The sequence below is a fragment of the Pagrus pagrus genome (assembly GCF_965226575.1).
Source record: "Pagrus pagrus genome assembly, chromosome: 17".
In the NCBI taxonomy this organism is placed as follows: domain Eukaryota; kingdom Metazoa; phylum Chordata; class Actinopteri; order Spariformes; family Sparidae; genus Pagrus; species Pagrus pagrus.
The window spans coordinates 20897496-20969584 of record NC_140201.1 but is presented as its reverse complement, the minus strand read 5'-3'; the positions used below and the strand labels follow the sequence as shown (position 1 = coordinate 20969584).

Sequence of the window (72089 nt, the reverse complement as noted above, 5' to 3'; positions counted from 1 at the left end):
ATAACTGTGCGCCTGCAATACCTGCTTTAAAGAAAGAGATAGAGAGCAGCAGAGTGAATTTAACCGGCATTTAATTATACAATTAAAAAGGTAGGCCGGTATTTGAGATAGACTGATGTATCCTGACTATATGCTTGAATTTGGGAGAGATATGACGCAAGGGAGAAAAGAGAGGGAATTTGAGTTAACAAGCCTTTGGTGCAATTAAAAGATAAGTGAAAGCCTGCCTGCATTCGAGATAGAGCGAGAGAATGATTTTGAGTTTTAATATGCCTTTTGTGAATCCGTGAGGTATGCCTGGGTTTGAGATAGAGAGAAGAAAAGGAAAATACACTTTTATCAAGCTGTAAAAAGGTAAGCTTACAAAACACGTGTGTTTGAGATGGCGACAGAGAAAGAGGCACAAAGGGAATGAATGAAGTAATGAATTTGGCTTAGTTAAAATGTGTTTAAAATTTTTGGAAATGTGCTTATTTACTTTCATACCAAGAGTTAGATCACAAAAGTGGTAATCTGGAGCAGGGATTCCCAACCTGAACCCATCAGGACCCTGGACAAAAATCTAGAAATTATGTCTGGGCTCAGGTCAGGTTCAGGTTGGGTTCAGGTTGAGTTTGGTCACGTCAAGTGATAGTTCTGTATGAGTGAGTGTGCAACCAGAGATATAAGATATATGTGCTTTTTAGATATTAATGTGTGTAGAACAATGTCTTTTCATGGTCATCTACACTGTCCTTGCCTGTAATCAGGATAAACAAGCAAACTGTAACCATGCTGTCAACAACTGCGTGACAGGATAACACACATTCAGTGCTTCAGCGCACATTGACCGTGTCAGACTCAAGTCCAGTCCAGTCATAAAAAACTGTCGAGTTCGGGTCAGATTGTTACTTCTTGCTTGGACTCCCTCTACGCACTCTAGTTGGAATCACTCTGATGTCTAAATACTTAGCTGAAGCCAGCTACCAGCTATCTTAGCCAAGCTTACATTAGCTTAAAGATATGGTGCATTCCATTTACCTTGGAAGTTGTAAGTTGAACTGGGAATGATGTTTTATATTGAGTGCACTCCAGTACAACAAGTTGGAATACCAGTTCGAGCCAGATGAGAGATTGTTAGCTTTTGTTAACAATACCAGTTGATTGACATTACACAGTATTTTGTTCAACCACTGAAGCAATATGTCCACAGATAGAAGTTGGAAAGAACTGTTTGTGAGACTGATTTAAAGAGACACAAATAAGACAGAAGTGCAAATGAAGAGTATATTCTACAGCTTTCACAGCTGTTTGTAAGCAGAGCAGCCATCTTGGTTTTTGAGGTTGGAGTCGATGAGGTGCGTCCGACTTTCAAGGTCTGGAATCTGACTTCATAGGGTGTTCCAGTTACAAGTGCCGACTGGGAACTTGGAAATTACAACTTCGAAATGGACCGCACCATAAAGTCTGGCAACAAAGTTCACTAATTGACATCTAACAATGTGTGTTTAATCAGAACAAAAAAAGTTGAAGAAACAGATTTCCCTTCAGTTTCCGGCCAGACTAAACAAACAAGACATAGCCATCTTAGCCATCATCATTATCAGCTTAATCAGTGAGTTTAAGAGGTGCTCCTAGGAGGATTTTGTGTCTTCTGAACAAAGACAGGCAAGCTGTTTCCCCCATGTTTCCAGTCTTTATGCTCAGCTAAGCTAGCCGCCTTCTGGCTGTAGCTTCATATTTAGTGTACAGACATGACAGTAGCATCAGTCCTCTCAGTTAAATCTCAGCAAGAGACTGAATAATTGTATTTCCCAAAAAGGCAAACTATTCCTTTAAAGAATTGTTTTAAATAAATGGTGTCTCAAAATGAAGTGAAGAGACTGGAAACTTTGTGAATGTCTCCACATCTCAATTAGCACTGCACTGAACTGCCAACTTGTCAGAAAGTGTCTTCCAGGGATAGCGGCCACCATCTTACCCTGACAGGGATTAGACAGGTGGAGAAAATGAAAGACTGAAACTGTCTTCTCAGTCATCAAACCTAAATATTGTGGCTTTGGAAAATGTTTTACCCTTCCCATTTGACGAGCCAATAAATGAAAGGCTTTTCACAACTAATTAACATGATGGCTTGGATGTGTCACGATATTGATGGTGGCTTTATAGGCTGGTGTGGGTTGATGCACAGGTTATTTTTAAGATACCAGACGAGCACAATGCATAATTTATCACACCAAAGGATAACCCTCCCAAGCTGGCAAATAAAGGAAGTAATAAGGGCAGCAAGGCATGCAGCTGAAATGACTGATAATGCTTTACAACAGCCTCTAAATAGAGTGGATGAAAAAAAAGAGTCCTGTTTGCACATCATCTTAAAAGGAAGCGCAATTATCTGTCAGCCAATCAACACCTCGCGCTCACTTCCTGTGCCTGACCTTGCTGGACTTGTAACCATGGAAATTTTTTTTCTCTTTCTGATAGAGCAAAGCTTGGTCATACAAAAACCTCTGGTGTGTGTGTGTGTGTGTGTGTGTGGACAACAAACAAGAACAGTTATTCATGTCTTTCTCTCAACAGGGCACCTTGGAAACAGTCTTATCCTGCCTTTTATGGCTTACCACACTGTGTCCAAATAACAAATATGCAGGGATGATGATCCACTGCCCCGCACACATGCACAGACACACAAAACGCACTTAGCCTGCCTGGTAGCAAATGTTCTTTTCCCATGCAGATCGGATAAATATGTGAAAATGACAGTATTTGTTTTCTTCTCATTTGGGATCTGTTATGACAGTCTGCATAAATAATGCATCTTCAGGAAACACTGAAATATTTACAGAACACATATTGGCACATCTCTGAATGTGGATTATGTGTGTGTGTGTGTGTGTGTGTGTGTGTTTGTGTGGGTGAGGTTGCTTCTTTTTACATTATTTCCGGGACCATGCCTTGAAGTGAGCCTGCCTTTAATGAGTGCTCCTGCTTACAGAGGCAGAAATGCCTTTTTTAGTGTGCGTTCCCGAAAGTCATTATCAGTCATTGACAGCTGGTGAATGTAGCAATCAATTAAAGTCGACTATCCTGTGTGATTGGCATTTGATGGACAGTTCAGAGACTCCAGAGTTGTACAAAAACGTACCTTAAATTACAATATTTATCTCGCAGCCGGTGACAAGTTAAAAGGACTCAACCATGAAACTGAGGGACTATTGCAGACCGATGGAACGTCTGTACTTTTTCCTCCTGTGCTGAAGTTAGACATTGAGAAGTGAATAAAAGAGTTTTCAAAGTGATTGATTTAGATGTGGGTGTGCATATTTTTATTATTATTTTATTTTTTTATTTCTGTGATATCCCGAGAGAATATTGTACTTAGTACCAAGCTTGTGGTTTTAAAGAGAGCTATTTTAATTGATACAAAAAAAGACATTTTAAAAAAGGGGACATTTTAAAGAAAGTAATATAGAACAAATCCAAGTAAGAATAAAATTGCTAGATCAAGGCATAAAAAAGAAAAAATGGAATAAAGTGGGACCCAAAGTGAAGCCTGTCTTGTTGTCACTCACCTGTGTTCCTAGTGTTCTGTTTCACTTATGTTCCTGTGCTCCTACACAGCCTGTTCGCCCTCCACACCTGTCTCACATCAGCCTCTTTAGCTCTGCCCTGTTCTCAGTGTCTCTCCACCTGCACCTCGTCCCCTTGTTAGTTCAGTTTGTATTTAAGTGTTGTTCCCTCACTCTTTGTTGGTTTGTCTGTTCATGTCCCCTCGTGTTCCCTGTGTTCTTGATTTGTTCCTCGTTGTTTTCAGGTTTGTCTTCAGTTTTTGTATGACTTTGGTGTTTTTCTTTGCCTGCCTTTTAGTTGCCAGTTTTTGTCACCTTACATTTTATTGTTTGCACTTTTTTGGGATTTTGGACATCAGCATTAAAGCTCTCTTTTCGTTCCTTTACCTGCCTGCCTCTGTGTGTGTCTTTTCATTCGGGTCCTCTCTGTGTAACTGTGACAAAAGTAGCTTGGCCAAGGCAAAAATAATGAGAATAAAATGAGACCCAAAAGTGAACCTTGTGGGACTCCTTATTTAATGTCTACTAATGATCACTTATATACTGTATGTTGACTTAAATTACTGTATTGAAATTTAGGATTTAAATAGGGCAAATGAGATCTAGAAGTGTGTGCACCCGCCACTAAGAAACATTGTTTTACCCCTAAAACTACACAAAGTATTTAGAAATATAAACAAAGTACAGTATGTGGACATGTGCACATTTTGCTCCTGTGTGATTTTTGAAAATCTAACACCAAGAACATTAATTATCTACTTTAAAGGGTTGCACCACTTTACACCAATTCAGGGGACACACAAGAGACTGATTATAAAAAAATAAAAGAATAGTTAAACTCAAAGCAACAAAGGCCTGACTTGTTGTCCCTAGTAAGAGGTCAAGATGAAGCCACTTGAGAAAAGTTTGGACCAATTCAAACTCACCGGGGGCCAAACACCAAAGAGCCCGTCAGACTAAACAAACTTCAAAGGGATAATATCTAGACAGGTGCAGAATGCACCAGGGGGAGAAATTTCAAACATCTCATCCCAGCTGAATAACTGACAACAGTGCTGGTCGACTACAAGAACCGCAATAAATATATAGGCAGTCTTAATCTGGCTTTCATATAATACCACTAAATATTCCTTTAGGCGGGTAGTGAATCCATGGGGTTCCAAATGATGAGTCGAGTGGATAATGCTTTAATCTTCTGTGGTATATAGACACATATATTCTGTTTTATAGCCTACTTTACTTTTTTTCATATAGTATTTTAAAGTTTTGCTGTGATCTCTGTACTGTGTAGATGATAAAGATGATGAACTGAGGGATGAAGTCAATTTCGCCTGACTACTATATCTTTGCAGACATTCTATGGAGATGTGGTTTAATAAAGTGAAGGGTTCAGCTTTATAATAACCCTCTTTAATTAAAGGTAAATGTACAGTTAATTAACATATTTATTTCACTGTCGAAGGTGCAATATGTAAGAACTGACCACCTGTAAAAATTCAAAACATATACGGGACAGCATGTTGCTAGAGTAACCGCTGACTGTTGCTAGCTGTAGCTGCTGTTAGCTAGGTAGCTCAGCTTAGCTTTAGACCAGGATTGGTTGGGGTTAGCTGGTTAGCATGCTACCTTCAGTATTAATCTTTGCAACACAATACATAGACGTCAAATCGTTACTGAAGTTATGTTTCTAATTTTAATTTTTGAATGTTTTCAACTCAAATTCTTACATATTGCACCTTTAACAAACAATGAAATGCTTTACAAACCATTTATAAAGCAATTGTAAAAGTTGATAACCATCAACTTTATGATGGCCAACAAGATAATGTTTATAGATTAACTACAGTGTATTTATTAACCATTTACAAAATATCATACACATCAGTTGCAACTGATTGCTTGATGAATGGTTTATAAAGCAATTCATTGATTGTTAACAGGGCAATAACTATTGACTAACGTTTAATTAACTGTAGATTTAACATTTATTACTGTTCGTTACTATGAAGTGTTACCAGAATATCAATCCAACTGGTGTTGGTTAATTTATTTTAAGAATGGCTTTTTTATCTGTTTTTGAAAATTAAAGGTGCACTATGAAGTTTTGATAGATATTTTAATCAGAAGGGAAAGATCTTTATTGATTGATTTTCCTCTGAGAACAGCTTGTTCATTCAGTCATGGAAAAAATAAATATTTCTGAGTTTGTTTTATTTCCTCAATAATATTATAAATAATACAATTCTGAGTTTGTATTTCTTCTTGAAAACTACACACTGCCCCTTTAACTCTTCAGATGGTTATGACTTCTTCAGGTAATAAAAATGGAAAGATATATATGATCAGATGTATTTTTAAAGAATAAATTGTGTGTTATCAGGCTGATAGAAGCTACTAGAAGTCATTGAGATGTGTCTAAAGACATATAAGTGGATGGTTTAACAGACAGATGACATACACTGTGATGAGTTTACACATGGTTTTTTCCCCTCCATCTTCACGCATGCTCAGTGTCTCAGTTCGGCTGATTCACATCAGCAGCAGCGCCGGAGATCAACCGGTCCGACAGCACATGGATCCCCAGTGAGAAGAGCGAGCACTCCGGCCAGGGGGTAAGACTGAACTCGGTCAGAGTGAGGGCAGGAGGCTGCAGGTGTGGAGGTGGATGAGGGGGTAAACTGAGTGGTTGTAGATGAAGTGCGACGGAGAAAAGTGAGAGTTGAACTGAGGCAGCACGGCCGCGATGACTCACATACAGTCCAGTGCTGCTGTTAGTTTGTGTCCGTGTCCTCTGATTGTGCCTGGTCTGAGAGGATGTGAGCGACTGTATCAAAATATGTGTTATATGAGCAGGCTGTTAGCGTGTAAGAAAATGTGATGTCATGTGTCCTTCAGGGACAGTGAGGGAACCCTGATGAATTTTCGGGATGCTTCAGTATCAAATAAGACAAATGAAACGTGAGAAGAGCAGTTTTTTTATAATCATTGTGGATTTAAGGCGCCTGTGAGTGAGGAGGAAAGTTGGGGCAAACTTATCAGCACCATGGACAGTGCTCTGCTTCAACAGCCTCTATTATAGAGCTGCAGAGTTAGTGTTTATTTATCAGGACTGGATACTGTGCCAGAGTTTAATGTGTCCTGTAAAAAATGGAATAATCAGAAAGCCATTTATAAGCCATAGATGGACAGATAGATATAATATAATGTGAGTCAGTGCTTCACAAATGTATTTGAAAGCATATTTGCGTATTAAACAGCTCGGGCAGAGGAAGTGCCGCTCAGATACTTTACTGAAAGCTGCAGTATGTAGTTTTGAGGAAAAAGATCGTCTCTGACTGACTTTTACACTTAAACAAAACAAATAAACAAACTCAGATGGAAACACAATTTCATACTGTGTTACTTTGTTTATATGTGGCAGACCCTGCCACCTTTCTAGCTTCAGACAGTGTTCTGGGGACCTTATTTTCCAATGCTGAAGTAAAAAACTACTCCACTAGAAGTAAGAGAATCCTGCTTAAGTAAAAAATACAGCTGCGTATTATCAGCGAAATTTGCTTAAAGCATTCATTTAGCATAAAACTGAGTGTCATGTTATCATATTACATAATTGCATAGCTAACAGTGACGCACAGGTAGCATTTGATTTTTGAGTCTCATTCCCAACTCGTCTGAAACGCTCTGTTTTAGCTCCTGTCTCTTTAAGACCCCCCCTCCGTAATATCCAGTCTGCTCTGATTGGTAACTGCTAACAACAACAGAGCAGCTGTGTTAAATCAATTCTTACGTGCCAAGCTAGCCTTTAGGCATTCATTGTGCAAATATGCGACACGGTGACGTAGTGTGACATCAAGAAGTCACAGAACTACAGGTGAGACTACTGACGAGACATTTGAGAAGCAGTGTTTTTTGTGGGAGAGAGGAGCTTTCACCTTTTTAACTCTCAAGATCTTTTCCATGCACAAGAACCAATATAGCACACTGACGGAGAGGGAAACAAAAGAAAGCACATAATAGGTCTTCTTTAAGTGAGGTAGTTTAGTCGGCCCTCCTCAGACGATCGCAAGAAAAATCTGATGGTCTGAGATGATTAGTGAGTTCTGTTACACAAATTTGTGTTTGTGTTTCTAGCTTTTCTGTATTGTTTCTTTTTTGTGAAATATTGTACAATATTGCCTTTTTTGGACTGAACCAGTTATCATTTTTTAATGTGAAATTTTGATTTTCAAAACTAAGTTACTATTTTTGTCAGATAAATAAGTGGAGTTAACATAGGTTTCCTTCTGAACTGTTGTGGAGTTGAAGTATAAAGTAGCATAAGATGGAAGTTCCCCAAAATAGTACCTACTTAGTACTTGTACAGTGCACAGTACAGGGCAGGAGTAAATGTATTTAGTAACTGTAAATAATATTAATAAAAAAATGAAAGAAAGTCATTCTGAGCAGCTCTAAGATGTGCTGGTAACATACTAACTAATTCATCGCAAGTGCTAAATAACATACTGTGAGTCACTCTGTGGAGGAACAAGCATTTACATTATTAAAGAAAGAGCACCAAAACAACAATAAGATGAGTTCTTTACAAGTAAAAGTACTGCAGCTAAGGTTGACATTGTTAATCTGTCATCTGTTCTATAAAAACTAACTATTTCTGTGAGAAGTAACCAGTAACTAAAACTGATAAATTGAGTGGGGGAAAAAACAAAAGTACAAATATTTTCCACTGAAATGTATTAAAGCTGAAGTATAAAGTAAGACTGAATGGGAATACTCAACTAATCTCCTGGAGTCCCTAATCATTGCTGCACACATTCATTTAAAAGCATCATTAGAAGCGAGGTCATTTGAAGTCGACGTTATCCATTGAAATGATGTTATTATGGACTTCCTCATTTTCTTGTGAATTCGTTCTTCTAATTGTGTTGACATTCAGTGTGAATACAATGAGAAAGGTCAGATCTTTTCCTTTGGAAAGAAGAACTAAGCCAGACAAAAATAATTGAGGTGTCAGTATTATAAAAAAAAAATTGATTTTAAGTCGATGAAGTCTGGACACGCTCAGGACTCCTTTCAGAAGAAAATGTAACAATGTTTCTAAAAGCTTTACTCAGTGAGGTTAAAGCACACACCGCAACAGTTCATTTAGGGCTAATTTATGCCAGCCTGTTGAAATGAAAAAATCTATTTACCTGTTAGAATAAGCTTTTCTTCAGCTTGACACCGTCACACACACACACACACACACACACACGTTTTTTAATGGCATCAGAACTTTATTGGGCTTTTTGTATTAGTTTTGTTTATATCCCCATGATTTACAGGAGACCAGGCACTGCAAACAAACACCAACAACATGCATACACAAAAAGCTTATTTAAAGGTCCAGTATGGAGGATTTAGTAGCATCTAGCGCACCCATAGATTTATATTGAAGAGGTAGATACTGGACGCAAAGATGTTGACTATTCAATCCATAGGATTTGCTCGCCTAACGTGCACGCTAACAAGAGCTTTCTAGCTTCCAGGTTTACTCCCGTTATGTGACGACATCATGTTTCCTCAAATAGATCTTCTCAGCTTGAGGGTAGTTTTACAAATATAAAACCTCAATGGAATTTAAAAAATAATTTTGGAAAGGATCTTAATTGATCTTGTTTGCAGTTCGAGCTGTCCTGTCAATAATTATTCATGCAATACCCCGAGTGGCCACCGGGCAAAATTGGAAGCAAGGCTGAGCAGCGCCACTCTTCAAATCTATGGGTTGCACATTGCAGCCAACTAAAGCACCCTTCGTCCCACCCTCCTCTACACTGGCCACTAAACACGCTGTAGGCTCTCTCTGGAGCCAGTGTTTGGTTTGTCCGTTTTGGGCCACTGTAGAAACATGGCGGCGTATGAGTATTACATCCTTTTCTGCCTCTAAATCCTACACACTGGACCTTCTATAACAGAAAATTCCATCTTTAATAACAGCTCACCCTGTAGAATTGAAGATGTTGCCCTTGGATGAGCGTACAAACGTTACATTACCTGAGCAGCATGTTCTCCTCTAGTGACTGCTGATTTGTTTTTCTACATTATGTTTCAGTCAGGTTAAACATACCGTCTCGTACCGACTGAGATCAGGCATGTGTGGCTGCGAAGAGGAACAGTTTGAAGGCAGGGAATGAAAGAAATCAATCAAACCGCCTCAGGAGAATAACAACAGAGGGACATGTGTGCATATGCGTATGAGGAAGAATGGAGCGCGCACGCACTTGCATATGTGTGACTCATCCGTGGGTGGTAATAGAGCCACCTCAGGGCCACAGTAGCCGTCAATCGCTCGCATGCAGCAACAATAACTGGGGCAACCCGACGACACAGGGCTGGATTTATAACCACCAAGGAGGCTTTTATTGAGGGGAATCCATATTCAGCAGATAAACAGTGTTCGTGTGGCAACAGCCTGGCAGCTGACATGTACACATATCAATCTGTACAGAACTCTGAGTATGTGTGTGTGTGTCTTCTACTGCAGGTGTACAAGGTGTGTGAGGTGTGATGGCGCTGTGCTCCGAGGCCTGTGTCTCTGGCTCAGGAGGAGAGTCCTCCGGCAGTGAGGTGAGCTGCAGTTTCTCCGGGTGATGGGAGTTTTATTTGATTTTATCGCAGCTAAAAGAGTCTTACGATCAACATTAGTCAGAAGTACAGAGGACATCTAATATGCTCCACTAACGATCTAGATTATGGCCCACAAATTTAGTGGAAATATTTTGTACGTACGGGATGCCAATGAAATACTGACTGGAAACCACACTGCGCTTTGAATGGGTGTAACGAGCGGCTGCTTTATTTTACAGCCCATATACCTTGTTGCAGTATCAGCACTAGACCCAGTTTGCGTCTCTGGTGTATCAGCTTTAGTGCTGCGCTGGAGTCACACAGGGAAGCATCTGTTTCACTCAGGCGCTTTCCGCATGTACATGGCTGGGATCAGGATCTCCAGTGTTTTATGTCAGTGAAAACAGACCCTTTGGAAAACTCCTTTCAGCTTCTCCATTTCCTGAAACACAGATTTTTGTAAACAATGACACAGACACCCACGTTCACAGAGGGACACAAACCAACATTGACATACAATGATGGGAAAGAGAGACAGAAATGGCTGCTGACAATGTTTTAATGAAAATTGGAAAACAGGAAAACTCACCTTGGTACCAGCCCTGGTACTGTAACATATGTAAGAGAAACTAAAATCATCATGCACTGGATGGACAGTTTTTTTTTTACTATAGATGTTTCGAAGATTCTGGAAATACCTTCAGAACAGTGTTAAGTGTGTTAATTAATACAGTTACTGCGCATTCATGTGCTGTTGGAATCATTGGAAAAAGCCCTCTCAAGTTGGACCAACAATGCGGAAAATCTGAGAAGATCTTGGTACATGAGTTGCCTAGCTGACCTCATATGAGTCATTATATTGTTTCCTTTGCTCTTTCAGCTGTCAACTTGTTTAAACACTCTGAGCGATAAAATGTGAATGACTTCTTTTTGGTGCCCGTGTTGCTCTGACATTCTGACATGAAGCACATGAACACACTGAAGTTGTAAGAACAACTTCCCAACTCGGGGAATAGAACCATCTGCGGAGCAAGTGAATGCAGCATCACACTCTGGCTTGGTTACAAGACCAAAAAGTGGGAAAACAGGGTTTATTTAATTAAAATACAGCGTATGAACACAAAGTTGTTATCCTCTTATCACTTAACCTTTTTTTTCCTCCTATTAACATATTCCTACTGGTATGCCCATATGTACTAAATAATTATACAACACTTTGTGTGCTGTAGTCTGAAGTGTTGTTTATCATTTCTTTAAACGTGAAAGAGAGATGAAGCCAATTGGAATCACAGAGGACTTTTTTTTTTCTCCTGTGAACAACACCCTCACAGGCGGGTTCTAGCTGTCTTCAGTTTGGGGTTCGTTCCTATCTGCACCACTTCTACGAGGAGTGCTCATCCTCCATGTGGGAGAGAGACCCGGAGGATCGAGGGTTCGTCCAGAGCCAGAGGTCAGCCCTGTGGTGGAGCTCAGCTGTTTGGAAGGTAGAGGAACCTCCTCCTGTTCACTTTACTCATCGCCATTTAATCTGTCTGATTCTGAGTCGTATAACCTTTCACATTACTAACTTTATATTCAATTCAGTAACTGCTGCAGTTGTAAGTTAAATTAAGTTTTTAAAAGCAGAAGTAGGCGTACAAAAAGTGTCTGTTCTCTCAGCCTCTCTGAAATTTCTTGCATTATTTAGCAGCAAGACATATTGTTTTTAATTTCCTCAATCAGTCCTACTCTGATATTTCATTTAAATAAATATCAGTCACTGATTGATACAACACAATAGAGATTAAATCCACCACTGGCATCTGTCATGTCCCATGAGAAATCCTGCAGGCACACAGGAAGTGATGTGCGTTACTCTGCAGGTTTGTTTTGAAACATACGCGAAATTCCCTGAGGACACGGGGGGTCAGGTACGCTCATAGGAACTTCATTCAACTGTTCACTTATATAGTGTAGTCAGCAGCTGATTTTGCATAAGTGTATCTCTTTATGCCATTATTTCCCAGCATGCCTTCAACCTTTTTTATCTCTATTCATATCACCACTGAACTGCAAAGTGAACGTGTGAACCAAAGCTCTGTGGTTTCACAGGCAGGTTGTGACACCTCTCTTGATTAACACGTGTTCAGACTGCAGCTCTGGAAGTAAACAAAGTACTTAAAGCATCTACAGAGTATGAAGAAAATACAGTTTAAAGATTTAGAACATATACAACAGTTATAGTGCAGTCTGTAAATATGGAGGCACTGTTTTCCGATTAATGTTTCCTCATGTCAGAAGGTCACATAGTTATGAATCGTCATCTTTTATTTAATGTTCAGTCCCTTTTGTTGCAACTATAATGATGTTACTACTGTGTGACTGGCTGACTTGAACTGGATCCATTCATAGTCCCTTCCTTGGTAATTGCATCAATCAGTACAATTGATTAGGTGCTGTTTTTAGACTAACTGTGATTGTAAAAGCCTTTCCATCAATACGTGAATATCAACTTAGAGAAAAGGTTTTTTATCCCACCTGATTTTGAGATATTTGTTTAGCTTGTTCCCCCAAAAGTAACCTGCTATATTCTTCATGCACCACTTCCCTGCCAGCCCTTACCGTGTGATTGTTTTCACCTCAGAGTGTTGAGCTTCCCCGGTGTTAAAACTCTGTCTGGTGTAACAGAGTGCAAACAGTGCATTTCAAACTGTTGTCTGCATGATGAACTGCGAGCAGTGGTGTGGTGGTATTTGTAAAGGTGAGGGATTGCATGTAAGCCCCCTGCCCATTTGGTAATTTGGCTTTTTTCTGCATCACCAACAACAAAATGACCTTTTCTAACAAGAAGAACACAGCGCTGTGGAAAGAAAAAAAAAGACCATGGCTGCACATATTACCACTTCAGCCTTCTGTCTCTGTCCCCCTCCAGGTGTCCTTGGCCCTGGGTCTCCTGATCCTGACTGCAGGTATCGCCAGCCTGTCAGTCGGTTATTCCACTCCCCACAAAATTGAGTCGTTTGGGGAGGGAGACCTGTTCTTCGTGGACACCCAGGCCGTGAGCTTCAACAGGGGGTTGCACCTCAGCACAGCGGCCGGGATCGGGCTGTCCTGTCTGGGCTCGGCCCTGGCGGCGATGGGGGCCGTGGTTTGGATCCTCCCCAGGGCCAACTGCAAAGAGAGGCTGTTCCACAGACCGGGGGGAGGGGAGCGGAGAGGAGAGTCTGAGGCTAAGTGGAGGGCTCCAGGGGATGTGGTCACTAAGCCACCAGGTACAGAGGAGGGGAAGATTCCTGTCACACTGTCCAAAGTGGAAAATGTGCAGCCCACTTCTTAAAAAAGATCCCTGCTGAGCTACATGGTGTACAGGCTGCAGTCCTCGTCCTGGGGCCTCAGCTTTACTGGTTGGATTGTGTTTTTTTTGTTTTTTCTATGAAACAGATGTCATTTTAGCATGCAAATGATTCAAATGAGGGTGTTTTTCAGATATAACGGTCTGAACACTGAACAGAACAGGATTCAAAAAGGCCACATTTTGTGGTGATGTAGCGATGTCAAGAAGTCACACAGTTAAAGGCGGGACTACTGATAATACGCTTCAGGCACTTGAGGAGCAGCATAACGTCTCCTCTAATATTTATTTATCTTACTCATGTAACACTCATAATAAATGAGGCCCCAAGACTTCAACCATGGACCTTGCGGCTCTGTTAAACATCTCGTACTGCAGGATCAGGATATAGTTGTTGACCATAGACTGTGTTCGTGCAGTGCACTAGTGTTGTATTTTAAAAATACAGTGAGTAATGTCCACCTCAACACTCAGAGAGAGCTGAATCCTGATGACTGAGGGTAGAAAATGTGATGTCCTTACCTCCCTCTTGATAGTGCTTGTTGTATTTTTCCTCAGTATTTTTTATCAGTAATTTTTTTAAATGGGTAGTACCAGCTCTCCATGTAGATACACAAGGTGTTAATGAATGGATCATGTAGAAACACCATGTATCCACACACGTACATTAACACGTGCAGATCAGGGGACATTCAGAAAGGTGCTCACATGCAAAACAGGTTGAGGATGAAAAAGAATCGCTAATAATTCTGTATCTACGTTTTCACATATTTGCACTGATGCTCATGTGTTCAACACATGCACAGTCACATGCACTTCACCCACCCTCACCCTCACACCCACACACGTGCACAAATTCGTGCTCCATTGACAATATCACCTATTTTCTCCCCACTGTAATCTGGCTCCTTAATTGCCTGCAATCTGTGTCTCCAGGCAACAGTTGGGCTTCAAGTGCTCTATTTTCAACTCCGAACAAAGACTCTTTTCTGATTGGCCCGGCGCTCCCCCTCTCTGTATTTTATCACACCAATCAGATTTTTTGTTTACAGTCAGTAGTGGAGAGTAAGTGTTGAAGCGCTGAGGTGAGTGAATTTGCACTGGCACCTTAGAGGCTACTTGTTTGATCAGGTCCTCCAGTTTAGTTCAATTAGAATAATGGAGCGTATAAGTTAGAAAAAAAAAATAATAATGATAGGTTTGCTGCACTGATTCAGCTGGATGTTATTATTGATGTTTCATTGTTTCATTGTGTTTTTGGCTATGATGAAGATAATGGAATAAAACGAGGATCGAGTGTCACTAAATAAATGACCAAAATAAAATTGTGATCTGCAAACCTCAATGTGTTAGTCTCTGTTAGTGTTTGGGTCCATATCATCAATCTGTTCCACAGTGGCAAGAATAAAAACCTATATATTTCACAGTAAGTGATATTTTTGATATTTAATATTTGATGTTTTGACTGTTATTATTCAACCAAATCATTTTTTTGTAATAAAAAGGTTGTATGTAGTGCTGACAATTTACAGCTCCCCTATGTAAAATTAAAGCTGGCAGTTTCCAGGTTGAGGCTGCTTAATGGAAAATAGACACTTTGGGAGAGTGGGTGGTGAAAAGATTGTCTACCTAACAACTAAAGACCCAGATGTATTCCTCAGTAGTAGGTGGATAAAACATATGTTGGATATGGATGAGAGAGTACACCATTATCTGTATCTGTTCAACCAGCTAAATTATCTGTATCCTTATACGTACTCCAAATAGGCATGGCTTCAATGGGAAGTGGGTGGTACTAACTGGCAAGCCTGAAATGGGTATGGGTTGATCAGAAGTTGGTGTTTTGTTGTTGTTTATAGTAATGTTTTTGTTTTTTTAACTATTTGTGCCCAAAGCACACCAAAGGACAAGCCAAAAGCTCAAGGTACGAATGTATATATGTCCATGCAAAATAACCTATAACACTGTTATCTAATCCCTCTGTACATGTTTAGTTTTTGGAGTATCATATTTGTACAGTATGTTATAAGATAATATAATATGTATTATATTACATTGAGCCAACCTCATAACTGAGCAGCTCCATCCTGACACATTTGAACTTTTTACACTGTAGATGTTAAAATATGCAGAACTGTCAACAATACACAGAACATGAAACACTTAACAAGTGCCAGCTGAGTCCTACATGTACAGTATGAAATGTATTCATATAATTTGCACATGAGGTGTAGCTGTGGGTTGTGTGTGTGTGTGTGTGTGTGTGTGTGTGTGTGTGTGTGTGTGTGTGTGTGTGTGTGTGTGTTTCTATCTTTATGAGTACATCGTGTTACTTTGGGGACATGAGTCACAGCTCTGAGTGTGACTCATCTCGTCTTGTCTCCCGAGTCGCACACTAACAGGAGCAACACCAAACCTTCTACAATCGTGTGTTTGTGAGCTTGTACGCTCACAAACACACACACACACACACACACACACACATACTCTGGGTCACAGCTTGTCCTCAGAATCGTATTTGTTTTGCAGCACTTTTAGCTGTATGCTGTGCTCAATGGGGCCGGGTCATGTTTGTTACAAAACCTTTGATTGTACGGTATTTGTTTAGTTATTTACTTGGAGTGATACCGTCAATCCTTTCTTAATCTGATGGTAAAATATTATATATCATCCATGTAAAATATGTTGCAATATATACAGTATATGTATAGTGTATGTATTTTTAATTCAATTAAATTGCCAATTCTCTACATTAACCTGAGAGAAATCTATCTGTTTTTCCAGTAAACACTTATTTTGTATTGTAAACTATAATAATTAACATCACTTTTTGTTGTGAATCCTTAAAAAATTATAATTGTAAGAAACGTTAGTCTGTTTTCTGTTTGTCTTCCAAAATCATGAACACATCATGCCTGTGCATTGCATCAGGACTATTTTCTGTCCTTGTTGTCAACATGCTCCCTGCACACTTTTAGTGCATGTTTGCACGGTTGATTTGAGCATGCCGGGTTTATTAGCAAGTGTATGTAAGTGCATAATGAGATAGAAAAGTGGAAGCCGTGGCAGTGTTTCCTGTGAAGATGGAGGCTGATACGCTCCACTGGCTGCAGAGCTCCGGGTGTGAGTCACACCGTTGTGGGAGAGAAGCGCACTGCCGAGGATTGGGGCTGCAGTCTGCTCGGCTGATTGGCAGAGCCATCCATCCCGGCGAGTGTGTTCGTGTGTGTGTGTGGGTGCTGTATCTCTGGCTGCCTGGGAGTCTGCTGCACTGATATAATACTGTAACATCTCATCTGCTGTAGCTGGAATGTCTCACAGCCAGCACCCTTTGGATAAAAAGCGGTCTGTTGCCAGCCGTGGAAAAAATAAATCAGTCCATTTTTATTATTTTTAATTGAATGATTATTTGGCCAGGAAGGCTGACCGAGATAAAAGATCTTTGTGAAAGGGAACCAGTTAAAAAAAAGACAGAAAAATCACCATTAACAAATATATAATACATAAATACACAATTACACGTCAAGTGAGAAACTACAATAGCTTAAGTGCATTAGCTTTTGTCATGGAGTCAAAACGTATTACCAACTGATTTTTAAGGAAAACAAAAGTTAAACACTGTGTAAATAACAGCTGTGTCAGCTGAAAAGATGAGTTCACCCAAAACTGAGGATTCAGTTATCACTACACCCCCTCATGCCACGACAACTTTCAAGTCTCAATCACCGTCCAAGTCTCCAGAAGCCCAGAGATCCTGGATTAATTTGAAAAGACAATGTCAACACCTTCCACGCGCTAACCCTTTTAGCTTAGCATCTACAGTGGAGCCATTTTATGTTTTTTTAAGTTCCAGTCCGGAGTATGCCTTGAACCTTCGCATGTTATTTCGGACAGACCACTTGGTTCCACTGGAACTTAGCGTAAACTAATCAGCTAACTTTATACTTTATTAATGTAGTATAGTTGGTAGGCTATAAGTGAAGTATTTAGCTAGCTAACTTTGGCAGCATGCTAGCTGTACAACATATAGGTGACATGTCTATCCATCTGTAAAGAAATGCGTTTCCTTGCATTGAACACTACGGGCATAGGTCCGTGATTATGTGGACAAAATAAAACAGTGTGGAAAGGAGGCATATGAGTCTAACTTATGGCCCTGCCGGGTTTCTTACAGCACAGTGCTTATTTGAGCTAAGTTTCAGCTAACATGCTAATGCGGGCACGCTAACGTGCTCATAATAACAATACCAACGTGCTGATGTTTTTCAGGTATGTTTCCCATGTTCACCATCTTAAGATTAATCTTAATCTTTTAACCTCGACCAGTGTTGGACCAATATTGCCGTCCATGGAGCCATGATCAAAAAAGCATGTAGAATCAAAGAGCATCAATTACAAGATGGAGAAATGTTCTTTCTTTCCGTCCTGGAAAAAGATCCAAGATCAATTTAATGGTCACTACGCAATACAAGACTATGTGGTGAAATACATCTGACAGTCATTCATACTGCTGCTGCTCTTTCTGTTAATACTACCTGCTACCCGCTCCTCTTATCCTCTCCCACCTCCTTCTCCTCTGCATGTTTCTTATTACCATACTAACAATGGCATCTGTTGCCTTGTGCATTTGTGTTTCTCATGATATCTCACTGATCTGTATCTGCTCATGTGTGTTCTGTTTACCTCTTGGGGGGATTTAATGTGCTTCCCTCAAAATCTTATGCAGCATGGATTCATTTGGTGACCAGCCAAGGAGCAACCATACACATTTGGTGCAATTTAAATGATCTTTAATGTTAAGTGTGATGAGGCAAAAACACAGAAGCTGAATACTGAAATGTTATTAAATCTGAATGTCAGACAGACGACCGTTGTGAAGAACATAAGAGCTGGACAGGGAATATGAGTCATGTGCTAGAGAGGCAAAGAGGTAGCAAAGGGAGCCTCACTATCACTCTCATTTGTCACTGCTTGCCTTCGGGCTGAAATTAGCATTTTCTTATAAAAGAACTAAACAGGCACATGGCTCCATTACAAGTGAAGCAACAGCAGGCAATCACATTGCCAATGAACTCATCAGAATTCTAGAAATGGTTATGGTTGACCACGCTGATGTCTCACACATCACGACATGAAAAGATCTTATTTCCCCCCACGTCCACAACTCAATCTAAGCATTTGCAATGGGCGAGTTCTTATCCGAGCAGCGCAATATACAGTCCATCACCGTGAAATACTCAACTGCAGGCCTGGTACAGTACGCGTGCAGGAAGTTGACAGCGCGCATAGTAATATGGAGAAAGTCTTGTCAGTTAGTGAATTTATCTCTCCAGTATCATTTTACTGTAAGAGTCCTTGGAGCTCTGCACTCTGGCTCTCCAGTACAACATGTACCATTTTAGACAGTATCAGGCCTCAGATGTACTCCCAGTACATTCAAGATGAAGTTCTCTATGTCCCACCGCCAATCAACCTTTGATTAGTTGATGTCAGAGGGCTCTGAAGATGAAACGAGATCTGGTGGGCAGACCAACACCCTGTTTCATCAGCCAGAAGTCTGATTGCTGGAGCACATCCTCCCACATCAAAAAGAAAAAAGGAAAATCTGCTAAGAAGAAGAAAAAAGTGCAGATATTTATAGCTGATATATCTGTTTATTCACACACGTAGAGTGAAAGGTTTATTTCAAAGAAATGTCAACGATCCAACTCTACATAATTGAATTTGTTCATGGAGTAAATAAACATTCCAGCTGGTTCTCATTAAGAAACCCGACCTATTCAATTAAAAACATAAAGTTCATTTACAGTAAATTAATGTTGATTTGTTCTCAGCCTACATTGTGTTACACTGAGCAGCCTGAGGTTAAACCCTCATCATCATCATTGTGGATTTATTTTTAAAGTGATGTAGCTACAGTTGTAAGGCAGTTAAGTTTTATTGAATGAAAATGAAGAAGACAATTTTAAAAGTCAAATGTTTAGAATGTGTAATGAACTTGTGAAAGTGACTTTTACCAATATGAGTCTATCAGTTTTTTTTACAGTGTTAACATGCTTTGAGGATAAGGTAAGATAGTTCAGATGGCAAACATTATACCTGCTAAATGTCAGCATGTTATGGCCTGTGGTTAGCAGAGAAGCGCTGGCAGTGCGTTTGGGAGCATCAGGAAGAAACTCTTGCAGGGAGAGAATAAATCGGAGCAAAAATTCATCATCATAATAATGTTCTTAAAGAGCTCATATGCTTTATGGGGTTTTGCCTTTATTTTATTGTATTATGTAGCATTTTTGTGTATGTAAAGGTCTGCAAAGTGAAAAAGCCAGGCCAAAGGGAGTTACACTCTCACACAGAAAACACTGCTCCTGAACTGCCTGAAACGCCTGGTTTGAAATTGAGCCTTTACTTCTGTAACGTATGTGCATCACTATGTAACAGGCGTTATATAAATATATATTTTTATATATTTATTTTAAGATCTATATACTCCAGTCAGTCAGCAGACATTCAGCTGTTACTGCTGTAGCAGCGTTATTTTAGATCACACTACCTTGCTCGGCATGACCCGCCCTACTTTGCCTATGACTGGCTACATCCTGCCCTTAAAGTGAAACTCTCGCCAAAAAGCAACCGAGGCTTTATTTATGATTGGGTATGAGTCAAACCTTCACGTACAAGCACACTCATGACCAAAGAGGCACTTTTAAGATTTACCGTAGTTTCGTTTTGGGGCAAGCTCATTTTGAACGGGAGTACATAGGGCATACCACGACGGCATCAAAATGTCTATTTTTAGACCACTAAGAAGGCTCCACACATCATGAAACTTTACTGGTAGCATCACCAGGGTCTCTACTCATGACACGAGCAGTAAGAACATTGTTTGTGTACACAAAGTGTGTGAAAAAGACGGTTTTGAACTACTTACGCTTAGCTACTGGGACTCCGGCGCGCCGCCGCCATTCCAGGCAAAAAGTGTCGATCTCCGAGTGCGGCCATCATGACGGAGAGTAACGGTGGGACGCTCCTCGGGCTTATTTCCAGATGAATTCGCGGATAATTCGTTGTTCTGTCGTTAGTCAAAAGCAACACTGACGTCCATGTTGACAAGGGAGCCACATATTACAGAGCGTCCCACCGTTACTCTCCGTCATGATGGCCGCACTCGGAGATCGACACTTTTTGCCTGGAATGGCGGCGGCGCGCCGGAGTCCCAGTAGCTAAGCGTAAGTAGTTCAAAACCGTCTTTTTCACACACTTTGTGTACACAAACAATGTTCTTACTGCTCGTGTCATGAGTAGAGACCCTGGTGATGCTACCAGTAAAGTTTCATGATGTGTGGAGCCTTCTTAGTGGTCTAAAAATAGACATTTTGATGCCGTCGTGGTATGCCCTATGTACTCCCGTTCAAAATGAGCTTGCCCCAAAACGAAACTACGGTAAATCTAAAAAGTGCCTCTTTGGTCATGAGTGTGCTTGTACGTGAAGGTTTGACTCATACCCAATCATAAATAAAGCCTCGGTTGCTTTTTGGCGAGAGTTTCACTTTAAAGTAACACACGTGCAACTCTTACCAAAGACTGAACAGAGACGAGATGTCTCACTCCATAGTTAAAACTGAGCGTTCAAGACACAGTGTGAAGAGGGCTGATGTAGCAATGCACCAAGGAGAAAAATAATGTGTTTTTTGAAAATTAGAAGTATGTAAAGTGATTCTAGTAGGACCCCCAAATAAAAGTATGAACCTGGAAATTAGCATAATATGATTGCTTTAAGGAGATGTGATGTGATGTGTTATTCCGCACCTCTCTACAAACTCTGTAGATGTATTATTTTTTAATACAATATTAATACTATCAATATGACCTTTAGGGTTAGAGAATGGTTTAAAGACAGTTTGATTTTCAATCTATGAACCCCGGCCTCCTCTTTGTAGCTCTAGTACAGCGTCACCTGAATTTGTGCTTCGCTCACCTTGGAAAAAAATGACTACAATTGCTTGAGATATTTGCTATTTTAACATATGTTGTTTTTGGACATTAACTGATGTGGCTGATGCTTGTTTGGACAGTCTTGATTGACGCTTGTGTAATTAAAATTCTGTCAATCCAATACTTACTAATTGTTTACTGTTTGTTTGTTTCATACAAATGTTGTTGTCTGTCAGGTCTAGAACGGTAAGATGAACAACAACCTGTGAACAGGCAACCTGTGCATGGATTAGAAACTTACACCGTGTTTACAACTGCACTTTAAAGACACCTGACACAGATACATAATGTAAGAAGAAAAATGACAGATGCACTGCGGGACAAAAAGTACGGGTAGTGAAAATTAAAAATTCAAAGCTGAAGATCTTAAAACCTTTAAAAAGTCAGATGAAACCTTATGATTCTCCTGTCGTGATATTAATATGCCCACACACCCTCTGTGATTGAGGCAACAACTCACTGCCTCTCTGCAGGTTGTCACTGAAAAGCCGGAAATCACTAACTGAAGATGTGCCGCAGCTGAGGCAAGCTGAGGGGAAGTGAGTACGAACAAAAAAAGTAAATTAAAACACTTTATCACAAAATAACTCTTGGAATACATTAAACATTAGATATCGATGATGTATAACAACGTCAGATGATCGGAGGTGGACTTTAATTTCAATTTTAATAACTTAATTTTAATAACTAGCAAAAAAATCTTTGCCAATTTCATCTGCTGTGTTGATCTATCTTGGTTAAGTATTTATGAGAGGAAGGTGATAATAAGGTAGCTAAATTCAAGGCTGCAGGTGTGCGCAGACAGCTCTTAATAAAGTCAGATTGGTGGTGAAGAGCAGTTTGGATCATTATCGTGTCCTAAAAAATGTTTCACTTTGTTTATATGTGGCGGACCCTGCCACCTTTCTAGCTTCAAACAGTGTCCTGTGGACTTTGTTTTCCTCTGAAAACAGCTTGTTTATTCAGTTATGGAAAAAATAAATATTCCTGAGTTTGTATTATTACCTCATTAACATTGTAAATATTAAAACTCTGAGTTTGAATTTCTTCTCCAAAACTACATAGTGCCCCTTTAAGAGTTATAGCCGTGTAAGCCAATAAGCAGTATTTCCATAGTACTAATTTACAGGCTGAGTGTAAATATGTGATGTTAAAGTAGTAGTAGTATGTAAAATTGCTCCACTTAGTGTGACAACACAAGGCGACTCTGTCTTCCCTGATAAGAATGATGAATGTAAAATAAGGATTTTTTTATGTTTACAGGGTGTAACAGTTTGACAGTGTTTCCTCTCCTACGGCGCGTTTAAAGATTATCCCTTTTTTCCACAATGTCAATTTAAAGTCAACTGACGGGAGAGTCCAAACATGGCACTCACCTAATCAAAAGTTTGCATTGTGCAAAAGTTATTTTTCCCTCTCCTTTGTCTGAAACCCATCAGGAGATTTGGCACAGTCAAACACCTCTGCATATTTGCAGTCACCATTGGTTTGTTGAGCATTAAAAATGTTAATTGGAATTTTTAAAAAGGAAAGAAAATATCGCATTACCATCCCACCTCCTCCAGTCACAGGCTGTCAAAATGCAATATTCCAAATTAGATTGTATTTGGATAATCTTTTGAACTGTAATAGGTTTCCAGCCAGCAGGCATATTACTATTGGCACATCATTATTAAACAAAAGTGACACCGAACCATCACTTTGCAGGCGGCGCCAGATAAACGTTCGACACCGTGCAAATAATATTAGTTCTGCTTCCAGAGTCACTGGCTTATCTCTGGGATGCTATATTGGGTTCATATCCCTGTCGGCTGGCGAGGGCCTTCTGACGGAAGTGTCTAAATTTATGAGTAGCCCATATGTGTGAGGTGCATGTATGAATAGGCTGCTGTGTGTGTGCACTGTGTAATGTGTGTGTCACACATTAACGCTTTTATATGTAAATGCTGTGTTTGTGTGTGTGCCTGTGTGGGTGGATAGACGAGTGTGCCTGCTGGTGGGTGTGTGTGCAAAACGGGATACATTCATATGTAAATAGGCACTGTATGCGTGCCTGTATATGCAGACGCGACCCATATCATGGCATAATGAGATCCGCCACTGTTGGTTACCCTCAGACAGTGGTAATTATGGCTGCAGTGAAAAGGGCTGATGCTGAAGGCAGGATGGACGTTCACACACTAACATATTCAACCACACACAGGCCTCAGTCCCACTGACAGGCTGCTGCAGGCAAAATGACGACCTGTCCATTTGGCAGCAGGATGGGAATGGGACGCCGCTAACTGGATATGATAAATTAGACCGGCATCCGCTTTCTAATCAGCTTTACTAAACCTCCATACCTGTTATAATATTCAATACCAGAGAGATACAGGACATTCACATTGATGTCAAGTCAGTGGAAAGCTGATAAGGAGCCTTAATATGCATCAGCATGATGCACAGAGCTACAAATACCAACAAGAAATGTGAAAAAATGAAAGCTTTTTGTTTCTCTGTTCATCATGTAACTCACTCAGTTTGCACTCAATGCATCCAGGAATGGAACATTTGACATCACATCTTCTAACAGCTTGTAAAGTGGTCTATTGGTTGTGTTAAATGGACTCAAAAGATTGTTCTCTATTCTGATAATACAGCACATAATGTTCATGGGAGTAGAGTGGGTACAAGTGTATTATTTGTCTTGTGCAACTGTTTTTGGAGATCAAAGACTGAAATGAGCTGAATAAAGCAGATATGAGGGAACAGAAATGTATAATGTGACGCGTCTTGAAAGTTTCAGATCAATTCAGCATCATGTTTTTCTGTGGAAACAGATGTTATTCTATTGGATAAAACAATTAGTCAGTTTAAAGGTGCAGTATGTAAGAAGTTTAGTTCAAAACACTCAAGTGACTAAAATTATCATCAGAATGTGATGAAATAACAATTTTTACCAAAACATAAAACCTCCCTTAAAAACTCAGCAATCACTCACACCGTCTGTGACATCTTCCTTCATTACCATGATCACTGTAGTTTACTCTGAGTCAGTCCCACAGGCGCCATCCTGCCCACAAGTTCTTTATTTACGACAGTTTGACTTACGATTTCTGAGAACTACAGTGCCCGTCTGCTTAAGGAAACTATTTACACTTGTTTAAATCTCAAAGTGTAAATATGTAATCTAATTATTTATATGAGCTTGGGGAAGGGTGACACAAACAGGGTCGGGAAGTCAGGATTTCTATTGTTCAACCTACTTTTGTGTGAATCAACAGTAGCGTGAACTGTATCTTCTTGGATGCGCTGCTCAATAGTATCATGTTACGTCCTCAGAAGCCTCCATGCTGATTGGAGATGCCTACCATTGTAACCCACAGCGATGATGAACTCATTTAAAAAATGTATCCTGCATGGCAAAGTGAAACCTCAGCTACTCTCAAATTCAAGTGTTATGTTGTTGTTAATGTTGCCATGTCATCACTGCATTGTGGAATATTCATGCTGGGGTAGTGTCCATTGCTTGCATACACTCATATTTCAGATAAAGTGTAAGATGTGTACTAAATAGCATGTTAGTATGGAATTTTGGACTAAGTCAGCTTCATTCCTTAAAAAGAACAAGTTGGGGTCCAGTGTGTAGGGATGAGGGGAATGTAGTGGTGTGATTAGGTTTGAATTAGTGTATAAATACCTGAAATTATGAATAGTTGTGTTTTCGTAACCTTATAATGAGCCTTTTATATCTGCAGAGGGAGCGGGAGCTTCCACAGAGTTCATCATGTTGCACCACCATGTATCTACAGTAGCCCGTAACGGACAAACCAAACACCAGCTCTAGAGAGGGCCTTTGTGTCTTTCGCATGGGTGAGATCGCTCAATGTCACCAAATCCCATAAACTGGCCTTTTTTGATGATATCATATGTCAAATTTTTTTGATGGGTTTTGTTTTTGTTCATAGAAAAATTAAGACAATCCAGGTGGAAATTGGATTGGATTTTAGTTTTTTCTAAGCAGTGGCTTTAATTACTGGTCATTAATACATATATTATTGCAGACCATTTCCAAAGGAAAAATGTAAAATTTCTGATATTTTAAATCTATTTCTTTACCACTCCAGGCAGTTTTTTCATTCATTGCTTACAGTGTGATATCCAATTACCACAGTCTTTAAATTTTAAACTATTAATCTGATTTCTTTTTTTAAAAAACTCTTAACAAATGGTCCATTTGCTCCCTTTTTTCTCCAAAGCTGTGGAGATTTCTCAGCGTTAGATGATGTAGTTAGCTCTGGAAATTTAAGCTGAGCAAACTCCATCTGCTGAGGAGGAGATATGTGGTTGAAGGCTCGAAGTAAAAAAAACTGTAAGTAGACCTTGAGTTAAATGTGCAATATGTAAGAATTGGCCACTTGTTTAATTCACAAAACAAATAAGAGGCAGCATATCGCCTGCTGCCAACTGTAGTTGCTGTTAGCTAGTTAGCTCAGTTAGGTGTGAAGCTAGCGGTCCAGGCTGCATTAGCACAGGAGCTTTGAACCTGGACGGGCTAAACATTGCAACATAACACATCAGACGTCATAACTTCAAAACTGTTGTTCCTCCACATTCTGTTGATCATTTTAATGAAGTCTTTTCAACCAAAACTTTTTTTCTCCAAACTACTGTTTTCAAAATAACAAATTAACTTTCGCACTCAATCCTTAAACTTCTGTGAGGTTATAAGTGAGGGTTTTTTTCTGTTAGTTTTTTTAATAGCATCGTCAGTGCAGTTTTAGTGCATTGAGTCTCACATAAAATCATCATGTACACTAGACTTAACATTAAAGGTCCAGTTTGTAAGAAAATGTATATTTGAGCCTCATTCCCAGCTCTTTAAATACTGACGCTTTAGGTTTGACACTCAAAAATCAACTCTCTTACAAATTGGACCTTTACATGGTATGAACTGAAACACATTTCTCTCTATTGTTGTTAATACTGTAGAGGAATGAATGGAAGCCAAAGGATCCCTCCTATCTCCTATATCTGTCACAGCGGTGGAGTGGAGGTCATTGCTCTTTTGTGACTACCACTTGGCGCTCACTGTACAGATTGTAAAGCCCACTGAGGCAGGTGATTGTGTTTGGCCTATATAAATAGAATTGCTGTGCTTACGCTCTGGTTAGGTTTAGGCACCAAAAACACTTGGTTAGGGTTAGGAAAAGATGTCCCAACCCTTGTTAAAAATACCCAGTTTGGTCTGTAGAAACAAGGTCTTGAAGTGGTCTTGAACACTGATCTCATCCAGCTGTCACATACATGCCATGTACATGATATTTGTTAGTATTGCAGAAATGATTTGATATGTATGAAATGTACAAATTTTAAAGTGTTCTTGGTTTGCAGATGTGTACAGTACCAACATGTTGTTCTGGCGACTGAGGTGTTATTCAAAAATCTTGAACACTGTAGCATAGTTTGCAAAATAGTCAGCAGTAATGTATAGGATTCATCATTTGTATGGAGTAAAACATGAAAAACAGGCCCGCTCCTTCAACAACCTCACTCAAAGTGTTTGTATCCAGGCCTGTAGTGTCCTATCTCCATTTACACCATTTGTCATCACAGTAATTGTCCTTGTCCCAGTGTTTCTCCTCTACAGAGAGCTGCTCTCTGATGTTGCTCACAGGCTGTTCTACCTGATAGGCTCTACATCCTGTTTGCACACTGACAATCGCATCAGCCAAGTTCTGATTTATTTTCTTGGTACTCGCCTTGAACCTTTCAGCCACAATCTCGCTCTCTTTACATCTCTCCATCTCTGAACACGAGTGTTGCCTCCCTGCTTGTCTCGACGGCTAATGGACTCCATACAGCGCAGTGTGTCTTTTATTGTGAGGGTTTTCTTGATCAAGTGCATGTTTCAATGCCACATATATGCAACATGGAGGGAAAACCATAAAGGATGAATTATACTTGTATGGCAATATTCTATGGGTTCAAACCATTGACCATCAATATGCAGCATTCAGAGAGCCATCATGTGCAGGTTTCCATTTTCAACAGCTTTTTACTTGGGTACCTCTTTGAATGGGTTTAAAGGGCAATTTAAAAAAAAATACAAACCCACTCACTGAGTACCTTAATACTGCTAGCTTAGTGTGTTTAAAATTAAATGTAAAAGGGAATGAAAAGGCAATATAAAGCCAAACCCAAAGAGCAGCATTGCCTCTGGTACCTTCTTCTTGGTGGGATTTTGATCAAGTAGAATCACTGTGACTCAAACAGCAGGATGCCAATGAATGATTGTAATGAGTTGGCTTTGCAACTTGAGACAAAGAAAATACGCACATTGGAGAAATTATCATTTCAAACACGCATTTAAAGGAGCAATAAGCGGAAATGCATTATTTAAGACTGAAGGAATTAAAAAATCGCTACATGGAGAACGAGAGGTGTAATTTCATCTGGAGTATAGGATGACGTCACACACCCGCTCTCTGTGTTGATCTCCAGCCTCATGTTTACAAGCCGGTCCGGCCGCGCGTTCATGTGCGTTCATGTGAAACTCCGCCTCCTCCCTCCTCTCCCCCTCCCTCCCTGTAAAACGCGACAGCCAGTGAGTAGTGACAGCGGCAGCGGCAGCATTTTCGAACTGCAATGGCAGACAGCGGAACAAAACCTTCCAATGAAGACGAGCAGGAGCAGACTAAAAAAAAAAACGGTCATTGGCAAAGAAATTGTCCGATAAAGAAAGGGATAAAACCAGAATTAACATTGGCCTGGCGTTTCCGAGGTGGAGGGAGCTACGAGAGCTAAAGGGGCTACAGTCGGACTCGGAGCTGGCTCTTCTTCTTCTTGACAGGCAAGTAACACCATAAAGTCAAATGTCTGTTTTATTGTCTGTGTTACAGTAACTTTACACACTTGCCGCTATATTGCATGAGTATGTAGCATGGGTTAATGTCCGGAGCTGGAGTTGTTACCAGCTCGGTCCTCAGCAATGGGTCAGGCGTTACGGTTGTGTTTGGTGAGTAGCCCGACAGGCAGCTAACATTTCAATTAGCATTGTAAAATTTAGCCTGGCGGACAACCTGGGGGGCTCACGGGCTGTCACACCAGGCTGAAACATCGGTCTCACTCACGGAGAAGAGTAGGAACGTTAGCATTAGCTCCCGGTGCTAGCACTAGCCAGGATCCGGCCATGGCTCTAGCCCAATCAGCCGATAGCAGTCAGCTGCGATCGGCAACTGGAGCAACTCACAGCTATGCAGTGCTTCTACCAGCTCTAACAACTTGATCACTGAACCTCCAATCCAGCTGGGGGTTTGCTAAAAAGTCGTTGCTAAGAAGGAAATATTGTCATTGTCATTTGTCATTGTCGAGCAGAGGCAGAGGGAGGTGTGGCTAATGGCACACTTTGTTTTGGTCTACAGGCAGTGCTCAACAGCAAACCTAGTGGTGAAATGATTTCGCTTTTTGCTCCTTTAACGTTATCAAAGAGTCAATGTTAACCCAAATCATGTTTTCCTACATCTAACCAAGTATTTTTGCCTAAACCTAACAAAGTATTTGTGTTACCTTAACACAAAACTGAAATAAACTGTCAAGCAACAGTTATTATGATGTTCCAGGAATTACTGCTAGCTGAGTGTGTTCAATCAAAGTCACATAATGTAAAAGGGAATGAAAAAGCAAAATAAAGCTCAACCCAAAAAGCAGCATTGCTTCTGGTACCTGTTTCCTGGTGTGATTTGGTGTGAGTCAGAAGAATTTGTTACAAGCATGCATCACTTCTTCAACACCTACATCACTCTGTTTTTGGAGCAGGTAATTCATGAGAAAGCTCTCCTGAGTGAAAAGCGGACTACAGTCTGTGGTGTGAGGCCAAAAGCCCAAACAAGAGTACAGTAAGAGTGTAAAACCTCCACAAGCAGCCCACAGATGTCGTGCTGCTCTTTAACCCAACCAGAACAATGTGAGCTGAACTAACAGCCAATCGCCTTAAAGCCACAGTGTTGACTACTTTTGTGAAATGAACAGTATGTCATTGATGAAAGAGCCGAAGAAGATAAAGATAAACACATGAGGAGGAGTGGCGCTGTCAGTAGGCTGCATTTTATCAGTCTGGCTGTCCACTACTGTCATCAGCACTGAGACAACTCAACAACTAAAAGATGGTTTGCAATGAAATTTTGTGCCGACATGCATGTTCCCCAGAGGATGAATCCCAATGACTTTGGTGGTTCCCTGACTTTTCATCTAGCACCATCTTGAGGTCAAATTTTTCACTTATCGACTGAAATATTTTACCATCTTGGAGTGGCGCAAAATCTGGTACAGAAATTCTTGTTCCCCAAAGGATGACATCGATGATGATCCTTTTACTTTTCCCCTAATGCCTTAATTTCTTTCTTTTTAAGGTGCAATATTTAAAATTTTAGCTGAAAATAATCCAAAACTAACGAAAATTATCAACAGAATGTGAAGAAATAACAGTTTTGACATTATGACGTCTATGTGTTGCAGACATCTGTACTGAAGTCAGCATGTTAACCAGCTAGCCCCGGCTTGTCCTGGTCCAAAGCTCCTGTGCTAGTGGTATAAACATCGCCACTTCCTCCGAACTCTGAGTCTGGACCTATAGCTGCACGGCTAACTGAGCTAACTAGCTAACGGCAGCTACAATTTGCAGCAGATAGCGGTGACTCCAGTGATATGCTGCCCCCTATTTGTTGTATGAATTAAACGAGTGGCCAATTCTTACAAATTGCACATTTAACTCAAAATCGACTTACATTTATTTGTACCCCAAGCCTTTCGGGGACGGCCTTCCATTCCGAAACAACACTGTTCCGAATCCGACTTTCCGACAAGTTCCAATTACTTCCCAATAGGGTTAGGGTTAGGGTAAGGGGTTCCCCAATAGCCTTTTCGGAATAGTGGGGTCTGTAGAAAAAATGGGAAACCACGCCATTACGAAGAATGGAAGTCTATTTTCGGAACAGCAGGGTTTCGGAAAGGCGGGGTGTAACCCGAGCTTTCAACCACATCTCATGCTCCTCCTCAGCAAATGAAGTTTGCTCAGCCTTGGAGCAAATGGACCTTGATTTAAGAGGGTTTTTGTTTTTTGTTTTTTTATCAAATTAATAGTTTAAAGTTTAAAGAGTGTGGTACTGCTAGAAAACTTTTATGGTTTATGCCCCAGGCAAGCAATTCTCATCGGACAGGATAGGCGCCATATTTGCGTTTGCTATCTTGTTCTTCTTTTCTTTCCTCGTGGTAGCATCCCCTTTCAGCGAGTCCCAGTTGAAATACGGACTGCACTCATTTCCTTGTAAATAGAAATGAAATAATAATCTTTCACAGTTGTGTAAGACATTGTGACATATGTTTAGTGACAGACTTATTTCCTGAGCAGGAGACGAGATGTTTGTGAAACCACAACGTGAAGCTGAGTGACAGGAGACATGTTTGCTCAGAGGTGTCATCAATCACTCCCAGGTCTCAAAATACATTTCACACTGTTAGAGTGAAGAGTTACGCAGAATCAGGTCACAGTGAACCCAATGAAATGCAGTTTAATTGCTGAACAGAGATTAAATAGTGAAAAAAAGAAATTATAGCTGCAATCAGTGGGTCAGTCAATGTTGCCCATCATTTTTCAAGGTCCCTCAAATCACTTCCAAACCTATTTCATCAAATGTAAACCCACAACTTTGTCAGATGAAGTCAAGAACCACATATCCATTACTTTTATAAAACTATTGAAAATTTCAACTTGCGAAATTTACATTTTCACACGTGAATTACACCCATTGATATGTGATTGGGCTTCATATTGATCAGAATTTCCACATGAAACAAGAGATGCTAAGTGAAATCATGAGAACTACGGTGCCTCTCATGTGAATTCTGCATTTTCATACATTTTCACACGCAATTGGCTATTTTGACATGTGAAAATGGAAACACATCACGTGAATTGGTCAAGTGATTGGCTTTATTCGCGTACAAATGACATTTTTCGACATGTGAAACTGACATTGTCACACATGAACTTTTCATGTTCATGGCTATTTTTCACATGTGGATTATAACATCCACATCTCTGTTTGCTGACTAGTCAGTAGTCGTTATGCGCTCACTTAATATGTGGAATTTTTTTTTTTTTAATGAAATCATAATCTATATTTTTCAAAGTAATCACTCCTCCACATATGTCTACCCCCTGGGCTGCAAGTATCCCTGGTTGGGAATAACTCTAGTAGATGTATCAGACTGCAGGCCCCATTTGATAAAAGTTATACAGTTATATCACAGTATTCTGTATTAAGCATAAACTATATAAGATAAAACTTTGATTCAAAGTATTTTAACTGCCAGCGCAGCCTCCACAACCTGGCTCACAGAAAGGCAAACAAGTTAATTTCCAGGCATCGGGTATCAAGAGGCTCATCCATTTGGCCTGTACAACAAAAATAAACTGTTAGCTGAACTGGATCTTTGACCCCGCAAAGTACAGTAACCACAAGGGGAAGTACTGTGATGTTTCCTCAACTACAGTCACTGGGATTAGATCCAGGTTTGTGTTTACTGTAGGGGGGATTTTGCTTGGCCAGGATGACGGCTGGAGATGGATCCCCAAATACTGTGAACAGATTCCAGGCCTCCTATGTGGTGGGCTGCGGGCTGCAGCTGCCGTCTTTTATGGCAGATTCCTTTGAGGCAGAGTATCTGAGAGAGACTGCAGAGAGGCACTGCTCAATGAGCAATTTATATGTTCTCAACAAAGCTTCTTCTTTAGACCCTGAAGGCAGGTCTTAATTGTTAGACGTGATATCTCCACTCCCCCTCTCCCTCTCCTCTTTCTTTGACTGTTTTCTTCTCCCTCCTCCCACCCGCCCTCCCTCCAGCTATTAGGAATTGGATTTGGAGCAGAACGATCCATTTAGTCTCTCTCCTCCATCTCTATCCCTCTCTCTCTGCTTCCACACCTCCTCTGTAGGTTTCTCTCATCAAAGCCCAGGCTTAATCTGTCTATTTTTACCTGAAGGAATGAAAGGAAGGGATGAGGTAATGCTTTTCCTGTCCATCAGGTGGGCAGCGGTGCATGGGCTCTCTGGTGTGTATAGCTCAGGGAGCTAGCACCACCATGTGGAATCAGAACAGAGGAACCATTGTGAGAGCAATAACAGAGAGGTGAAGCCTGAAATTTACTGGATGATTACCAAGTGCTGAAACACAAAGAACTGGAACATAGAAAGTATGACAGCACCTACAGCTGAGTAAATAAGGCTATACACATCATTTTAAAAAGGAGTGCTTCATAAAACTTAAGCACCACTGACTTGCTCTAAAGAAGAACAGCAGGTCAGTCTGTGAGAGTCAAAGAGTCCAAACACCTTGGGGTTAAAGTGTGAAAGCAGAGCTCCCCCTACTGGACGAAGACAGTGGGTGAAAACAACACAAAACTGGCAGCATTTTATTTGTGAAATAAAAACAAGGAGCCTGCAGATTTCTGCATTTAATTACGAAATTAAACATGACAGGAACATGCAGTCAAAAGGTACAAAATGTGTCAGTCCAGCATAAACCATCTGAGGTCCATATTTGAACCAGTGAAGAAATGCACAGGCTTAGGAAACTGAAGATCCTGCATGTGTAGTATCTGTCGGAGGTTTAAAGGATGGATTTGCTGCGACAAAAATGCTCAACAATCCCTCTTGGAAAAACTTGACGGTTTAAAAAATAATTTTCCTTGAATATGCAGAAAAAACTCTTTTTTCAGGGCATTAAAATGTAGCAAAAAAAAAAAGCAATCAAATTTCTCTTGATATTACTTAAAGGGGCACTATGTTGTTTCAAAGAAGAAATTGTAACTCAGAATTTTAATATTTACAGTATTAATGAGGAAATAATACAAACTTGGCAGGGTCCGCCACATATTTAATAAAGTAAAACAGTATTTTGACACAATTGTGTTGCCCTTTAAGGTCAGTTTGTTTATTCAGTCATGAAAACAAAGAGAGTTTGTTTATTTAGTTTGTTTAGGCCTAAAATAAAAATCAATGAAGATCTTTCTCTTCTGATTAAAATGTCTTCCCCAAAACTACAGAGTGCACCTTTAATAAATACATTTTAAAAAACCCATAGCTGATTTGATTGGTATTCAAACAACGACCAAAACAGGTGTATGAATTAAAAATGTTTTTGGTTTGTATATTTATGGCAGTGACAGAGCTGCTTTAACTAAATATTCTCTGGCAGATCTTTGCTTTTTTTTGTGCGTTTATCCAGTTTTTGGATTTTATTACATAGTTTGGTGCAACATCCCATCCCAGCATTTCATTTTTCACATTAAAGTGTGTTTACAGGTCTTGGGGAGTACAACTGTGAACAAAGTAGAAAGCCTTTTGTGGCTCCAGAGGAAGCTGCAGGTCATCTGGAAAATGTTCTCCAGTGATGTTTTTGGTGGCTACGTTGCATTGTGGGTAATATAGGCACCAGGTTTTGAGAAACAGTCCACCGGTCTAGCATTGCACTCCTATAACACTGCTTGACTCATTATCGACAGTTTAAAAACATACATGTACATAGAGCTCCTTCTGGAGCCACAAAAAGCTTACACTGCTTTTTTCATATATGAACTAATACTCCCCCAAGACCTGTAAACACACTCCAATGTGTAAAATTCCCCTTTAAGTTCCTATGCACACTATGTAAATGAAAAGCAGCATGTCAGGGCAGTCTGCTAGTGTCCATATGCCTGAGACGAACAACAGCGCTAACCTTCAACACAAAGTCAAAAAAAGGTTTCAAAACTCCCCATCTCTTATCAATCAATATTTTAAATATCTGTACTTCATACATAAGAAAATAAATTTCAAATAAATAATATATTTGCAGAGGAGAAAAAACATCTTTCTTAATATCACAACGGGGATAAAAAAAAAATAAAAGAAGGCAAAAAATTGTTCAGAAGAGAACTGAGAAAAGTGATGGAGTAGAGATTCTGACTCCTTCAGCTGTGCTGCACTGATCCATCCTGACAGATCCTAACTACTCCTTCTACTCCTCTTTGTTAAAGGCACAGAGGTGGTGGGCGAGTTGCAGCATGTGGAGATGCTGTTACATCAGACAGAGAAGCTTAATAGAGCTGTTGGGTATAAGTCCATTCTTCAGTCATCTTTGTTGTTCTGGCCGTTGCGGCTCTCTCGTTTGCCGATGCAGAACTTGCGCGGGTGGTTTTTAAAATCGAGGTAATGTTGGACGAAGTATGGGTGATGCTCTAAGAAATGATGAAATTCATCTGGAAAGGGGGGCAAAACAAAGAAAATGGTGTTAAATGCTATTAGTTGGTAATTATTCCATTAAACCTGAATTGTGGACATTAATTAACACGTTACATTCAAGCCCTTTCTGAACAAGTTCACACAATGTTGAAACGTGCTGATATTATTCATAAGATATTATTTACACCCTTTTTAAGTAGAAATCCTCACTGTAGCTGCGAAGCTTAAAGCGTTGGGACGCACTCCGTATGAAGTGCGTTGCGTTGAGGGTGTAAAAAACATCTTTTCATATCATTTTGGGATCTCTGGGCTGTCCGAGACTTGAATCATTCCAGACGAACTGTGTGGAGCCATTTGAGGTTTTTTTTTCTCTCATTTTTAACATTTTAAAACACGTCCCCGTCTACCTCAACACCGTTTTTTCCAGAAATGTATTTTGGACTACAACACTTCATCCAACATCAACAGTGTTTGTGTGAAAACTGTAAATACTAATATCTTTTTTTTTTTTTAAATGGTAAAGAGGGCACAGGAATATAGCTTTCATCCTAAATGTATGCTTCAATGTGAAGCATTTTAACAACAGTGTTAATATTTTTTCACTTTGAGCCATCAGAATAATTACTCTGATGATTACAGAGAAGATTAACAGCTTCCATTCGTCTGTATACTTCATTTTACATTATGTCCAGATGGGAAATCTGCTGGATTCTTTTATGTTTAAAAGGAGAAATTGCTTGAGAAACAAAGAGTGTGCAGAGAAGCTCTGACAGTTTCTAGAAAAGGCAGATGGTGGATGTAAAGGACCCTGGAAAATCACGGCAGACGGTACTTGTCCTCTTCAGTGAAGCCAAGAAGAAATCAAATGTGACGGTGACAGCACGGAGGAAGCAGGGACGCACGCACTGATAGATGCTGTCAATCATCTCCACAATGCTCTCATGTGTACAATGGTCTCACATCACTTTGTACTGAAGTTGAAAAGTGCTTAATGACAGACAAACACTGGGTCTTACCGTATGTCATCGTTTCTTGGTCATCATTGTCAAGCGATAAAAACATGCCTGATAGTTCCACCTCTTTCACTCCCAGCATTATTTCCAAGATGGCGGCGAGATCCTCCTCTCGGACCTCCCCTTTATCCTCGTTCTCATACATCTGCAGAACAACACATATTCTTAGTGCAATGACTTCAACCCTATTTCCACCCAGCTTCAGTAGTAAATTCACTCACCTTGAAGGCCAGTTTGAGGGTCTTCATTGACTCTGATGGCCGATGGACGGTAGACAGAGCAATAACATAGAGTCTGACGTCTATTTGTTCGTCTCCATTCTGGGAACAAAATCATCTTAGTGAGTAGAAGCAGCAAAGAAACAAATGTGTTTCAGATATGACAGTGTCAGCTGATGCACATTTTGAATCATTAATTCGATCTAATCCAATCCTGTAAACTCAACTGGGCAAAGAACTTCTGCTTCGAACTTAAAAGATCGGCTAAATTCTCTCATGCCTTCACCTCTGAGACTCTAATAAAGTTAGTTTGGTCATCTAGAAATCCAAAGTCACATTCAGTCAAATTCACACTAAGCAGACTGCAGATTCTCCACAAGGGGGAGCTGATCCGCAACTGTCAGAGCATTTCAACACATGAAACTGATAAGAAAGGAAAGTAATAGCAGTGATTTCAGGCCATTGGGTATTTTGAATCAGTGACACAGGGTCCTAACTCTGAAGCTCTTTTAAAAAAGAGTTAAAGAAGAGAGCACCTGAAACCTCGGCCAGTTCATCACACAAAAGACCAAAAACATGAGGTAGGAAGGCCAAACAAGGACCTGTCAAGGATGTGAGAGTAGCAAACTTCTCAGATCCAAGTGAGATTTAAATATTAATAAATTATCAGTCCGATAATGGATAATTTGCATATCGGTTATTAGCAGATAATGAAATTAAAGCCGATAAATAGAACCAATGATACAAAGCCAAATTGCTTCAGTTGACTTAACAAGTGCAGCATTTACACACAGCAAAGTTGGTTTGCCAGCTGGCAACAAACACAGATAAGAAGAGGGAGAACAAAAATGCTGTTGTTGCATTCTTAACGTAGAGCTGCTGATCCTGTGTAGAGCCACACATTGTTTTTCAAGTTCAGAAGAAGACAACACTATTGTAACTTGCTTTACATGTTCCACAAGTGTTCGGAGAGGAGGGAAAAGTCTATCAATTTATAGCTATGAATAATAAATCATCCATTTTTGCTCGCTACATCTTAGTCTTTTTACCCTCAGGGATGCATAAACTACAGGTTATTATTTTTGAAATACAAAAATGTGGAATTATTATCGGTATCGGCTGTGAGAAGCAGGTAATTATCAGTTATCGGCTGAAAAAATCCACAACAACTTCCCATCAATGGGTTCATCCGAGGAGCATGTGAATGTATGTTAAATCTGTACTTTTATACTGCTCCATATGTTCTCTTATACTAGTAAGTTATATGTACATGCCTGAAAAAAACTCTATTGATCGTGTGTGTGTTTACCTTGTCAAAGAGGCTGTGGACTTGTGTGAGTGTGTCTGTAACTGGCAGGTTAAGAAACTGGGCAAAGTCCTCCAAACTCAGCCGCTCTCCCTGCTGCTTTCTGGCTCTTCTGGCCTGCTCCTCCAGCACTTCCTCTGTAGTGCCTGCTCTCAGCCTGTTGGTGCACAGCGCACCAGTGAATATACAAACAATGTTGATAATAGTGTTCACCACATGGCTTACATATATGAAAACATTGTTTGTCACCTTGAATATATATATTCATACATTTTATCTTTAAATAATGTACAAATAATCATTGTTTTTTTCTGCTATATTTCCCTCGCATCAAGGTGTTGTCTTCATTATGACTCCATAGATTCTTCTTCTGATTCGCTGTTAAAAATGATCAGTGTGGTGAAGAGACAGCTGTGTCACTATGTTTTCACACATATGATGAAGAGAGTCGATTCCATCACCCTCAGTCTGATCAAAGGATTGCTATCTTTGGTTGTGCATACTAATCACCTCATACTTAGAACTTTTATTTTAATGAGATAACTGCTCCCAAAATGAAGCTAATTAGCAAAGAAAGTGAAAAAGAAATTGATTTCATTTGGGCATCCTTATATTTAAATGTTCAATTGAATTAACGACATGCTGATGTAAGATGATTTTTATAAACACTCTTTAATTAAACACCTGTAGGATTACCTTTTTATATCCGTCATATCTTCTCTAATTAACCAAATAATCACATGATATGCTCGCAGATATCTGATGATTTTATTTGAATGTATCACCTGGTTACAAGACCTGTTTGCAGAAAACTGTTGCATCTTTAAAAACATTCAGTCTTGGCAGAACATTTCTACTATATAACACTTAATCTGTCTTAATTTGATTTTAATTAACTGAATCATTTTATTCTACAGGATGATCTATCCTCCCGGGCGTGTTTCTGCCCTGCCACCAACAGGTGTCAGTGTTTCTTCACATTCAGTGTCCCCAAAGTCCAGGGCCCATATTCCTAAAGATTCTGAGAATCCTCTCAGAGAGCTCCTAGCTTAACCTAAAAGTTCCTAGCAAGGAGTCTTAGCTTAGGAGTGATTCCAGAACATTCTCAGAGAACTCTGAGCGAGGAATGGACAGAAACTCCTATCTTAGTGCGGAGGTGTGGTTGACCCCGTTGCTAGGTATGAGTCATCATTTCAAAAGCTGTGATTGGTTGATCCTAAAAGCTAGATAAAAAATATACTTTTGGTGATAATGGGCAAAGGATGGACCCTCAAATCGATAAACTTAATCATAGAATCTAATCTTATGAAGACTGTGTAATTGTAAATCATATTTCATATAAAAGAAAATATCTGTTAAATGAATAGTAAGCTATACTTTAAAATTATCCTACAAAATGTGTGAAAACTTAGGCCCACTTGCACAGTATTCACACAGTGATAGTTACATTTATTTGCTTATATTAATTGCCATGCTGGTAATTTTTGCACTTTCAACATTTTAACTCAATTTGGTATTAACAAAGGTAAAATGGTTCAGCTTTCATCAATGTCTGTGATTGCTGACTGGCCTATAAGAAGCAGTGTTGGTTGGCTTTCATTTCGGGTGGTTTTGCATTGTGGCGTTGGGTTGGAGAAGTAAGTGCAACCACAAACATGATTCCTGCACGATCCAATCTGTAGCGTTTCATTAAATCACTGTCATCCAGTGTTTGGAGAATATCTCTCCTGTCTCTTCCGTCCGCCATTTTGTCCTCTGCTTGGGGAACTCCTAAGCCGCTTAAAAGTCCTCTTCCCTGCTCTTAACAGATCTCACCTTAGGAGCTCTCTTAAGAGCTAGGATTCTTTAGGAATAGCTTTTATCTTTACTGGGAGCTACTCTTCACTTTTAGGGGAAATTCTAAGAAAACATCATGATTCTAAGAATTTTCTTAGAATTTGGCCACTAGGAGCAACTCTTTGCACTAAGAATCTTTAGGAATACGGCCCCAGGCTCACACCCATGGCCCACCCAGTCCAACCAGTTGATCCAGTCTCCCTCTACTCACCCGAGGCGGCGCACCAGCATGTTGAACTCCAGCAGGCTGCTGGAGTCATATATGGCCAGTGGGCCCTTTGACAGGCTGATCTCACGGTCATCAAACGACAGGTCTGTGAGTGGCATCTCCAGCGCCCTATCAGGACGGAGGGACAGGTTTATGAAGACTTTACCTATGGCTGTGTGTTATGGAGATCCAAAACAACCATGTGCAGACAATCTCACGCAGATCAGAGACACTCGTGCAAACACTCTAAGACACACTTACTTGGCCATGAGCTTTCTGACGTTATTGGCAAACAGGGCAGGGTTTTGCTTCTCCTCGTCTGATGGAGTGTAAATAGGCAAATACTAAGGAGACAGAGAGAGTGTCAACTTAATCCTGTCATGTAACTGTGCAGTGACTCACTATATAATACATCATAGGATAACATGAGGGAATGCTATGCAGGATTTTCCTAAAAAAGTAGACTCTTTCAAAAATAATCCCTCTCGATCATCATTTATCATAATATAATATTGTTTGTATATGCAGAGACCCTGCCCTCTGCATGTATTTTCTTATTATATCCATCAAGGAGGTGTTGATTGTTGGTTGGTTTGACGCCAGGATTATTAAAAAAATACTGAAGGGATTTCCACAAAACTTGGAAGGAAAATGGGTCTCAACCCAAAATAGACCCCATTAAAGGAGAATTCCGGTTATTTGACACCTGGACCTTATTTATAGGTGGGTGTGTGCTGGTATACTCACACAGACGATTGTAGCGCAGCTCGGAGTCCTTCGGAAGTTATTTACATCCAACCGATCGTGACCGCAGCTCACCGGGGCCACGGCAACGGAGCTTTTAAATATGAGTTATCTGCCGCGAAACTCGCTCATTTTACCTACATTTTGTCATAAATGGTCAGTGTTATCATCATGTTAGCTCAGCTAGCTTGTTGTCGTCTTCACCCAAACAAACTTTTGATGACGTCATAGGCATGCGCCGCCAAAACTCAGCTGTTTCACTTTGTTTTCGTCGGCTATTTCTGTGCAACATGGCAGAATATTTATCTGATGTAGAGGTGTCTCTTGAGGTTCTGACGCTGTGGTTGCTTGCCTTTTTTCTTTGGCTTCGTGGGAATAAAGTCCTCCGGAGCGAAGTGAGCACTGCAGACCCGATGACTCGCCCGCTTCAATTCTTCCACTTCAATATTCGTATCCATTTTGAGCGCAACAAGCCAGAGCTTTAGTAACTCCGGGTAGTCCAAAGGAAGCCGGTGGAAGCTGAACTTTGACGAACTAGTCATTTTGTTTGGACAAAGTGGAAATACACAATGGCGAACCATGTTTGTAGCAGTGCAGCCGAGCGTAAAACAGCGTGGACGGCACGGTACAAAGAGTATCAGCTGAGTTTTGGCGGCGCATGCCTATGACGTCATCAAAAGTTTGTTTGGGTGAAGACGACAACAAGCTAGCTGAGCTAACATGATGATAACACTGACCATTTATGACAAAATGTAGGTAAAATGAGCGAGTTTCGCGGCAGATAACTCATATTTAAAAGCTCCGTTGCCGTGGCCCCGGTGAGCTGCGGTCACGATCGGTTGGATGTAAATAACTTCCGAAGGACTCCGAGCTGCGCTACAATCGTCTGTGTGAGTATACCAGCACACACCCACCTATAAATAAGGTCCAGGTGTCAAATAACCGGAATTCTCCTTTAAGTTTTGGTACGGATCAAAACATTTTTTTCTCAACTTCCCTAACATTGCAAGATAGGACATTTTTGTTAATTTCCCTGGGAATAATATATGGATCATGTTAAAAAAAATCAGCTGAATATAGGTGTCTGGTATCTATGAGTGAGTACAATTTGATGCAGAACCTAGATCTGAACATAAATTACACAATTACAAAGGGCTATCGAGTTTGATATTGGATTAAGCCTGATTGAATTAAAATGGACTGCTGTGCCTTGGCAGGGGGATGAGTGCCATTCTAACTTTCTTAGTATTTGACTGTGTTTGGGACATTCCTAGGCTGCCTCCTTTGGGCAGTGGTTGTGTAGCCCCCAGTCTATGACAGCGCAGAGGTGAGGTTGGGACTTTAGGTTAACTTAGTTAGCTTGCTGAAGTATTGGCTTGTCCATTACGACAAATGTAATGTTCCTATAATAGTAGATTGCAGTGAATATACAAACAGTGTCCTCACAATAGTGGTTTCACAGAGTAATTGACTAGCAGACTATCAAAAGTGCTAGTTGAAACAAAGCATTGTTGCAGATTAACTGTTCATCTGAGATTTTAGCAAGGTGCGGTCATAAGTGACATCCTTATACATCACAGCAGGCTAACTAGAGCTTCTGAGATGTTCTTCTAACAACACAGAGGATGACATAACTTTAGTTGTTGTTGAGCATATATTTGTTTGAACAATCCCTTTCTTTATTATGCCATGATAAAAAACAGAACTGAAGATATTTAGAGAAGGAAAGACTGACGCTGTCCCTTCAAGGGTGCTGTCTTTACTGCAGTCAAGCAGTATCTCCAGCTCAGACAAGCTGCAAAACTGCAAATAACTCAACTGCAAATAAGTGAGCAGAGGGGCCAATTCCAGTGTAGTATACCTTTAGGCTAATATGTCTCTCAGTTTGGAGGCAAGACTGACAATATTGTGAGTATGAAGTTGTACCTGTGTAAGTTTTGCTGACTTTGGTTCACTATACCACTCACCTCTATCTCCAAGGGGTTATGAGGTTGGCACAGAGTAAGCCAAAGGATTTTGAACCTGGAAAATCAAGAAGATTCACACACAATCCTATTCAGTACAACTGTTCTCTGCATTTAAACCATCCCTGAAGAGCAGTGGGCAGTTATTACCCTTATAAACAAATTGTTGATGGTGGAAGAAACCGGAGAAAAGACAGGGAGAACATGCACACTCCTGACAGAAAGGCAGTCTTGCTTTGCAGTAATGGTGTTCACCACTGCGACTGAGAGATTATCATCAGGAAGATAAAAAATAATATAATAGATGGACACAAGACTGAACAGATAGCACTGGAGATAATGGAGGTTTCCCTACAGCATCTTAGCATCTTCATTGTTAATTCAAAACAGGTCACTTGTGTTTGAACTACATACTTAACAGAGGGCAGTAGAAGCTATGTGTGCGTGTGATGTTTGTAAGACTGTAGGGCGTGTGACAGAAAGACAGAGACACTCACGCTCCGGGCCCTTGCCACGTCCATGTAACAGTATCCTGTAGAGAGGAAGAGAGGAAATGGCTCAGGACAAGCACACAAACGTCTCATGGAGTCAATTTCCTACAACTTCTCTAACTTCCTGGAACTGCTGTTTGTTATTTCCCTCTGTTGTGTGTGTCTGTGGGATCTGAGGATGGCTGAAGACACAGTGACTTTATCCATATTGTTCTTTATTGCTGATTGATTGTTAATGTTGCAGTGAATGTATCATTTATTTGTTTGTTTATTTGACAGGGACAGTGCACAGCTTCTCAGCTGTTAGCTCGAGGCTAATTGACACCTGTAGTTCATGGGCAGGAGACAGAGACAACATCTCTGTTATGAAAATTAACACTGCAGAATAAAAAAAACGTTACAGACAATACATATTCAGTGCACAACAAAAACAACAACAAAGGTTAAGATTTCAAACATTAAAACACTACAACAATAGCCAAAGTTTCAAAGTCTCTCTCCGACTAAATGAACAGACGGAAACAGATGGAATGGAAACACTTCTGGTGGTGGTCTGGACAGGAATATAAATACTTCGTTAGTGGAGTTTATTCAGGTTTTCTGTGACACACTCAACTGTCCTGCGCTGCCACGTTGGCACTAAAGTCAGCACAGTGACTAAAGTCAGCCCAGAGGGAAACAGTGACAAAAGCTTTCTAGGGAAACAGACAAGAAATACTGAGTAATAAGAGGTGTATAATTCATGAGAGAGCAAGGAGAGGTGCCGAGTGAGAGACATGATACCTGTGTGTGTCTGTATGTGTGTGTGTTTGTGTGCCTAAGTGAGTGTAAGAGAGAGAGAGATAGATTGAGAGAGAAAGAGGGGGATGAAATATCATCCTACTAGAACATGAAGTCGTTCAACACAAGAGGAACACGTACTAGTGTGAGGGAAAGAAACCATTACATCACAGGTGTGTGTCATTGAGTGCAGCTTTATGTATATGGCGGTGGTGGAAGAAGTATTCAGATACATTACCTACTACTAATACCACACTGTGAAAATACTCCACTATCTGCATTCAGTTCAGTTCAGTTCAAGTTTTACTTGTAAAAGCATGTACGTGTTCTCAGCAAAATGTATGAAAATTAAAGGTACTCATCATGCAGTAAAACGTTTTAATATGACATGATGTTCTTGGATTAATATTACAGCTGCATCAATGTGTACGTTACATTTTACTGCTGTAGATGTGTAAGGCTGAGCTCATTTAACTACTTGACTTACTATATACTTAAGTAGTTTAATCTACAGCGATGCATCATATTCTATGAGATCATCATATGTTTGTAGCGGTGCAGTCCTGTTGGAACCACATGTCTCAAGAATTCAAGCATCAGCCTGTTTTTGGCTTTGTGACAATGTGTTTTCCAGCTGATTCAAGTTTTTTTGTTTTGTTTTCATAACTTCGTAAGTAGGAGAAGTTACCCCAACCCATAAAGAAACATTTCATCCTTCCATTTATCCAAAAAGTTGGAGATACATGGTTTTCACTGGATGGGAGGGGAAGGAAAATTTTGAATCCGACGAGTTACTAGTAACTACAGCTGTCCGATAAATGTAGTGGGGTCAAAGTACAATATTTTCCTCAGAAATGGAGTGGAATAGAAGTAGAAAGCAACATAAAATGGAAATACTCAAGTAAAATACAAATACCTTGAATTTGTCTTAAGTAGCATATTTGAGTAAATTTACCTGCAGGTGCATTTTAGTGTATTTATGTGTGAAGTTGGAACTGTAAAGGATTAAAAGAAAGCATGTTTACCAGTTTGTTTGGGTATCGTAGCACCACAGGCTGCACTGGGAGTCCTGGTATGAAAGCACCTGAGAGACACAAGAGAAGAAGGAGGTGGTGAGATTAAACTGGATTTACTTGCATATATTATTAGCAAAAATAAATGACTACAAGTACTACATTGTTTTGACAACAGACTTGTCTACAGACATTAAGTGGCTTGAACACAGCAGAGAGGTCTGAGTTGTGTACTTGTTTGGATGAGTGACAAGCCCCTAACCTCAGGATAACCTCCAGCCCCAGCAGATAAGCTCTCTATGGAGATTCTTTAATGTCCTGCTGATGACAGACGAGTTGACAGAAGCTACATACAGTATTTATTACTGGACAAAGCCCTATTCAAGCTACTGTCTGAGCTCTGAATAGATGAGGATGGGATAAGAACATTAGCATTGGGACTAAAGCTTAGACCTTAATGGCTTAGTTGTTTTGTTTTTGACCTGTTGGGGGCAGCACGACAAGATATCAAGGTGTTTTCTTAACGCGTTACATAACAGTTGCCTATTTACAAATCTAGCAGGTACAGAGCAACATTAGCAGGTCAAGGCTTGTCCAATATGCACCTTTATTATAGCTCTGTTTTGGTCTCCCACTATGTTTACTAGCTGGTTGCTAGATCTGTCTGTCACACAGAGAGTGTTTATCATGACGTCATTGCTGAAAACAGCTGTCTGGTGCAGCTGAAAATAAGGCTGATGAGAACAGTGAACCAAAGCAGTAAATGTGTGGACTGTAAAACCAAAACAATGAGCTGAAAGACGCTAAAATCCTCTGAGGGAGCAATAATAATTATCTGTGGTTTCATCACTTTATTGGTTGTATCAAGTTTTCCTTTCACATTACACAAAGCGATTTTACATTACTACATTATTTAACAAACAAATAAGTTAAACAAAAAAATGATTGATCAGTGTAGCTTAACTGATGCATGTCTTTAAGGCGATAATTACTCTTTCAGATTGCGTAAATGTTTGAATATTTTCCCATATCTCAGATATAATCTGTTCAGTGTTCCCTTGAATGAATAAAAAAACACATTTTAATGGGAAAAATTGGTGAAGTTACCCTTTAAGGCAGGGGGAGGCTGGTTTCACTATACCACTTTAACACAACACCTCCAGTATGAAGGTGGTGAACATATGAATTCCGAGCAGCTGTATTGTTGCATCACCAAACATGGCTGACATCTGATTTAAATAGAACAATACTGCCCCCACATTTTAGTCTAGCTGCATATGAGACTGAAAGAACGTTAAGAGGGACCACTCACTGCACCCTGTGAACAACGTGCCTATAGCAAGGGGACTGACAGCGAGAGAAGGCTGAACATGAAAGTGACGGCTCTATTAAAAAGGCCTTTTGAAGACTGGAGGTATCTTCAGAGCGTGTCACGCACAGGTGGCACCATACACACTAAAAACACACAGACACACACGCACACACACTGCTGCTCTGCTGCGCTCGGAGCCAGTGAAGAGACATAACTAGAGGAGACACATCCAGAGAGGACTGGTGCCACACAACAGACAGATCAAGCTGGACAAACACACACACACACATACACACACTCAAACAAAGCAGGACAGAGTGTGACCAACATGGCTTACTGGGAATGACAGAATTACAGACTGGAAGAAAGGGGATTAGACAGAGCAAGCACGGAACAATGGTTGACAGCATAACACACACACACACAAATACACACACCGTTGGGACGTGAGCAGAAAAACAAGCCCAAAAAAGATTGGGTGCAACAGTTATGTGTCCTGGTGAGGTGTCCCCGAGCAAGACGCTGAACCCAAACCTGCTGGGCCAACATGAAATTAATTTGCTCGGACATCTACACCTGGAGCTGGCAGCCATGCAGTCAACTTCATGCATAAATAATCATTCACAAGTCCAGGCACACTAAATGAAATGAATACTGAACAAAGTGATCACACGCAATCTCTCTGTTAGCACACAGACACGCCGCTGGCTGGAAAGAACCAAGAAGCACAGCCAGATACTGAGCTGAGCTGTGGTTTGGACCATTATGTCATTGTGTCACCTTCTCTGGAGAATGCCGACCCCTATTTGGACTTTAGGTAGCTCACAATTTGTGTTACACTTCGGAATGATGTGTCGGTTGAACAGGACTAAAGGTTGCAGTTGTGCGCCTAACTTTTTAATTTAGGTGCACACATTAATACGTTTCAATTTAACTTCTTAACACATTATGTAAATGATTGTAAACAGGAAAAAAGGTGCAAATACATGTTATTCTCCATATAAAGCTCACGGAACAACAAGAACAATGTCAGTTGTTTAAAAAATAAACCTCTAACTTTGAGACGACCCGGAAAAAATGTTTAGTCGACAGATTTTTGGGTGCATGTGCGACCAAAAAACCCTGGAGCTCTGCTTTGATTGGTTTCTGTCAGATAACATTTCAATGACACAACGTATTTCTCATTCACTACAATCTGTGATAAAAGGACATTTAATATTTATGGTGACAGCGTCAGACGAGCCATATTATTTGTATCAGTCCCATCGAGAAGAACAGTTAATATTATGTCCGTGTGATAACCAATCTGTGGAGGTTTTGCTATACTGTCATAGTGTCTGGACAAGTTTAAAATCTCTCAACTGTTCAGAACGCTGGTGACATCCGCTGGTGACATCCCCGTCACCCTTTTATTTTTTGTCCTGGCCAAGGTGAGAATATTCACTGTATTTTTGTCTCCTATGGATCATGTCATGCACCCACATCCTCCTTGCTCTGAAGTCCCAAACACAAATGTATGGTAAACCACATAGGGACAGTCTCGATCATACAGCGGTGGTTGTCAAGATATTGTTGTCATAGAGACAAGACACATGCAGCGTTTTTTCTCTCAGTGCACAAGCGCTTCATCTCAGCGCTCCTGAGCGCACAGACAGTTATTTTTTGCCCATAAACAACGCTATGTGGATAAGGGCCCTAATGGCTCTTTTCCATAAACACGTGCTCGCTTGGCTTCACATGGTCTGACATGGAGCATCAGCCCAGAACAACAGGAAATTACATCCCCATTACAGCAGAGATTCCCTCCTGAAGTGGTGTCTTTAATTGATGATACACTAATGAAATTAAAACCAGCGTACTCTAGCACAGTTTACTATTGGAATGTGCAAGGGATGTTGGTAGGCAGCTACTTATTATTATGAATTTTCAACAATTTGTTGCTCTGATTTTGCCTGGCATCCACCAATTATTGCACGAAAAACAAAGAAGATGAAATGGATCTAGAAGAGGAAAAAGAAGCTACCATTTGTCCCTGAATATTGATGAAGCCCATCTGATGTCAACGCAACATGCTTGGGGGCAGTCAAGCATGCTGGTCTGTCAGCACAACTTGGCACGCTTAAACTGATAACGGAAACGCAAATGGACGCAACACGGTTTGACTCCAATGGAGAAGCCCTGTAAGTGTCTGCAACCACATCAGTGGGGAAGGTTTTTGCTAAACGCTAACATAAGCATGCTAACAAGCTCACACTGACAACGCTAACATGCTGATGTTTAAGCAGATATAATGTTAACCGTTGTCACCATCTTAGTTTAGCATGCTAACTTTTGCTGATTAGCATTAAACACACACACACACACACACACACACACACACACACACACAAAGGCTACCTTCCACCTAGTTTCATGATGCCTACAGCAGAAAAGGAGCTGTTTACATACCAGCCTTGTATAAGATGAGACCCGACCTGTTGGTGCACGTCCCCTCCGGGAATATCATGATCTGTAATAAACAAACACTCATTAAGGTCTACATACAAACACAGATGCATCTGACCCTTACTCATTGTTTTAAACTGTGTGTGACTCATTGTATTTACGCCATCACCTTTCCATTCCCATGCAGTGTGAGCACAGTTTAGATCCACGTTTCTCTGTGTGTATGTACAATATGACTTCATGTGTGTTCTCAGGTATGTTACCTGAGGCCACTCCCCTCCAGACCGGGCTCTCCGCTTGATCTCCTCCACAGTTTTTCTTCTGGAGTGCTGATCCGACCGAAACACAAACACTGGCCTGATGTAACTGATCAGAGCTGGGAGGACGTTGGTGAGGAGACAGATTTTGGATGTAGGCCAGAGGAAGAGAAAAAACAAAAATGTTGACAACATTCAGAACATTTCAACTAGAAGAAAGGCTAATTAAGTAGGAGCATTAGTTTAGGAACGTAGGAATTAGGAATCATGTTAGGATAATTAAGTAGTTAGGTACATTTAGACATTTGAACGTATCACCAGACCTAAATTATCACAATGAAACTACTTCTCAGATCAGAACTAAATTAGAGGACACTGAGCTGCAAAGATCCATGTTATTCACATGATCACAATTAAGGATCAACATTTCCACTAATGTTTTTTTTTTTTTTTTATGATTTTCACTAAAATATACCCATATAATATTTTAAAGACCAGATTTGTATAAAGGTAATGATCACAAGTTTTATTCTCATTGGGTTTGGTATCATTTGCCGACATCCTTCCTCACTCTCTGACTCTATCCCAGATGTTTTCGCAACAGGCAACCAAATGAAACGCATCATTACCTCGAGTAAACTTGTGGATGGGCTGGAACAATTGGGACAATTTAAGTACACAGCTCTTTTTACATATGACATCTTTACATTCTTTTCATATCACAGTCTGGTACTTTCTACTCAGCATTTTGCATTGTGTGTCAGCAGGTTGCCTTAAATTGAAAATATGCTTTATGTTATTATGGCACATACTGTAACTGCACTGTAACTTGAATTTCTTTTGTTAATCTGTGGATAATAGAGGAAATGAAAATGCGTAACACTCACTGCCCCAGACAGGAATGCTCCTGCTCTCCAGTTTGGTGACTATGGAGCACATGGTCATGGTGACTGGGATGGCATCAAAGTAGGAGGAGTGTGGTGCCACGGTGAGGATGGGAACTTCAGAGGGCGCCGCCCGCTCTCCTTTCACCTTGATCCAATGGAAACCTCCGCAAAACCACAAGGCTCGCATGATCACTCGTAGACACACGTCTACAAACCTGAGGAAGGGCACACGCAGACACTTGATGTGAATAAAACAATCAGCAGATACCTGACTGTGGGTGACATGGGGCTTGTTTGTTGAGCTCTGTTTATCATTTTTGTGTAATCCCATATGGCTTAGTAGCACACATACACTTTAACACTTTCCCAGACACACAAATATCCCCCAGACACACACCTCCTCCACCACGACTGTGGCTCCATGACAAACTCGGACCGTCCCAGGGAGGCTGCGAAGGCGAAGGGCCACGCCAGCAGCATGAGGAAGGACACGAGCAGCAGCCGCACAGGAAACACCGTGACAGACATCAGTCCGATCTGAGGGGACAGAGATGGGGAGATATGAACAGTCACATTTTTACCATTCTACACTACACAAACTACTACTCACTGTGCAAACATTTGACATTCCTATGGCTTTTTAGCCAGCTGTCAAACAATAATTGAAGTCTTGAACATACTGTACATTCCCGTTCAGCAGAATAATGTGCCTGCAAGTCCGACAGGGTCGAGAGGAGGAGAGGCACATTCCATCTGTGCAACAACCATCTGTCAATCACACAAAACGCCACGCTCTAATTACACTTACTTACTAGTTAGGAACCCCTAGAGTTTACAGGCTTACACGTCCAGCATGTATGTATTTATGTAGCAATACCTACCACGGAAATATCGATTAGATTGATTGGAATCTAATCATTTTAATAAATAAACGAACAGCAAAATAAAAGATCCGTTAATATATAAAATGCCTCTGTATTCTTACCGATTTGAAGCTTTCCTTTAACCTCGACATAGTTGCTCTTTTAAAAAGATTTTTGCATTACATTGACATAGTGTAATTAAATACTACCACGTTCCATCTTTATCTTTAATGTTACTTACTACTTAATAGTTTTAGAGGTTTTTTTGGACTCAACTCTTGGACACAAACATTTCCCTGCTCTCCGATATCAACCTATTCCATCCTCATGTATATCACTACCCATCTACATTCAATAAAAACGGTGCAGGGTAAATGAAGTTTTGTCTTATTAATGAGCAAGTTATTTAATCTCTTATTTCTAGATTAACAGTTGATGTTCAAAGGAAACATTTATAAACATGCCTGAATGTATCACAGATGTGCATATATTGTAAATTATTGGATATATCAGTAGTTTATATCTGTAAAGAGTACCCAAAAACCTTTCAGTATCTGATATTATATGTACTTAAGTATCAAAAGTTATTTTCTGGCAATAAATATACCAAGTAGAGGTCAACCGATGTGGCTTATTCAGGGCTGATACTGATACGAATATTTATTTGGAGTAAACATTTTAAAACAACCAGTGATGGAATGTACTCAAGTACTGCTTTTCAGTACAATTTTCAGGTACTTTATTTCCATTTTTTGCACAACATATATATGATACATTTAGTTAGTAGTTGCTTTGCAGATTCAGATTATTCACTGTTTATGGGCTATGAATTGTGATGCGTTACCAATCAGATGCTGTTGGGTGCGGGACATTGTGTGAGAGGATGCTGCATCAGAGCCAAAGTAGCTCTGTGATCATTTTACCAATAATCAGAGTAATAATGAATGATGTATATCAGCCCCGATAATGAGCTAGGGCTGATAATCGGTCTACCCGTAATACAAAGGTATCAGGGGTTTTGCTACTTTTAACCTTGCACAGCAGAGCTCTAGCTGGGAAGTACCTCTGCATGTTCAACTTCAGTGCTGAGGTCTCACTGAGATGTAGCACTGTGGTGATAGTGGGATCAGTCTCCTCACCAGGGTGGAGAGAGCAGCAGAAACACTTTATCAGGAATGTTTAACCTCCAGGCAGTTAGTCCCAACCCATGTGAATAACTGTGCCAGGTTACAATAGTTTATGTAGATCTGTGTTAAAATGCCGGTTTCAGAACCATCATTAGAAATATATACAGTTCTCTGCTGGCATTTTATTTGGTTCTTATTTCTTTATTGTATTTGGTCTATATATTTGCGTGTAATTGGCCTTTTTTCTGTGCTTGTTTTCTGGCAGTAGCACCAAATAGCTGGTAAAATGTAATGATTTGTCAGGAGCCTCTTGATAAGCACAATGCATCTCAAATGTATGTAAACAATACATTTGTTCAGAGATGGAGGGGTTTCCTGACAGTTTGGCATTATCAGACAAGGACTTTTGCTTTTGCATAAAATACCAGTGAGGTTTTACTGTATAAATAGTAAGGCAGGAAATAAGATAAGACAACTCTGCAAACAGTGTATGAGGTTGAGTTCAGCCTCTGGTCATAGAGTACAGTTTGAGTCTTGTCACTGAAATGAAGTGCACTGAAGCCACAGAGGAGATGAGGAGTCAGCTGACTGACCTGTCATGCCTTTTCTCTTACTGTGTAATGAGAGAGATGTGGAGTGTGTGTGTGTGTGTGTGTGTGTGTGTGTGTGTGTGTGGGGACTAACAAGGTCACAAAGTCAAGGCGGCCAGTGTAAATTCACACTGTGTGACATTCTAAGCCCCGTCCTCCCCTTGTCCGACCTCGGGTCGATCTCTTCATCCCGCACTTTCATCGCGCTCCTCGTCCACCCACCCCTCTCGTCAACCCCCCAGCCTGCCTTACAGTAATCTCCAATCCCGTAGGAATTCCTCTCCTCAACTATCCATCCATCCATCCATCCATTCATCCATCCATCAATCTCTCACTCCCCATGTGATGTCTATTTGCTCAGCTACACCTTCATCTATCATGCTGCTCTCCCTTCAACTGTTTTCCTCCTACTTTGCATTTATGTGCCTTTTGTGACCACTCTGGGGAATCATATCTAACCCCCTTCTCTTCCTGTCCCATCTTCCCCTTCTGTCCTGTGTGTTTCTCCCTCCAGAGGAGCCCAGGTGCACACTGCAGGGCTGTATTAATAAATAAACAGTAATGGGGGTGATTTATGATGCTCTAACGCCTCTCCCTGCCTCACCACCCCCATGGCTGACGCACAGTGCACTCATCATCAGAGCTTAACGAATCCATCTGGGAGGATCCACTGACATTTTCTCAGGAGGTGGCATGACAATGAGCTGGGGAGGGGTAGTGGTGAGCCATTTCTACTGTTTTATTAGAGTACCATTCTCCACTGATGATTTGAAATTTGCTATGAAAATATGCTTCTGCAGTGCTGGACTCACGTGTACCATCTTGAGTGCGATCATTTGTTACAGAGCCCTCAAAGCCTCCTCTACGTGCAAGGTTGCACAGAGATTTTTCATTCCACGCATTCTTCTTCATCGTCAAAAGCTGGTGCCTACATGTCCCACAATGCAACTCTACTGCTGCCAGTTTGGTTGAAGATTCAGTGGGGCTATACTCAAAACACGTGCAACATGGCCAGGTTTTTTTTTTTTGCATGAACAGAGTATCACAACAGAGGTGTCAACTTTCTTTGTTAACCCACGTTTTCTTCCTCCGGCTTTCCCACAAAAAGGGGCTTTTGGTGCGTCATTTGACTCCTCTTCAACACTAAATGCACCAATCACGTTCCGCCTACTACAGTTAAGAGGAGCAGGGTGTTATAATAGAGAGCTAGATTTTTTTAAAAGCATTACAGCAAAAAGCAACACTGTCACAAAAGGCAAATAAGGCAAGAGGAGATCGCTGGCAGAAAAATGCTGATCATCTTAATGCATTTATTTTACCTCTCAGTGCACTCTCAATGACTGGTTTCTATCTAATGTGACAACTGCCCCTTCAAGCTCTTAAACTTGAAACTTGCTATTTAAATATTATCCTTAAGAACTGCATTTCGGTCTGAAACTGTCCTACAATGAAGGATATCTGAAATTCACTTTAGTTTTTGGCCAAATCAAAGTGAAATCAATTTTACTGACTGCATATTATCAGTGATCAAACTGACTAACAGACTAATCAATTTCTTTAATCGGTGTTCTATTAGCTACAATATCTGCAGTGTAAAACAGACTTGGTAGCAAATCAGGACCAAGATTAAAGAAATAAAAATCCAAAGCGGTATGTAGTTGCTGTGGCATCATTCTTTTAGTGTATGGGATGCTGTGTAAACTTTTCTGCATCACGTGGCAAAAAACACAATGCAACGCATAGGCCACAGCTTGTGCTGATGTAATGGCATGGCTTTGTTCGCTGGCATTCCTTACGTACAGCTCAGCAAGTCTGCATATAGCATATTCCCTCAACTAAGAATCTATATTGTTCATAGATAATATCATCAGTAAAAGAGGAACGGCACTATTTTTTGCCTTTTTAAATCCAAGACTCTGTGAATAACCTCCTCCAGACCAGGTAAGGTGTGAAGCATTAGTTACAGCGGTGATCTATCCAGGTTAAAAGACAGCCACCTTTGTGACAACACTAGCTTTAGCATCAACATACCTCAGTAAACCATGAATCTTGCTTGGTACACTCCTCTGGTGCTAGTAGCCACATCACTTCAGGCATTTTATCAGACTTCACACAGCCCCCTCTGGAGGCACAAATGGCTTTATAGTGCTTTTTGACATATGCAGTAGCACTGCCCTTTAATGGAAGTGTACTGTTAAATTGCCGGAGTACCGCTTTATGGTTTTACGACTCACAATACAATAAAAATAGTGAGAAAATGATGAGAAAGAACACTTCTAACAAGAGTCAATGAACCTATAAGCAGATTTGTTTGTCAAGTAGTTCAATATAAAGAGTTCAGTAACACAAAAACTTAATCCACCGCTTGAAATTATTATTAAATGTTATTTCATTCTACTGCTTTTCACAATAACAGAGTTCATCACAGGTCGTTTTTATCTCCATTTTCCTCCTTTTTATTTTACAACGCCACTACCCCGTCTGACTTCTCTTTTCATAAGACCACTTTTTATCACAGTTTAAGTCCGTCCATCAAACTAACAGACAAACTAGGCAGAGATAGTGATACAATCAGCTGTTGACTCATTCAGATGAAAGCAGCAGCTAACCACAGATGAATTGCCATTTCACAGTAATGATAATAATTCATTTATCACATTATATATTTTTTATCTTTAATTTATTGTTTCAATTTTGGATATTTGTGGTTTCATGGGTTTCAAGTAGTTAAAGACTGATTATAATTATAATGAAAAGTCACAAGATTTGGGGGATAAAATCACTTTCATCTGATTTACAGGAGTTAAAGGAGCTCTGTGAAACTTCTTCTTACGTTATGTTGGCGGTGTGGAGAGCGGCGCAGAGATGAAGCACTTGAGAACGTGCATAAGGTCACATCCACTGGACTGTGGCAAAAGGTTCCCAGTCCAGCAGCATTAAGCAACTTAAACAAATCATCTACAGGCTTGTATAGGCAACCGAGAGAGACGGCGAAGGTCTAATTTTTCACGTCATGTTACCATCCACTCACATATGGCTAATAAAAGAAGTGATTAATACATGGATATTGGTGCAAATTGTTACATAGAGCCACTTTTAGAGCAATAACCTTTTACGCACACAAAATGCCTAAAGGAACAAAGGAAATGTCTTATTGTCTACCCCTAATGCTTATGTAGACCAAATAGCAGCAAATGTCTTTTGACCTGAGGGTAATGTTTAGTGACTTGCTGGGCCATTCTGTTGTATGTTAAATATTCAGGAGGCTCTGGGAAGCCATGATGGTCCCATTGTCTCCAAATACACAAACGCACACACCCTCTGTATGTACATATGGCAACATTAAAGCTGTTATGGGCCATTAAGGCACTCAGCCCATTCTACAGCTGGGCACTTACATGTATGCCTTCTTCACTCACACACACACACACACACACACACACACACACACACACACACACACACACACACACACACACACACACACACACACACACACACACACACACACACCTTCTGTATGTTTGCATTTATGTATGTATGTATGGCAACATTATTTTACAAGTAAATATATTTTTAGAAATAAACCTGATTTAAAATACCTGACTGAATTACTTATCTGAAGTATTGTCATTTTGATATTAAAGCAACATTATGTAACTTTTCATCATATCAAGTTATTTCCAGCCCTGCACTGACTGACAATTAAATACTTTTCCATAGCCATGCCACGTAACACCCAAATCCCGTGTGCACTGTGGCCCAGCACCCGTTTAACTGCTCCATGCACCCTGCAGTGAAGGTTAATTGCCCCGAGTTAATTGTTTTTTCAATGAGTCAAGGAAAGTGTGCTCTGATTTCCTCATGGGAGCCCAGGAAGCACTCTACCTGTCCTTCTGTTTGTCATGTTGTTGGTGTACAGATGTCGTTTGTGTGTCAGGCAGGAAGAAAGAAAATCCAAAACAAAGGTATTAAATTAGATCATATCTGGTATCAAAGATTTTTTTTTGCCTATTTGAAATATGTATGCTATTGAAATTTACAGTACCTTTATACCCATACATTTTTGTTTCAATACATTATTAGGATCTGCTGACACTCTCAGAGAAACTAGAATAGAATAGAATGGAATAGAATAAAATACTACAAATGCAAAAAAATATGTTTACCATTTCTCCAGCATTATTTGAGATATTCAGACTTGACAACGGTCCCAAATCAATCTCTGCACATTGCAGCGCTATATAATGTATATTTTGTCTGCAAGCTGTTGAGTTGGCAGCCATGTCTGTATGATGTTCACTGTCCAGCAATGTGTGACTCAGCTGGAATGAGCGCGACTGTCTGTCGGTCTGTTTCAGTTGCTGACCTAGTTGGTCTACAGTCCTGCTGATCATGTTTACTGGAAGTCAGGAAAAAAAAAACCCAGCACGACCAAATGCCAGGGGGGCGGATGTTCTTATGCATCAAGCAGCACTTGACAAACCGACAGACTCAAAAGTAGAGACATACCTAGAAACACACATGCCATGCAGTTATATAAATCTAAAGCTTATAGAACAATATATGTGCAGTTTTTAACCACAACTTTCTCTTTTATTTTGAAACAATAAGATATCAGGAGAGAAACAGAAAGAACTCAAGTTTTTGTGTAGGCACAGCTCATGCTTGTTTACATGGGACTGTGTGCGTGCGAAACAAGTTACTCCACACGTGTTTGTGTGGAAGTGGAAAAACACACCTCAGTCATCACCACATTACCAGCAGGCGGTGGGAGGTGTGAAGCAGACACACACATGCACACATGGTCCAGTTTACATTAACTGGACTGCTGCTGTCATCTGGCAGACACACAACTGTTTGCAATCTGCTGCAAACTCAGACATGTACTAAAGACATTCTTGCAGCAGGAATTACGCTGGGAAAAGTGTAGTTACAGTATTTGGTAACCCAAACTGAAGTGGTAAAAAGGTCTTCACAAAGCCGTGTCCAAAGGCATGGTTTACTGCTGTTCAAGCATGAACCAAAAAGGCAAATGGCCAAGGTTTACCACTTTTCTCAGCGGAGCCTAATTGTTGGGAACCGACAGTACCAACATAAAGGCCAATTTCCTGAGCCTTGTGCTTTGTATGTTTAGCTCTGAATGAAAGGCAGGCACCTCTGGGCCCTGGAGCTATGGAGAAACAGAAAAAACCTGATCGGGCAGAGCACAGGAAGTATACTTCCTCCTCTTGTCTGACTGTGTAACTTGCTTTGAGTGCAACTTGTTTCATTCAAATCCATTCTGAACTCTCTACAAGATGTTAGTTTCAGAGTTGCACTAAACTAGATGAAATCACTCATTTAGTAGGTTAGATGGGGCACATTAGCAGTTTGTGTCCAGGGTAGCCATTCTGTCGGCAGACCCCACAAATCACTACGAGAAGCTATTGATCCATTGGTTGATTGATGAGGAGGCACTGCCCTCCTCCAGCAATGACAAACCATCGATTTGAACGGTTGATTTAGGATGTAGCCACAGCTGTAGCAGAGTATCTCAACTACCACTTCCATGTCATGTTTGGAGCTTACACCTCGCTTTAACATCTGTATTTATACAATCACAAGTATCAGTCCGCAGGTCTTCCTTCGCACCTAGAAGAGCCCTGACTGACCTTGACTTTAACCCAAACCATTAGTCACTCTTTCTGTGCTATCCTGTAAACTGATCCATGCTACTGAAGACTACCTGAGTGCACACAAGTGTAAACACTGTGTGCGTGTATGTGTGTGCACATTCCAGTGGATGAATCAAAGGAAACAGCTAGAAAACAGAGACTGACAGGGGGAGCATGTGGGAGGAACTCAAGTGTTTGTTATCCTGCTCAGCATGTCAGTACGACAGGAAAACAAAACAATCACGTCAAGACTGAACGTACAGGTTTAAGTTGTTTAGAGTGTGTTGTGTACTTGCCGAAAGGTGCTTAGTTAAAAATCGAATGCAAATGTCTGACATGCAAATCCGGTCAATCAAAAATCAACTAGGGGCTTGTCTCTTAGTGTCAGATAACAGCCACAATGGAGCATATGGGGCAGCATGGCAGTTACACGTAACTGATGAACAAAATATGATACGCGTGAGATCCAAAACTGTTAGCTATTCATTTCCCACCTCAATCTGAGCTTCATGTGAGAGTGCACAGGTGTTGCTCTTATCTCTGTAGATAATACAGACCCTACTGAAGGCCAAGCAGGTAACAGATCTAAACTAAAACACTACATTTTACAGTAGGGGTTCTGACAATAAAATCTGAAGTGAGCCTAAGATCTACCATGGATCTGTGTGGTTGTTTTGCCTTGACACTCAACAATAAAGAGTGCAACTCCACTGTAGGAGGACTGAGGTTGATCCTAATGAAGTTTACTCTGTCTGACTACAAGCAGAAAAAGGACAACATGTCCTAGATAAAACATAACTTCACTTCTCCTACGTTTAAAAAACAATGTTTAAAGTAACTTCATACATGCTAACATGCTCCATCACCAGAGTGTCAACTGGCCCATCAGCTCTGACAAGGTGAGTCAGGTTAACTTGTAACTGGTACATTCGAATTATAAACAAAGGAAGTAGCTTAATATTAGCGGGAACGGTGTTTAACATTAACAAAACAGAAGATAATTATAATTGGTTATCTTAATTGTCTTACCTTTATTTTCTCACCCATGGTGAATTTCAGCTTGTGGACGAAGGGGTTTCTACCCACTCTGGAGGGACGACTGTTTGACGACTTCATGGCTAACGACCTGCCTGCACCTCCGAAAACAAGGAAGAGTCGTGTCCAAAATTTTCCCGTAACGTTATTTGAGTTCGTCGTAGGTCCAGCGTGTCCTCCTCAGTTCTCAGCCCAGCCTCCTGTGACTGACCGCCGGGTCCAGAGAGGAGAGGCTCATGCTGGGTGTGGAGGAGGGCTCGTTCACAACAAGCTAGCCAGATGGAGCGACGGGACTTCCGGTTGAGGGGTTCAAAATAAAGCTCCTGTGCCTGTGGTGGGCATTAGACAAAATAGCGTATGTTTTTAATGTGACAATAAAAATAAGTGTGCCCCATTATAATGTACACCGTGCTGTGAAATAAAAAAGGCTGAAACATTTCTCCTCTCTGAGGCTGCAATGATATCCCTCCAAAAGATAACACCGAAACATTCTTGTTGTATTCAGGAATTGTATTCAGAAACAACGTTCGCAGGCACTTTTATTTTGAAAGCAACGACCAAATGCGGAAAGCTGGTGGCACACGCCCCTGTCACATGTTTCCTTCTTTTATGAGGAATTATCTGAAAAATTGCAGAAGTCATGAATCTATATCAAATCTTTATTTTATATGTTAAGTTCTGTATCCATATATGAAATTAAACTGTACTTTGAAACACTGAAAGGACTGACAAACCAGAAAGTCATCATGAGGAGTATGGTCGTTTACAATGCCTTAAAAAACCTGTTTATAATTTAAGTGTACCTCTGTTTTGTTGTGTTTTTGTTCTTGTTTGCTTGTCACATTATTAATTGTATTTCGATTCAGCAAATAAAGGGTGCCTGATGCTTAAAATCCTCCAGTTTAACTCATTACATATACAACTGTAAATCTATGCACTGCAGAAAACGTCACTGCAAACTCCCAACAGTGTACCACAGACATGCTAGAGCCCTAGAAATGGTAAGATGTGATTTAATTAAAGGGGCACTATGTCATTTTGGAGAGGAAATCTTAATATTTACAATAGTGGGATAATAATACAAACTAAGGGAAATAAGGTCCCCAGAACTGTTTGAAGCTAGAAAGGTGGCAGGTTCCGCCACATATAAACAAAGTAAAACAGTATGAAATTGTGTTCATAACAACATGAACCCTTTGAATAGAACTGGACATCTGAAATATTTACGTCACTCATCCAAGTGACAGTCACGTACGCTCATGGCCTGACACAAACTGATAACAGGAAGATGAAGATAATAGCACTCTGTGACTGTCAGTGGAATGTGTGCCTGAGATGTTTGAGGTGATTTTCCTTCAGTGAGATTCAGTTTGCATTTGAAGTCGACTTTCTTCCCGCGGTTTGATCCACCCATCAATTTCTACGGTGCCTTTTATTTGTAGATGACAGCAACTTCCCATTTAATAAACAGACTTTGTTGTGTTTCAAAGCCCCAGCTGGCTGGTCTACATTGTACATTGGATCTGACTGGTTTATCAACTCCACACACTCTGCCTCTTTCTGGCATTGTAAACCTGCACAGGCAGCTGATAATGGGAGCTAGTTTCTCACTGAATCACAGTTGAGATCAGTCATTATCACATGTGAACTCCATCTAACGAACAATACTGACGCACTTCATTACATTATTTCACTAACACACAGGGTTTACAATAGGATTCTGCACATAGGCTAACATGCACAGGAAGCCATTAGTATGTTTGTGCATGACCATGTAGTTCAGTGAAATGCCATTGAATACTGGCAAATATTGGATCAGTTTCACCCTGTTGTGCTCTCTCCATGAAGTTAACTGTACAAACATTAAGATGAAATAGCATAAGTGCACACATGCAGGTATGTAGCTGTTCCTTGTTCCATCAGCAAATATGAACCTTCAGGGAAACTATTCAAACAGGGTGGCAGTCGCACGCTCCGTGTTTGTTGCCAAACATCTTTCAAACCAGTTGAGTTTCATTGGCTGCATAACTCACTTGCAAGATCACTTGCTACAGTCTGTAAGTGCTATTGTAAGCATACAATGCTGCAGAGATAGGTCACAGTTTTTAGGAAGAACAGCCGGTTTCTGAAAAGGCCTCAAAAGCATGAAAGCCTGATAACTTTTCAACACAAGATTCAGTACAGTTTTTCTGAGCCAGTATTGTAAAGATGATGATAAAGGCTGAATTGTAGGAAACACAGGGGAACAGCGACAACTTACAATAGTTATCAGTGGTACGACATGTATTACATGGCAGGTTGGATCCTGTATTCATGTAACATAGACTTTGGCTCCCTCTTGTGGAAGAACAATGAAAAGGAATCTGTATGAGAAAATATTAGACCCAAGTTAATTATTTCTATCCCATGGACGTGAAACAGAAACAGAATATGCATGTAACACGTCAAGTCAATGTTGTGCATGCAACTCTGATCTACAGTACATGTCCAAAGCTTTACTGACTAGGCTTTCATTTATTCACCAGGAATTACAATTATTTCAGAAGCTATAGTCAATTCATATTAATTTAACAATTAAATCTGCAACAATTAATCATTTTTTGTCAAATATATTAGGTGTTAAATATTTGTTAAACAATTTTTTATTTGGTCACAGTAATTACTTAAGAAAAAAAGTCATAAATCTCTGATTTCATTTTCTTGAACGTGAATATTCTCTGGTTCATTTACACCTAAACTGAATATCTTTGGGTTGTAGACAAAGCAAGACATTTGAAGACGTCACCTAGGCCTTTGGGAACCACTACTCAACATTTTTGACATTTTATAGAACAAGCAGCTAACCAATTGATCAAGAAAATAATCAACAGTTTGCAGCCATACTCATATTAGCTATGTTAACCATATAAATGTTGTAAAATGATGATTGAATGAATGCTATATTTTTGGCAATTACTGCATAAGGAAACCAGAGACATATGATGAGAGCAGTGCACAGTCTTCAGCCAAACCATTTATTTTTGCAGCACATTTCTTCTAAATATCAACGATCTCAAAGCAATCTTCTCAACACTCCTTCTACATTTTAACCCTGCCTCTGCTTGTGTCTCGGATTTGTCTTGCAGAACACGAACAAACGCCCCCTCCGTCGAACAACAAAACAGTCTTTGCAGCGCCTCCTCAGGGCCGACTTGGTTTTCATCCCTGCAGAGGGCTGGACGCAGGGAAGATGCTGACACTGTCCCAACAGAGATGGTCCACACTGAGCAGAGGAGCCAGTCGAGGGGGGCTGGATGGAGCTGATTCTTGGTGATGAAAGGAGTAGTGTGCGTGGAGCTGTGGTGAGGGTGCAGAGACATCTGTAAGCGCTTGCTGCTGGTGAGGAGAAGGTCAGATTTAACCGGGTCATCTGGGCCACTTGGCGGGTCAGGGAGGAAGCCAGGTGCTTCAAGAGGAGGGGCACCATGGTGGCAAAGGCTGCAGATAAAAAGGGATCATTCATATGCAGTTGCAAAAGTTAGTATTATGCAATATTATATATCATTCTAACAATATTATGATATAAACTTTATTTTTGGTCTGGAGAGTGGTTAAAGTCATATTATGATGTGGCTTAAGTGTTGCCTTTTATGGTTTTCAAGGCTGCATTAAAGAAAATATTTTTCTAAAATGATGTAAGTGACCAACAACTTTTATTTGAAAAATGTGTTTATTTCTCAGATAGACAACATTATATAATGTATCCTGGGATAACTATTAAAAGCAACAACACCCAAAATATTACTGCATTAACAAAATAAATAGCAAGTGTAATTCAAATGTTTATCACAAGAACTACTGAAAACCTATATAGCAAGATTCCCAAAACATCGTGACCTATTGCAAGGTACACGGAGTCTTTCCTGGGCCTTTTTCATGTAGCATATTCAGAAGTTATAACAAATGTAAATACTACAGCCTGATACCAGTGTATGATAACGTTAGCTATGCAACATGCCAAGGAGACGAGCATGAGTTGACCTGCTAGCACCCAAAGCCACATATAAAACGGTCGACATATTCGTCTCCGAATCGACAAAGTGGTATCACAAAATGAAAGAACACGGACCAACCTTTGAGAAATTCCTTGAGGTTTTAAAACAGAGCATATGTCCCCAAATGTTACGTTTTAATCGACACAACACGACCGCTATGCTGTTCTTGCTTGTGGGGATACAACTGCTTCCGGTTTGAGAAGAACGTATAGATTATTGAGCCCTCAGTTTAGCCTCTCAGACAGTTTCCCTCACTGGCTTTTAAAAGATTGCACCTCCCTCGCCTTTAGTAGAGCCTACAAATGAAAGAACCGTACACTTACTTACTATCTTTAATAACATATATACATGTAGGTTCTAAACTGGAAGGCTGGTTGTGGGTAGAAGACAATATAGAAATGCTTTGGACCTGAGAGTCAAAATTCGGGGATTGTAAAATCTAATCAGAAGCGTTCTCCGCAAAGCAGCTTGGGAAAACTGGCTGGTGTAAACATGGCGGCCGCAGTGGGTAGACTTCTGTCCTTCAGTAAAAATGCTAAGGTGCTCGTTTCACCTTTGAGGCTGTCTGCTGTACCTGTTCATCGTTACAGCGTAGAGGTTTCCAGCACCGGCGAGGCCATCACTCACACCGGACAGGTAAGCGTCGAAGTCACTCACATTCGCATTACCGGGTAGCCCAACATTAGCTTAGCCTTGCGTCAGTTAGCCAGTAGGTCCATTCACTTAAGTCCAATATCGGACAGCCCTCCATATGACCTGTCTCATAACATTTTCATTTCACATTTATATTTCGGCCATCGACTGTAACACATCCAGTAAGTGTAGACAGACATTATTCATTATTGTTTGAAAGGACAACTGATGCCTCAGCATTATGTGTCGCCTCTTCTCCAGTTCATAACATGAGTGTTTACTTCTCAGGTCTACGATGAGGACGACCCCAGGAGAGCCAGATTCGTTGGCAGACAGAAGGAGGTAAGAAACCAGCAAATTAAAGCTCAGATTGTGGCTAAATTAGATGTAACAAGGTATTTCTTAGCAAATCTAGGTGTGTTATTGGATGTATGACAACCTCACAAATGTGAAACAATAATACTGTTAATGTTCATCACTGGTGATGTTTCAAACCCCATTCACACGTTTATATTGTGTCATACGATTATTTTAATCTGGACAAATACGGATATCATGCTCACAAATCAATTTGTGTGTTATTTCACATTATGTTCAAACCAGTACAGGTTACCACAAATACAACACCAAAAAATAAACTAAGCTGTATAAATAAAATGTAAACTAGACTAGAAATTCAGTACATTTCCTCTTTTCTGTATAGACCACATTTTACTAAGCCGATAATAAAGGGTATCAAATCGTTTGTGTCAAGGTGAACCAGAACTTTGCCATTAAATTGGTGGCAGAGGAGCCGGTGACTGACATTGGGGCCAGAGTGGTGTCCTGTGATGGAGGTGGAGGAGCCCTGGGCCATCCCAAAGTCTATATCAACCTGGTGAGAGCCGGCCCTGCACACACAGATATGATGAAATGATTTGACTCGGTCCATCCAAGCCCAAACAGTGCCTTTATTGGCTTGGTTTGTTTACCATCAGAAAATGCTTTGACTACTGTTTAAATTGCCCTTGTGGTTGAATGTGGCACAGGTTCCTTTTGTTTTAAATATTTTTGTACACAATGTACGTGAGATCCAGTCATCAGAGGAAATGTTTGGACATTGAGTCAGATTGCAGGAATACCAACGAATCTTGTTCTCCAGATGGAAGAAAAAATGTTTGGTACAGTCACATTGTCATGATTTTAATAGTTTCTCAATAGTTCTGATGCAGAAATGATAATTTCCACCAAGTGGTAACCATATTGCAAATCGCAATATCTTTCATATCGTGAAGCCCTAAAACATTCATATCTGCTCCTCACTGTTTTATCTGTACATATGTTCGTCTCTTCACTCTGCACCTTGTCTGTTTTGCACTTCTGCTGACATGCTTAACTGCATTTGTTATCTTTTTACTTGTAAGATTTAAAATGACAATTATAAATCTAATCCAACCTAAATCTTAAATGATGCAAACATAGCTTTACCCAGACAAGACAATGTGCAACTGTTTATATGATGTCTTCTATAATTAGATTATTCTTATAATCACTTAATAGCAGATGGTGCAGATGACCCAGATTACAGGTACTAACTCTGTCATTTTCTGTCTTTCTTTGTTTCTCCAGGATAAAGACACAAAAGTGGGCACATGTGGCTACTGTGGATTACAGTTCAAGCAGAAGCATCATCACTGAAACATTTCCTCTGTCTTTGCTTCTCTGTATAAATCGCCATATTGGTTAATAAATTATGTCTGTCTATCTGAGAGTGCGTTCTCTTTATTGCAGCCTGTTGAGATCAATGCTGCAACACATCACTTATTTATACCTACATAGTGCTGTATGTGCATAATGCGACCATAATTAGGTCAAAATGTACAAATGTTTCTTTTAAAGGTTTTATGTGACACATTTCATGTCCCAAAAGCTCCAATGTGTTGGCATGAGGGGGATCAATTGGCTGAAATGGAATAAAATATTCATAGTTGTGTTTATATCAAAACTAAGAAATGTGTGTTTTTATTACCTTTAAATGAGCCTACAGAAGGAGCAGTTCATCCATGCAGTCCGCCATGGTGAATGAACTAACCAAACACAGACCCTGTGTCCCAATACCCATACTACCATACTATTAAGTATGCCAGAAAAATGTTTGGTATGTCCCAATATGAAGTATGTGAAATGCAGTATTCCAAAAATACCAGGATGTCTGACTAAATCCAGTCGTGTTTTGCAGTATGCAAGCCGGCATGCTTTTCTGGCTATTCTGACCCACAATCCTCTGCACCGTGCAAGATATGTCACATACGTCACAGTGTGTCACACAAATATAAACAAAGCTGAGAGAGCACAAACAATCGACAGCTCATTTGTCAGAATGACACCACAATGACCGATGAAAGCACATTTAACTGTAAGTACTACATTCTTTGTACTCCAAAATGTCATGGTAAGGCTGCGACGCATATAGGAGCAAGTGGGTCAAAGTTCAAGGTGCACTATCATGACGAAGTGGTATGTCCCAGTTGTATACTTTGTAAGGGCAGCTGCAAACTATGCAATTTGAACTCACCCAGACTCTAGAGAGGGCCTTTGACATTTTTACTGCACATTTACATTAAAGTGGAGGGTGAGACGAGGGATGTTCAGTTGGTTGTAATCTGCAACCTCACCGCTAGATGCCACTAAATCTTACACTGGATCTGGGAATGCCAGCACAGTCGTGTAAAAGTGTTTTCATGTGGTGTGATGATTGAGGAAAACATATTTCTGACTGGGAAAATTCATCTGTCCCCTAAAGTCAGAGCAAAAAGACGGCGAACATTTTGGCACACGGGTTCATGGTGAAATGCATGTTTGTGAAATATATTTCATGGCTTAGATGATCCGTTTTCTTTGCTCTTCCTTGTCACTCAAATACTGGAAACGTCTGTCAATGTGTTGTTTAAACACTCTGAGTGGTAAGATGTAAATCATCGTCCATGTTGCTCCCACATTGCGAGTTGATGCATCATGAACACACTGAAGTCGGAACAACGACTTGCACATGAATGCGGCCTATTTCTGGGACACTGGATTAGTTATTCAGTTAGAACTGGTGGGTGTAGTTCCCCTGTGTGACAGGCAGAGGTCAGCAGTGTCCTGCACATGTGTTCAGTCCTGTGAAGTATACAAACAGTGGAAGGCTGTTACAATAAAACTCAAGTTTTACCTCCCAATCCAAACAGTTTTTTCTAGAGAGTATATTAAAGGGTTTGTGTGTTTTAAGCTTTAATTGGTCTGAACTATCATAAACCAGCTGATGAAAGCTGCACTGCACCTCAGCAGTGTCCTCAGCTCCATTGTTATCTGCATGAGTGGGATTCATCTCATACATGAATAACTGATTTCTTGCCATCGCGCTGCTTTGAACTCGCTTTCATCAATAAGCAGGCGAGATACGGCTCGTCTCTGCTGTTTACTGTAAGGAGGACCTTAGCATTCCTTGTGCATCGGTCCCACACAATCTGCGCTGTAGAGTCTCGCTCTGCCAAGCCTGGAAGACATCAGGAGGGAGCCAGCCTGATAAGACACAGTAGCGCGGAACAATACATGTTTGAAGAAGATCATATATATATTTCATCAGGCTTATTCTCCATAGACCTCTGCATGCCAAATTGGCCTGCGCTTGGCTCAGGCTCCAGACAGCACTAGCCTGTTCTGTCCCCAGTGATGCAGCCAGTGGAACTGCATTTTCCACACCATAGAGCTCAGGTTGGGAAGAGTAGTCAGGCTGATATAATTGGCCCTGGTGACTCCTGGAAGTAAGGCTTATGCTGTAGTTAACCTCATCTATAGTCAGACCACTTTGGATGATTGAAGGGGAGAGAGGTGTATTGTTGAAATGAGGCAGGCGAGCCGGGTCAGTGTCAGAGAGCTGACTGGTTGGTTCTTGCGGTTGGTAAGTCTGAGTGGTTCAGAGGTGGTGGTTGGTTGAGTTGGAGGCATTGCCGGGGGCAAAATCTTCAGATGAAACTGAGCATATGAATCGTGCTGAATTAAACAGCGCAGTGTTTTTGTGCTGGATTTAACATCACCGTTTAATTATTCACTGCTGCTTAAATGCATCAGCGGGAGTCAGAGGATATTCTTTAACATCACCTACGTCAGGTAACTCCAGATCATAAAGCCGGATTTCGACCAATTTGCAGACGGACTCATTCATGGGTTCAACCTTAAGCTGTCAAATCACTGGAGGGGTCTGTGGCTACATCCAGTTATCCACTTTCTTACTGCACTTAAGCATAATATGACCTGCACTGTTGGGTCAGAACATTCAGACCAAAATAAGCTCAGATGAGACTGTGATCATATTGAAAATCTCAGCCACACAATAGATAATGGAGTTAAATGCCATTGAATTCCTTAACACAGCGCCCCCTCCACAACAATCACTCACTCCACACAAAACATCCTCCTCGTCGCTGTAATTGCCCTATTAAAACATTTCTCCTTGAAGATGTGTCATATTACAGGCCCTCAGGCTCATTATGGAGCTCCCTGCAGCCAATTATCTGAACCTCCGTGTCTGGAAGCCACTGTGACCAAAAGGAGCTCACAGGCAGATCTGGGAGCAGCCCGTGCTTCTCATATCCACACTTACTGTATGAGAGGCAAAACAGAAAACTGACCTTTGGTCATTGTCTGGGGGGGCAACTCCACTCAGCTCCACTTTAGAGTCAGGTGACAGAGCTCCTGACCTTTACCATGGAAATAATGAGTTGTTCTTGTGCCAGGAGCTCAGAGGGTTTCCGCAGGGAGCGAGACACCTCTGGCGACATGTGACAGTTTTTGGAGGAGAGAGTTTGCACTCAGCACTTTGATAGGCCCGGAAACCAAAGTGTGTGTGACAAGACGCAAGAGACTTAGAACTGTGCAATGTATGCCAGGCTGTGTGTGTGTGTGTGTGAGTGTGTTGAGTATGTGACAGAGACACAGACGGTGTTGAAAGGAAATAGGTGTCAGACGGATGGTGCAGAGAGGAGTAATTTGAAGTTGTCGATACTTCCTGTGCCGACATTCCATTGGAAATTTGAAAAGTAGAGGTGAATGAGAAAAAGGGGTCACAGAGTGCAGAATGGAGAATATCAACGGGTCATTTAAGCAAAACATTCATGGGTTACTCCTCGGAGTGAAATAAAAAGTCCTATCAAGCCTTCGTCAATTCTCCCATGAGACTTAAAAAGGCTAAATAATTCCCGGTGATGTGAGCCAGACAAGTAAACAGTGGCTCTAACATTCCCCGACCTGCACACCAACACACTGAGGCTTAATCACATTATATGGCCCAGGGAGCAGGCCTTCGTGTCAGACTGGCTGTTGAGTGGCTCACTTGTGCGTCGAGAGCAGACAGAGGTGAGGTGAGACGAGTGGAGGGAAGGAAGGAGGGTGGGGTGGGTGGGAGATGGGGGGGTAGAGGAGACAAGGTGGAATATGGAGGACGGGGAATGGGAAGGAAACGACGAAAGAAGAAGAGGAGATGGGCGATGGCTGGAGGAGTAAAGAGGGGAAATGTGAGAGGTGAGCTGAGAAAGATGGAGAGGGAGGTGGAGAGATGATGGAGGGTCACCCTCTCGGGAAGAAATGTAAATCATAATCAGTATTTTGTGTCATAATTCTACTTGACGTTACATCTTTACTCATTTTAAAGTTCACACCACCATTTTTACACTCAACACCTCACTAAGAGGGTTGACTTGGGAAACCTTTCAGTGTAATTTAGGTAACGCTTTACAAAATATCCATGTGATAATAATGAGTTAATAGTAATAAGGCCTTTTTAAGTCCTTATATGATTCTTATTAACATTAATAAGACTATAGAATTGTACTAATCTAAATAAAGCAACAGAAAGGCTTAATAAAGGTTAAACAATGACATTAAAGACGAGTTAAACTCAGTCAATGTGTCTGTAAAGCTATTATAAACAATCACAAAAAAGTCATGCGGCTTTCATTATCTACTCACCCTCATCCTGATGGAAAGTCAGGTGAAGATTTGTAGTCCACCAAACATTTCTGGAGCTTCACAGCAGAACAGAGTTGCAGCATTCTGCGTAACAACTGAAGTAGCTGGGGACTTGTTTTAAAATGTAAAAAAACTACTGAAAGAAAAGTAGATCCACACAGCTCGTCCTGAGACCCACAACTTCACTGGTCCGCTCTCATAAAATCTTTTTTGGCTGCAGCTATTTTTAGGGGAAAAGTTCTAAAGTTTCTAAAAACTGACCCGAACCACTAAACAGCAGACAGGCAAATGTAACGACTGACTGATGAGCACAGAGGAGCATTAAGCAGCTAAAAAAAAAAGCAGCCGGGTGCTTTTCTCAGGACAACCAAACTAAAAGGAGACTAAATATTGGACTTACATTGACCAGGTAGTCAGAAATGCTCCACATGAGTGATAAAGTTACTCCATGTCCAGCCCATACTTACATTTGTTTTTAGTTGGTAATATGTTAGTTGTAAAAAAGTTGTATGTTAGAGCTCATTTTCACTGCCTAAGTTATTAAAGGCACACTCCAAACAAATAGGGGGCAGCAGAGTACCAGAGTTATCGCTAACTGCTGCTAACTGTAGCTACCGTAAGCAAGTTAGTTCAGCTAGCCATGCCGCTAGCGCTCCTATTAGCTGACTCTGCCTGCACTGGGAACTGGGAGGGCTGGCTGTTGTTTACTATCAGAAGGAAGTGTCTTGGGAAAAGCTAGTTAGCATAACTAGCATAACACCATACAAAGACAAGTTAACTGGGCTATTGAATGTTTTAAACTAAAATTCTACTTAACTTTTAAAGTTTAGGTTTTGACCTGCTTTGACTATTAAAATGTAAAACTAAACAAAAACTTTAAGTTTATTATCGATGAAATGAGAATTTTAACAGAGTGAAATAATTACATGATGACACCCATACAGATTTGAGGGATTCTCTAAAAAAAATGCTGTTATTTTGAAAAACCAGATAAGGATAGTACACTGGATTTAATACTGAAAACAAGTGAGCACGGACCTTTAATGAATGAAAGTTGGATCAGATTTTATGCTGAACACTAAATTGCATTGTATATATGTGCTTTTGCAGTTTTCCCCATGCTCTGCACCCCTGGGACAAGTCATGTCTCAAACAGCTCAGGGTGCGAACAAGTATAACCTTATATCTCTTAACCCCACTCAGCACTGGGTCAACCTCTTATCTGACTGCCATTCTATATCCTTCATGACACAACCACCTCTTCTTGTGAAGTCAAACCCACCTCAAGATTTGTCAAAAGGAAACAAAATTGTATAATTTCCAGCACATTAAACTTGGGTACAAAAAAAGGAAAAGCTTGAGCAAAAAATATAAAAAAATATACTTGCAGTCAGCCACAATGAGATCCTGTCGGACAGCGAGTGGAAGAAAGAAAACTTTACAGAAATAAGAAGTCAGATGCCATTATTTATCATCTTAAATCTAACTTATTTATGAGGCAGAAACAGAATGAAATTCTCGGTTGAATTCATCCTGAATTATTTAATCTGAAATGGTTAATTCCATACAAAGCCCAGGCAGATCCCTCCTCTGTTCTGATAAATACTTTATCACTCTTCCTAAATCGAAAAACAGGCGGAGGAGAAAGACGGGGGCTGAAAAAAATAACTTCTCACTGTCTCTTGTTGTGCTTTGTTTTGGAAAGTGTTGGTTTAAATGTTTTCACTGCTAAATTTGAGAAGTTTGCTTCAATAATTCAAGTTGATGGAAATGCATTTTTCATAAAAACATTTAGGCCTAATGATGCCAGCCGTATTTCTCTGTTTATTTCAATGATGTTTCTTATTATTGGTTGTATGAAAAAGTCACCGAAGTGGATAAAGATGTGACACTTACTTAAAATTACTTAAAAGGTTTTATGAAGCATTTTGTGCGTGGTGGATTTTTCTTGCAGTCCCAGGTTGACAAAGTCAAAAGCCGCCTAATGAAAAGGGACGCATCGCTGATTGCAGCTATATCTGGAGCCGAGGTGGAAGTGGCATCGATTTAACAATTTAGCAGCACCCTCCTCTGTGTGTTTCCATTAGTCACGGCTGAATACCACCCACTTCCCCCCTTTCACTCCCTCAAAACACACGCACGCACACAAACACTCCCACACACACAGATCTAGAGCTGCGGAGGTATTTTCCACTATTCCTGAACAATCATCTGAAGTGATAGCAGCGGCTGCAGCACAGCAGACGGCTGATGTGATGGCACATTCAGAGAACTTCCCATGTTACGGAATACACCTTTTATTTTTGTGACTCAGTGCATGTGCAGGCTATAGTGCAAGTGTACAATATTGTATATTTTTCATGTGTGAGAACAGTACAACCTTGCTGCAGGAACGTGTGGTGACATTTGCTCGAAGACATTTGACCATTGACGGGGCCCATAAGAGTTTGTCTGTTGGAAAAGGGTGAGGGCCTATCCAAAAGCCAAAACAGCATCATAAATTGTTAACTGACCGTTCGCTAAACCCCTACGCAACCGTAACTGGGCACACAGGTCTGCCAAACTTTGGATTTCTCCACATATTGAAGTGGTGTACATAGCACTACTGTGAGAGCAATACACTCAAACACTAAACTCAAGAGCAAAAGTTAACAAGTAGATCAAACAGTGTGTTTGCATTAGCATTTCCGGCTACCTAGCTTACCTGCAGTAACCAGAAATCATCATTGAAGGATAAGTTCACCCAAAAATTAGAATCCCATCATCATGTACTCATCTCAATGCTGATAGAAAGTGAGGATCGTAGTCCAAAAAACATTTCTGGTGCTTCGCAGCAAAACAGCTTTCTAGCATTCTGCTGAACAACTGAAGCAGATGGGGACATGTTTTGAAACATAAAACAACGAAAAAAACAACATAAAAACATAAAAACTGCTCCATAGTGATTGT

General features: G+C 40.5%; 3 protein-coding genes across 3 annotated transcripts; 2 read left to right on the top strand and 1 right to left on the bottom strand.

The window, feature by feature from the left end:
* The first annotated feature begins 6071 nt into the window (after positions 1 to 6071).
* Positions 6072 to 14827, top strand: nrsn1l (neurensin 1-like). Its single transcript, XM_084379281.1, has 4 exons — positions 6072 to 6160; positions 10069 to 10151; positions 11483 to 11635; positions 13063 to 14827. The coding sequence occupies exons 2-4, from the start codon at positions 10092 to 10094 to the stop codon at positions 13465 to 13467; spliced, it is 618 nt and encodes a 205-aa protein (XP_084235407.1). The 5' UTR covers positions 6072 to 6160; positions 10069 to 10091; the 3' UTR covers positions 13468 to 14827.
* An 18129-nt stretch (positions 14828 to 32956) lies between these two features.
* lpcat1 (lysophosphatidylcholine acyltransferase 1) lies at positions 32957 to 58787 on the bottom strand. Its single transcript, XM_084379240.1, has 14 exons — positions 58480 to 58787; positions 49611 to 49750; positions 49214 to 49428; positions 48333 to 48445; positions 48073 to 48133; positions 44325 to 44383; positions 42526 to 42560; positions 42032 to 42086; positions 39582 to 39664; positions 39324 to 39449; positions 37280 to 37433; positions 35974 to 36072; positions 35756 to 35897; positions 32957 to 34756 (listed from the first exon to the last, which is right to left on the bottom strand). The coding sequence occupies exons 1-14, from the start codon at positions 58564 to 58566 to the stop codon at positions 34626 to 34628; spliced, it is 1500 nt and encodes a 499-aa protein (XP_084235366.1). The 5' UTR covers positions 58567 to 58787; the 3' UTR covers positions 32957 to 34625.
* Positions 58788 to 62980: 4193 nt separating this feature from the next.
* Positions 62981 to 64900, top strand: ndufs6 (NADH:ubiquinone oxidoreductase subunit S6). The gene is made up of 4 exons (XM_084378918.1): positions 62981 to 63155; positions 63441 to 63494; positions 63907 to 64029; positions 64761 to 64900. Exons 1-4 carry the CDS (start codon positions 63012 to 63014, stop codon positions 64827 to 64829), a joined length of 390 nt encoding a protein of 129 aa, XP_084235044.1. The 5' UTR covers positions 62981 to 63011; the 3' UTR covers positions 64830 to 64900.
* The last annotated feature ends 7189 nt before the right edge of the window (positions 64901 to 72089 follow it).

Excerpts from the sequence above, each read along its gene's own strand:
- lpcat1 (XM_084379240.1), bottom strand. The coding sequence starts at position 58,566 with ATGAAGTCGTCAAACAGTCGTCCCTCCAGAGTGGGTAGAAACCCCTTC. Across the intron at positions 48,134-48,332 it reads CTGGAGGGGAGTGGCCTCAG|ATCATGATATTCCCGGAGGG; the intron begins GTAACATACCTG and ends TGTTTATTACAG. Across the intron at positions 36,073-37,279 it reads TCCACAGCCTCTTTGACAAG|AATGGAGACGAACAAATAGA; the intron begins GTAAACACACAC and ends TTTTGTTCCCAG.
- ndufs6 (XM_084378918.1), top strand. The coding sequence starts at position 63,012 with ATGGCGGCCGCAGTGGGTAGACTTCTGTCCTTCAGTAAAAATGCTAAG. Across the intron at positions 63,156-63,440 it reads CCATCACTCACACCGGACAG|GTCTACGATGAGGACGACCC; the intron begins GTAAGCGTCGAA and ends TTTACTTCTCAG. Across the intron at positions 64,030-64,760 it reads CCAAAGTCTATATCAACCTG|GATAAAGACACAAAAGTGGG; the intron begins GTGAGAGCCGGC and ends TTGTTTCTCCAG.
- nrsn1l (XM_084379281.1), top strand. The coding sequence starts at position 10,092 with ATGGCGCTGTGCTCCGAGGCCTGTGTCTCTGGCTCAGGAGGAGAGTCC. Across the intron at positions 10,152-11,482 it reads GAGAGTCCTCCGGCAGTGAG|GCGGGTTCTAGCTGTCTTCA; the intron begins GTGAGCTGCAGT and ends ACACCCTCACAG. Across the intron at positions 11,636-13,062 it reads GGAGCTCAGCTGTTTGGAAG|GTGTCCTTGGCCCTGGGTCT; the intron begins GTAGAGGAACCT and ends GTCCCCCTCCAG.